Source organism: Pithys albifrons, chromosome 1 (assembly GCF_047495875.1).
Source record: "Pithys albifrons albifrons isolate INPA30051 chromosome 1, PitAlb_v1, whole genome shotgun sequence".
Taxonomy (NCBI): domain Eukaryota; kingdom Metazoa; phylum Chordata; class Aves; order Passeriformes; family Thamnophilidae; genus Pithys; species Pithys albifrons.
This window is the reverse complement of record NC_092458.1, coordinates 105,364,253-105,425,927: the sequence shown is the minus strand read 5'-3', so window position 1 is coordinate 105,425,927 and position 61,675 is coordinate 105,364,253. Positions and strand designations below refer to the sequence as shown.

The window sequence follows — 61,675 nt, the reverse complement described above, 5'->3', positions numbered from 1 at the left end:
CTATGATCTAGAAAAGCATTAATTATGTTAATTGATGGACAGATTTAGAGGTAAGTGTGATGCATTTAAAGTCTGCATTTAGAGTTATGATTAACATCATTAATGTCTATTCTCTCTGGTTCCTTAAGAGCTTTCTGTGCCTTAAGAATGGTTTCACCAGTCATTAGGAACAGCCCTGGGGTTATGGCAATAGCACTCTGGCTGATTTGTTTGTGACAGCCTGGTGCTGTAGCAGAAAGTTAAGGGGTTTTACTGCCGTTGCAGCAGGAGTTCAAGAGCATGAGTTCAACCTTGTCGGCTTTAACACACATTCCAAACTACCACTGGGTGGCTGCTGGGGAGAGACCAACCGAAGTAAGTTGGGTTGGTTGCTACAGTGTGCTGGCTGATGTTAAACACAAGTTCAGAGACAAATGTGATTCCAGTTTTCTGAGTTAAGAAAAAAGATTTGAGAATTTAATGCTACTAATACTAAAAGTGCAATTATTTGTTGATGTACTTTTGGAAGAATCTTAAAGTTGTTGTTAGGCTATGTTTTTACTTCCTCTTCAAAGAAGCCTTCTTCTGTATTTCATGTTAAGTATTGTTACTTCTACTTAAAATATTCTGTAGTTTGTCCAATCAGTCAGAACTTCTTTTTTCAATCCCCTACTTCAATTTCCTTTGTAGTGAGAAAATACTTTGATCCTGCATGATCAGAAAGACTAGAATTGTGTTTCTCCTGACATGAGTATTGCTCAACTCAGATGAGGGCAAGAGAGACCTCTTTTTTGGGAAAAATTGTGATAAAAAGAACTTAGTTATTTTTATGATATTTATTCTATTTAACTTATGGATTAACTATTTCTTTGCATTTCAAGTGTCCGAAGGACATGTTAGGATGTAGCAATTGATATTATGATTAGTGCAGAAGAAGTGATTTCCATACAGCAATTAGGATAATGCAAATTCCTTCAGATGTGTTTCTTACAGCATGAAAGACCGTCCTCTTCCAACAGTCCTGGCTCTCTGGGGAGGTCCCAGAAGATTGGAAGTTGGCGAATGTCACCCTAATTCACAAAAAGGGCTGCAAGGCTGACTATGGCAACTTCAGGCCTGTCAGCCTGACTTCGGTACCTGGCAGGGTTATAGAGCAGATCATCCTGAGTGCAATCACACAGCATCTTCAGGATGGACAAGGGATTAGACCCAGCCAGCACAGGTTTAGGAGGGGCAGGTCCTGTCTGACCAACCTGATCTCTTTTCACAATCAGGTGACCCACCTGGTGGATGAGGGGAAGGCTGTGGATGTGGTCTATCTGGACTTCAGCAAGGCCTTTGACACTGTCTCCCATAATATACTCCTGGAAAAGCTGGTAGCCCATGGCTTGGACAAGTGTACCCTCTCCTGGATTAGGAGCTGGCTGGAGGGTTGGGCCCAGAGAGTGCTGGTGAATGGAGCTGCATCCAGCTAGCGGCCGGTCACTTGTGTTCCCCGGGGGTCAGTGTTGGGTCCAGTCCTGTTTAACATCTTTATTGATGATTTAGATGAGGGGATTGAGTCCATCATCAGCAAATTTGCTGATGACACCAAGTTGGGAGGGAGTGTTGACCTGCTGGAAGGCAGGAGGGCTCTGCAGAGGGATCTGAATAGACTTGAGAGATGGGCTGATTCCAATGGGATGAAGTTCAACAAGGCCAAGTGCCGGGTCCTGTACTTTGGCCACAACAACCCCCTGCAGCGCTACAGGCTGGGCAGAGAGTGGCTGGAGAGCAGCCAGGCAGAAAGGGACCTTGGGGTACTAATTGACAGGAAGCTCAACATGAGCCAACAGTGTGCCCAGGTGGCCAAGAAGGCCAATGGGATCCTGTCCTGTATCAAAAATAGCATGACCAGCAGGACCAGGGAAGTGATCCTTCCCCTGTACTCTGCATTGGTGAGGCCACACCTTGAGTACTGTGTTCAGTTCCGGGCCCCTCAGTTCAGGAAAGATATTGAGGTGCTGGAGCGGGTCAAGAGAAGAGCTACAAGGCTGGTGAAGGGACTGGAACATAAAGTCCTCTGAGGGAGCTGGGGTTGTTTAGCCTGGAGAAGAGGAGGCTCAAGAGGTGACCTCATCACTGTCTATAACTACGTGAAGGGAAGTTATAGCCAGGTGGGGGTTGGTCTCTTCTCCCAGGCACTCAGCAATAGTATAAGGGGGCATGGGCTTAAGCTCTGCCAGGGGAAATTTAAGTTGGACATCAGAAAAAAAATTCTTTCCAGAGAGAGTAATTATGCATTGGAATGGCCTGCCTGGAGAGGTGGTGGATTCCCCATCCCTGGAGGTTTTTAAACTGAGATTGGCTGTGGCACTGAGTGCCACGATCTGGTAAATGGACTGGAGTTGGACCAAGGATTGGACTTGATGATCTTGGAGGTCTTTTCCAACCCAACTGATTCTCTGATTCTATGAAAGTAATTTCTGGGCAATCAGCATGGACCACCTAAACTCTGTATAAAGGCAGAAGAGAAACTGGCATGTAGTGCATTTATTATAGTGTACTCAGATTTTATATATCAATGAGAAATATTTTTTATCAGAACAAAATATTTCCATACCTTATCACCAGATCTATCTTTGGGTGAAAGCATCTTGGAACTGTGGCTCAGTTGAAGATAATCCATGCTGCCCAAGTGTTTTAACTGACTGGTTTCTCAACAGGCAGCTGAAGCCATGGGTGCTGACCAAGGGCTACAATGTGACTGACTAAGGTTATGTTAGTCTTACAGAGACAGAAATTAGTTGAAATAGTTGCTGTTTTTTTAAAAAAAATATAATAATTTATATTACATCTGTGTTTCTATGACAGAATTTATAGTAAGAAATTTTAGTCTGATGGGCTTGTTTATTAATGTATACCTCAAAATACATCTATGCTTTGCATTTTGCGAAGCAAAAAAATTACACGCAAAAGTATATTACTGTATTTCTAGGAAATACATTTTTCTAGTGACTGGATCTGGTTTGAGCTGGCTTTTGTATTTTGTTAACGGATTGAAACAAAATCTACAGTAGTTGTAAATAATGCAGAAATCATGTCACATTTTAATTAAGTATTTTTATGTAATTGCTTCATCCAAGTCAACTTATACTGACACCAGAATGCACTTTATTTTCAGTGACTGTTTTGAAGTGAAGGAGAGTAACAGGAAAAGTGGCTCACTATGAAAGATAGAATTTGCAACTTTAACCTTTTAATGTTAAAAACTGTGTTGTTTTATATAAGAGAATGTGTCTAAAACACCTTTATACCTTCTCTTTGGCTTATTTACATTTCCGTGTCTTCCTTGGGGCCACAAATGTCTTGATAAAACTACATATTTTGATCTGGACATAGTTCTCTAATGCTTATGAAGACCTGAAAGCAGTTTGGGACTTGATGCTTTTCATCAGTTACCACCAACTTGTGTCTGCAAATGAGCCTTGTATTTTGAGCACTTCATATCTGCATTTAGCACTATAAGCACCAAATCCATGAGCTTCTTACACAAAACATACATATATATGTAGATACACATACACAGTAAATGAGAATGCTATTTTTTCTTTGGGTACTGTGGATTTAAAATTGCATTAAATTCCTACACTAGACTGAAAACAGAAACAAAGAGGTGGATCATATTACACTAAGAAACCATAGAATTTAATGCATTTCAATGAATAGGTAATTATATTTTTAATAGAAACCTATTTATAAAAGAGTCCAAGAAAATACCCCCCCCCCCCTCTTTTTTTGGTCTTGATATTCTTTCCTCTTTAGAATGGTGTAATGGGATCCCCCGATAGTTTTTATACCAAACATAAAATCTGTATTAAGTCACCAGTACAGAAAAAGCATACAATATAGGAACTCTGTTACTTTTTATTCACCACGAACAGCTGGTACTCATTGTTGTGAGATGGTTTTTCAAAAGCATAACTCTTTATGAGAGGAAGTTGTAATATTGTGAGTCTGCTTGGGTGTGCACAACCACATATCTATAATTGCTTGAATAATTGCCAAAGCACTTGCCTAGAAAGAAAACTAAAAAGCTATATTCAATCTTTATTTAACTCTGTTAATTCCAAACAAATTACACAAGAGAGAACTTTTGGCTTACATTCAGTTTATTCATTAGAAAGCAGCATAATAGATCATCAGCCTTTATGCACAATCCATAAATCTCATTCCAGCTTTTTGTAATAGACAAGGCAGAGGAACTCCCATGAGCCCAGTTGAAACAGAGAACTACACCTTCCATTCTGTATGCAGACTGATCACTGAGAAGAGTTGACTATGTATTAAAATGAAATAAAATAAAACCAGTATAAAAACAGGTAGGGTCGTCCCCCCCCCCCCCCCCCCCCCGATTTTTCTGGAAAGCATTTGCAGTCTGCTAACTCTTCATTGTTTACTGCCCATGCTTTGTAAAGCCCTCCACTGAGTTTAATGCACTAGTGTTCAAAGAAACTGTTTCCCCACTGTCTCATATTAAAAAAAAATTAAAATGATGAAACTATTTTTAACAAAACCACAACATCTATTTATAATTATAAAATTATAATAATAATGATAATAATTATAATTTTATAATTATAAGTTAAGTTTATTGTCAAGTTAATAGATTATATTTTTGATCCAGTCCACAAACATGGTGACTCGAACATACACTCCTGGTCGTTTGGGAAGTGCACACTTGTAGCCAAACGATGTTACACCAACCAAAAACCACTTGTCCCCATCTTCAAATGTCAAAGGGCCACCTGAATCTCCCTGCAATAAGAAATTCAAAAGTCAAAAGTGAACTGTTCAACTCTGGAGCAGAGCCTACTTATGATGTTTTGTTCATTTTGGTGTTTAAATCATAGATGCTGTGTCCCTGTATGACTTGGGCACCAAGAAGTGAAATCAGTATGAATATTTCCATGTGAAAAAAAATCCTTGAAATGATCCATTTCTGTTTTTTCTTCCTTTTTTAAGTGATGTGATCTTCAACTCTTACCAGTCTTTAATACAGGATTGAGTTTCAAGTTATTTTCTTTTTGTATAGTACATTTATGTTCAGCCTCTCATCTTTCACAAAGTCTGGGGAAATGTGAAGGATTTTGTTTTGTTGAATTTATTTGTCCAAAGTGCAGTTCTATTTTTAGTCACTCCATAATTTCTTCAGTTTCAAATTTACAGAAAAACATGTCAAGATTGCCAAAAGAGATGTCCTTTTCTCACACCTCAATAGTATGGCAGATGTAACATTGTAGTATAGACCAAATAAATTCATGCCACAGCCTGAATAGGGGATGAGTCAGACATGAGTGTCCTCTCTTAATGAGGAAAAAAAAAGACTGTTTTTCATTGTCCATCGAGTTAGTTGAACCAGAATTAATTGTGTCTTCTCATGGCTCCATGAATAGATCTTTACTGAAGAGTTCTGCAAGGACTTGGCCATTAAAATACTTCTGCCCATAACTTTAGGGCATCCCGGAATGTTCAAAGGCTGTGACAGCAGCCTAAAGGAGCAAGTGCTCACAGGACTCACTTGTTCATCTTTCCTCATGGCTGAATGGTCAAGATCATGACACTGGTCACTTGTACTCTGTATCAGCCTGTGGTGCTGCACTGAGTTTTTTTTTTTTTCTTTTTTTTTTTTTTTGAGTATGAGGTTCAGAAAGCAAAATGGAAAGAGGAAAGCATTCAAGCATTGCACTTGCACACACTCCTCCTTCTGGACTAAACCAGCCAAATTTACTGCACCTGGTGAAGGCTTAGATGGGGACAGCAAGGCAAGAACAATTTTATGAGTAAGCTCCTCATCGGGCTTGAGGAGAACCATCAAGTCTCCATGCCATAGACTCCATATTGCTGAAAGAAAGATTATGTGACAGCCATTTCTTCTGACTATATCCTCAAAGAGAAGCAGTGTGTTATAAGCCAAGATAAAATCAATAAAAAGGTAGAACCCCCAAGAAGCAACGTATGAGATCAATGCAGAAAAGCAGCCTCTCTGAAATGTGGCATCCACTGACAAAAGGTCTACAGATTCTGGAGAAACATCACATTGTTTTCCTTCTTTCCCTTCATGAAACATTTCTGAGACTGTCTGGCTTTTATGTCTCTGTTCTCTGCTTTTCCCTAAGCATGTCCCTCACTCTCATTCATAGAATTACTCAGTAGTAATTTTTCAAAGCTTAGTGCAGAAAATTTCTTGTCCCCTTGGTTGTTTATGCCAAAATGACTCAAAAAAGATTTTTATTTATGAAGTATTAAATGGGAAAAATACTGTGAGTAGAAATTACATTTGCGGACAGTGATTGTCTTGGTTTTATTAACTGGAGGATCAGGGAGCATTTTATTTTGTAACTAGATGTATATGCTAGGAGTGGAAGTGAATTGCTTGTATTTACCTGACAGGAATCTATTCCTCCCATGTCATATCCTGCACAGATCATGTTCTCAGTAATACTGTATTCTGGCATCTGTTGTTGGCATTTCTCATTTGAAATGAGAGGGACCTCTGCTTCTTGCAATATATTCGAAGTGGGACCTGATGAAAATACAAATTATGTTTACCTGCAGTAATAAATATATGCATCCTGCTCCGTACACTTATGGCTATTTTCTTTTTTCCAGCATTCTGGGCATACTCCCGAGCAGCAGAAATCCATTCTTCACTGCTATACTATTCAGGCTTATGTCCCTGTAACCCAGTCACTGATTAAATGGTGCTTGTTAACTGAATCTTGTCTTTCATTTGTGTAATGGGACTGAATTTGATTACAATTAAATCAAGGTTATTAAAATCAATGACTATGAACTCACTGTGGGGAGATATAAGGGATAACTAAAGGCTTGAGAACTTGGATTTCCAGTGTTCCTCACTATTCCTTGTACAACTTTGACTATTTCAAGTTTTTATAAAAGATTTATTTTACTAATTCCTAGACAAAATTTTAAATGCAATTTTATTGTGGAATGTAGAAGGCAATGCAGTCAAGCAACTGTAGAAGTGAAATGGCATGTTTACTATTTCACAGAGACTCCAAATCTGGAGCATTTTGACATACAAACAGAACATACATTTCACACTGCAGTCAGTTTGCTTGACTTCTGGGGAAAATAATTTTCACATTGTCAGAAAGATTAATCTTCCCCCTCCCCCACACAATATCTGGAAACAAGATGTACATATTTCATGTTGAGAAAATTGTCATCACAACTTCTAAGAGGATGTAATAAGGTTAGTTCATAATTTAATGGTCTTTGATATGTATGTTTTTTTCTAATAAATCACTCTGTCACTTTGCTTTAGAGAAGGAATGGTGGAGTGGGATAGTTCTCAAATTTTCTTATGGAGGAATATCTCTCTAAACTATTAGACTTTAGGAACTCCTGCAGAATCAGGAACAAACTTTCCCTCACAGCTGCATTCTTGTCATAATTTTCCAAGCAGATGACCCACCTTCATTCCCAATGTCACCCCAGCCAGCAATGGAGCAGTTAATTTCTGGTAAAAACTGTTGATTTTTTTCTGGTAAGCAGATAGGTTTTATGTAATCTGTGAATGAGAAACAAACAATTTCAACCTCTTTCCTGTATTCAGGTCATTATGAAGTCATGTAGGAATATGTGCATTAATTGAAACCCACTTTTTGGGCAAGATATCCAAGGACTACTGGGCTGACTGACAGATGATTAGGTTGTAAAAAATGTACAGCCACACCACCCCGCTCATGCTTCACACAGTTTTGCATAACAATCTCTTTTATGGGAAAATAACAATTTACCTGTATATTGCACTTTGTGTTGTAGGTGCATTAGAGCAATATCACTATCTTTTGTTTCCTTCATGTAATGAGGATTCATAATTATTCGATCGATGTTTTGAACTACTGTTGAAGGCTCAGTCAGATCTGATTGAGCATAGAGGCCAAGGACTGCTTGCCATCGAGATGGTTTTAATTGCCTCCTAGAAGTTGCAAGGAGTAATCAAAATTATGAATGATTAAGGAAAATTTTGAAATATATGTGTTAGATAAAACACTGATCTGTAACCTCATGATAATTCATAGTATTTGCACATTTTGACAAAATAAATAGATGTGCTTACAATTTCATGATAGTAATAGTAACTTGAACATCCATGCTGCAGATATATGTTGTTGACTTTTTTTGTGGTGGGCTTATAATGCATTACTTATAATTAATTAATCAGACAGTGGTGCAGAGGAGGAAAATACATTAACTAAATTACTATGGCTTCTTAAACACTATGAAGAATACTGCTGACTGCCCACCAAGCAATTAATATTGGTCCCAGTTAGAAAATTGCAATGGAATAGCTAAAGAATAATAGCCCTAGGATGTCATTGGAAATGCTGCAGGTCACAGATTCAGAAAATTGGTCTCTTAATTTTTTAATCTAAATAAAAAAATACTAAAACAAAATAATTATCTGCATTTTTTTCCTGAGCTACGCATGCTGGTTTGAGGCAGTTTTTGTTGGAGAACTCAATTATTTGCTATTTTCTAAACAACCAGTTTATACTTTCAAAAATATATTTTCAGCCTGATTGTTGTAATGAATTGGTTCCTGCTGATCTTTTGCTTTGGCATCAAGGGTTTATTTTGTTCTCAGCTAGGAGTGTTTAAGTTAATTGTTCAGAATTAAGGTGTGAAACAGCAAGCTTCAATTTAGGAAAATTCTAGAAAAGTCAAGATGCTAAATTTAAGTGAAAATAGAAAGGTGAGTCAAGTGAAAAGGAAGTATTAAGGCAGTTGTGGGTTTATTGTATGGAAACTAAGAGGTCTTGGTCTTTCTCGTTTCAGTGTCTTTGTGTGGAATGTAGCTCCTTCCATGCAATGAGGCAGCATTACTATTTTGGCACAATCTCCACTGCTTTACTATTTAACTCTTTATAATGACAGCTCTACTGTAATTTTCAATACTAATCCTTCTTTTTTTTTTTTCATTCCAGTTCCTAAGTGTCTTCTGTACAACTTGTTTTTATTATAGATGTTAGGAACGTAAACCCTAGAAAATATTTAAATATGCATCACTTATTTGAATGGTACAAATACCACCGTCTAGAGGATATCCAATATTGCCTTATCAATGCACATAAATCAAGATTCATTCCAGTGATGCACAATAAATTTTGATCAATCTATGATAATATACAGTAGGAACAGGCAACACGGAGTTTACCTTTATGGGGTATGATGTCATCCTTTATACCACTGGCAGGGATTCAACTAGTGTATAGAGGCCCTCATTAATTACAGATTAAGTACTAATGCTCAGTATTGATACCATATATTTAAAGTGCAATTCTTTGTTCTTCAGAAAATGCTGCTTAGTATCCATGATTCTCTGCATTAAAGTAAGGACTGAGGGTTTACTAAAAAGTAAAGGTGCTTTTAGCTGAGCACAAAAGTGATTCAAAAGACAGTAATTAAACAGGGAGGTAGTTGTTAATTTTTATATCAGTGTCACAATTTATTCATAATCTGATACCTCCTCAGTGAACTTGCACATAAAACAAGTGTTCCACTATCTGTAAAATAAAAAAGTGGAGCATGGATGTCATACGACCATGCCAGCTAGTTGGAAAGATGGTCTGGACTCAGTGGAGAGAAAGAGGCACTTCTGAATTTATTTGAAATTTTTTTCTTTTTCTAAAGTAAATTTTCTAATTTATTCTAAAGTAGACATCTGGAAACCCTCTGAAAAGTGCTACTTCCCAGAGATGTCAGTAGGATCCTTTGAAAATGTGGTTTGCTCTCTACAGGACTGATCAGTCTCTCAGGTCATACTTCAACCCAGGTTTAGTGGTGACTACCCAGCATTTGGATAGTTGATTTTGGGGGTGCGTGTCAGTGTGTTACTTCTGAGTGCAATGAACTTTACCCGTATACACAATGTGCTGCTGTCACCAGCCACTCGTCACTGACAAGGGAAGCTCCACAAACAGGCAGTAAATTAAAATGGAGTGAAACTATCCAAGGCCAAGCCTCTCTTCTGGCATCACTTCCACCTACAATCTTTGCTGTGTTGTTCTGAGTTACGGGGTGTTTTCCACAAGCTAAAATAAAGAAGGGGATATAGTTCATTTTATTAGACTAGTCAATATTCTTAGAAAAAATAGTCTTTGTAGAACCTGAACTGCTATTAAAAAATACTGTGGAAAAAAGTTGAGTGTTTTATAGCTGAAATCAAGATGCAACTTTATAACTTGGATTGAGATATGTTTTTTCCTCACACCTTCTGGATTTTTTTATATATGTTTTTGGTATAGATCCATCTCTAGCGTATGCTTAACACTGAAACCAAGTGAAGACTGTAAATTTTCCTGTGTTTATATCATTATTATAGCATTTATAGTCCCATCCCTAATCTTTCCATTCAAGATATAAACATTAGGTTTTATAGTCTGAACAATTTGATTTTTCTGTGAAATATTTCTGGAGTCTGTGTACTTACGTTGAATGTTACATTGCAGATGAATCACCAGATTGTTCAAACAGTGTTCTCTAGAAGGAAAGTGCAATAAATCACATGTACCTGCACACAAGATAATTCTAAATGACTGCCAGATGTATATACACACACATATATAAAAATATATAATCATATATATATGTACATTAGTTTATCCGTATCCAACTGTTAAATAAAATAGTTTATCCTACATGATTATTTTTGAATTGCAAATACACAACATTATGCAATATATAAGATTAAATTTACATATTCCCCTCCAATAAACACTTAATTGGTTTATGTTACAGAAATAAATGTAGACTTCTTTGTGTTTTAGGGTGATAAGTAATCTGTCTGTGACAGACTCCCAGTAAAATTGTAACTGCCTATGGTATTTTCTATCTTTTGAGATGATTTCAATAACTTACCACTAGAGATCAGTGTGACCAAAGAATTTAAAAGGACAGTTTGATACCACTGTATCATTTTACTAAGATAATAATGCACTATAAAATACATAGCTGCATATACGAGGTTAGAAATTATTTAGCAGAGCTATAAAGCCAGAGTCTGAAGAGGACAAAACCACAGATCAAAGCTACTCAGGCATTTCTGATACCGAGAGGTTTTAAGTTCATAGCTTGTAATGAATCTGAAACACTTGGGAGTGTGTGTGTTACCAATTTAGGTCTGATACACAGGAATACATCAGAGAGAAAAACAAACAAATGGTTTGTTTACCGTGTGCATTTCCACATCATTTTTAAATAAGAAAAGGGAAGGATACTTTGAACATGATACAGTATGATGGATCCCTCACCATGTTTACCCTAAAATCTGATATCTTTTGTGGGGGAAATAGAGCCTGATGTGATCCAGCGTTTTCCCAGTGGCATAGTGGTACAAGAAGGAAAGTGGGAACTGTAACCAACCAGCACCAACTCAGTTAAAAGGTCACCACAGAGGGGTAAGAACAAGATATCCTTCCAGTCCTGAATAGTCTCCCATCGCCATATTTTAAAGCTGTAATTTAAAAAGTGGAAAGCAAATTCTGCAATTTGTATTCAAATCTGTGTTGACTCCATAGAGGTGTCCCTTTCTAGCAAGACAAACATCAAGGAGGACAACCAGAAATGTATAAATCCACAGGAAATCAGTACCATCTTCTGCATAATCATAGCAACTGGGTACTCTTGACCAAGCTCCCTCCACAGACTTTAAAATAGTGCTCAGTGGTGCTGACTGCATGTTAGCTCCTTTATCTATATGATCCTATGCTTGCCTATAGGTAGATGCATAAACTAGCCAAACTAATGCTCAGGATGTCAGATTTGTCCCTGCAATTTTACATTAAAGCAGGGTACCAAGGGTCTGTGTCCCATCACCAGTTTCTTCTGGTTTCTTTAGTAGAAGTTACTTCATGTGCCTCTGATTTTTATTCCTGAAACTGCCTCCCAGTAGGAAAAGCCCTTCCTTGCCTGCTTTTCAGCCCACCGCTCCTCATCTGCCTCTTGGTCAGTATAGCAGGGGCCAAAAGGCAGTAGAGGCACTGGATGTGCTGAATACTTAGCCTGTGTGCCTCTTTGTGTGTCAGCTATGAAACAGCTTGTCAGGCAAAAATCTGGAGTAGTTAGGATATCTGTGAGTATGATCATCACTTAGAACCGGCAAAACCAATTATCTCTGTGGAATCTGTTCACAAGGCAGAATTCTGTGCTGTTTCAAAGCTATCGTGCCAAAAATCATTACCTAAGGGCATCAGAGAACACTTTTGCTGTCTCTGTCACTGCAGCTTTCAAGTCCTATTATATGTGCCCTCCTTTGTTTCAATAGTGGATGCACATGAATAAAGACCAAAGGCAATGTGAGAAATACATTTTATAACTAGATTACTAATTAATGAATTTGGTTGTTTTAATTATCAAATCTGTATGATCTTTCTATCATTCATTACATGCACAAAAGTAGTGTGTGAGTCTGTAATTATGTCATCATCTAAAATGATTTGTATCAGCTGTTCATATGAAAAATGGTAGAAGATACCTATTTCTGTACAGAAATAAATGAATTTATTCAATATCCTCCTGAATTAATCACTTTTTAGTGTTTAATAAATATTAAGAGAAGAAATCTTTGAATCATTCCTGCTCTTCAATATATCTTGTGGCGATTCTTGTTTAGACATCCATTCAAGAAAAAAAGAAAAATAGCTTGTGGTGATATTCCATTACTTTAAGATACTTTCACCATCAGTGAGAATAATAAATAAATACTTGGGACTAACAGAGTATAATTAGAACATAAAATATATCTTTTAACTTTTTTTCCCCCTGTAGATAAAATAAAGCATAGAAAAATAAGAATTCTCTCCTTCTTTATTACTATGTGGTATGCTTATAAAGGAAAACTTAAAGAATGTAGACTATTGCTGTCCTCAACATGGTTTCAGCATTTTAGCAGTTAGACAGTAATTTTCTGCCTCAATGCATTTGGTAAGATTCCAGAAAAAAACCCCATGTATAATAAGACCTCTTACAAGCAGAAAGACAGTAATTGAAGTTATTCTATATTTTTTAAAATTGATGATGGCAAGTCTTTCTCTGTGGGAGGTGTATTGTAAATCCCAGAATTCCATGAGAATACACTCCTGTGCTAATACAACATTTTCATTTAATCTGCAAGAAGATACCAATTTGTAGAACCCTTCAGAACCATTTTAGCTGTTATTTGGGCTGACAAAGATTAGAATAGAATCAAATGTATTTAGAGGATCATCTCATCTAATAATTCACTTCTAAATGTGGAGACAAATCCAGAAGTAATTTTTGAGTGGAGAATTTTGTCTAATTACAAATACCTGTCTGTGGATTGTTTACCTTAGCAATTCACACTGAGTCCAAAGTCAGTATCAATAAAGTCAACAGATTATAGAGTGTGACTCATCCTATTTCAAGAGATACCTTGACAGTATTTCCACAGTAAATGGATAAGACTTCACTTAAGATTTTATTGAATATTAGCTAAGAATGTAGCAAGCATCTCTTTCCTTTTTAACTTACAATAGACAGACAAGAATAGAAGCTGAAGACTTGCCCAATGTTATACACAATTCATCCACAGACAGATAATAAAACCTAGATATGTTTATAGCCCAGACCTTATACAGAATCATGTTACCTCTCAGATGAATTTGAGCTAGAAATTATTGTATCAATGATCACCACTATACTTTTAATTTACCATTTGCATGAGGAAGAAACCTCACTCTACTCACCTTTTTGTAAATATTAGGCTGTGGTTTGCCCCTTTGGTAATGTTGACAAATGGGCCATCTCCATTGAATAAAACAGTTGATGATGTATTTGCATCCCTGGAAGGAAAAGATGTGTATATTTTTAGATATTTACCCTGTTCCACCAGTGAAGTGTTATTTGGGAAATGATTATGATGGTGGAATAAATGGCATTTCCCCCCTCCCCCCCTGAACTAATGACTATCTAGCAGGAGATTTTTGAGGCTTGAACCTCATATGGATTAAAATGTGACTCACTTCTTCCAGTCTCACATTTCAAGATTTCTAATGCTAAAACAATATTGAGATAGAAATTAATTATTTTACCAGCACTAAATATCAATTTTTGCTTTTCTGTGCTACAATGCAGGGTTTACAATACCATTTCTTAAATATATAGAGCTAAACTTAGTATGCAAAACAGAGCAGTAATAGCTGGACCTTGGAGTATCACAGTCTTGCTTTTTTGGGTGGCGTAATGATGCGGTACTGTCTAGAAAAGAAATGAAATTTTATATTGTGAAGAATTTAATAGAGTAAATACTACTTTCCTTAAAAGTTAAGTTTCACCTCATATATCTGTTGAAATCAAAATAACTGTACGGTAAGTCAAGGGTGTTGCTTTTGCTGTTGAACAGGATAGCTCCTCTGAAGTGGGATATATTCATAGAATTTGAATCGTTTGGGTTGGAGGGGACCTTTAAAGGTCATCTGACCAGTTTAAAAGTTATCAATTAGTCTGTTCTTCAGGTGACATTGTTTTGTAGCAATGGCTTTTTGAACACTAAGAATTCTGTGTACTATTGGTGAGATAAATTGTTTTGATGTTTCTAAACTGTATCCAGATTTACTTTATAGCCCATTCTGCATCATATACGTGGTCATACTGCATATTACCAGCTTGGAACATATACCCATTTGCTTTCCCTTGAGGAAATATGCAAAAAAAAAAAAAAAAGAAAAAAAAAGATATCAGTGGCTAGACTACATAATTTTTGGGGCAATGACAGGCTAGTCTTATGTCTCATCTGATCCTCTAGCCATACATATCTGAGGAGCAAGAGGAGAATGGCTTATGCAGGTGTAGTACACGAGGAGCAAAGTGTGTATGAAAGAAGTACCATCTCTCCTCTTCAAGTGCTGGGAAGTATGAAGTCTAGAATCTGCCTGCAGATCAGCTGTGTATGGAGACTAAGATAAGGTATAGGAGAAGGGAAGTGTTCAAGAGCCCTACTGTGCCACTAGGAGAGCTGTGACCCACCTGCTGCAAAAGTCTCTACTGCCGCATTTCTCAGCATGGAAGTGACAATGTCCACTTAACTCTTTCTCTCTCTCTCTCTCTAAATATATGAAGAGTGTCTGTACCCTCCAGACCAGGGTACAGAATTTTCCCAGTGTAAACACTAGTACACTAATATGAACTCCAGAGATTGCCCCAGAACACTGATTTGACCTTTTAGACAGTCTGGGAGAGTAGTAAAGTACCAACCCAGGAAGGCCTAAAAGAAGGTTTGTTCACATGTGAATTCATGTGAAAAGCTTCTATTTTCTAATTGCTTGCATGCGTATGATATTTAGTATGAAAATTAAAAGGCAGTTTTGAAATAACACTTGGATATTTTTCAAGTCCTCCTATGTCTGTGATTGCTACAATTAATTTATCAAAAGGGCATCTGAAGGCATTTTTATTTGGTCAGAGATCAAATTAATGAATTGCAGGCTTAGAATTTAATTTGATTATTACTTGGATGAGTGACATTCCCTAAAAACTTCAGCACTGCACAAAAGCTAGTTATTGTTCAGTGCATAGTGGTGAAGTTTCATGCAATGTAAGTAGGGCCAGAGTTTTACCATAGATTAAAAAATGCAACACCACTGCATTCAACCCTCCCCACCTTTCCCCTGAAAATTATTCTGAACAGTGACTGAAGCCAAATCTGTTTTTCATCCTCACTCCCTACTCTAAATATGCCTCAAGAGAAATGCAGTTTTTTCTTCCCAACAGCTCAGATCTAATGATAAGTATGAAATGTATTTGGAGCCCAATAGCAGAATATCTTGAATTTACTGGAAATGAACACCAGTAGGATAAAAGAGCAGCCAGGGCTGCTGTTTGCTCCAGATTTACTCTTGAGCCATTCTTATAAAAGTGGTGACACAAGTGATGACATAAAGTGATAAAAAACTAATGCCTTCACATCACTCTCCTAATGTTCTGCAATATGTCTCCTCATGCCCAATGTGCCATATTCAGTCACCAATCCTGTAGGGAATGCCATGAAAACAGAGTTTACGACACTTACAAATATGCTGGCACACCAAGAACCTTCACTTGACAGAGAAAGATATATTCGTAATTTTTTTTGGATAGTAAAGACAGTAAAATGAGGGGGAAGATGCCAATATACATTCAACAAATCTGCTAACAAATGACAGTGAATATTTCTCACTCACCCTAACCCCAACAGCTGGCAAACACTGTCTGAAATCTCTTCATTCCAATCATCTGCACATGCCAGGTGCCACGTCTTCCCAATCCTGGCCTCTAACAGCCCTTCGGTGATTAGAGAACCATTAAGTAATCTCACTGTAGAAAAGGATGGACAGAAGCATTTTAGATAGGTGGTAAACCATGTTCTTCCCCACCCCAAGCAGACAGAAATGTAATATAAGCAGATTTATTACACAAAAAAAGTTAAAATGCATTACAGGAGCAATAAACCCAGCATCTCCAGGATGTTGTGTTCCCACAGGAAGGAAATGTTATTGTTATCTCCATCTATATTTCTGCCACAGGACAGTTTCAGGCCCTGTATTTTGCAAATGTCTTAGAAATAGACAATAAAGAGTACATTTTCCATCAGCTCTAACTTGTTTTTTTCTTAATCACCATTATAAAATTTTCAGATATTGTGTGAATACATGATGCTCAGTAACACTGATTTTAAATAAGGTTAAAATAAGAGTTGACAGAAAAAAATGGACTTCCTAGTTCAATTGCTATGAGTTTTCACTATTTCCATTTTACTTCACTGATTTAGTTAAAACATACACAAATAATAAAAGCTCACTGAAAGCCAGTCTTTCTATCAAAATTTTTCCCAAAACAAAATATTCAGAACAAAAGATTTTGGTGAAAAATCTCAGACTATGAGCATAGTGCCAAGGCAGTTGGTCCATAAGGCAAACAAAATCTCAAGTATGTATACATAATACTGATAAAAATAAAATTTTTAATGTGTAATAGTAAAGGAAATATATTATTAGGAGGTCAACTAAATCTCATATATGCCTTAGGAGCTACAGCTGCATTTCAGGCAGATGGAAATTATTACCATCATGAAGTTGGGAAAAACATGCAATGCATTGAAATTTACTGGTAACCAAAATTAAAAAAAAAAAAAAATCTTAGTTGTCCAGGAAACCTTTTGCCACTCAAATTCTTTCTCAAAGAGTACCCAATCTAGTAAATTAAAAAATAAATTTTTAGGAATGCCTCTTTGACACACAAAGTACATGAATGAAAGAAGTGATTTGCAATTATTAATTAATGGTTGATCTCAGTGATGAGAAATTTCTGAGCAGTCTGAAAAATTTCATCATTGTATATACTGCAATATTTCTCCAGATTACATTTGACACCTGTCTTCTGCTTGAACTATAATTTCTTTTCTTTTCTCCTCATCAGATCTGTGTCCTTCTCCCAATACATTGCTGGTAAGGAATAAGAGAATAATTGAGCATTCAACAGCTGATTAATTCAAATACCATATATTTTAGCATTCTGCCTTTTCTTTGCAGTCCCTGGGAAGTTTCAGAAGTTGGATATTTGAAAAGACAGTTTGTCTACTTCAAATTGCCATTTCTGATAATAAATTGAAATTGGTTTCAGGAAAATGAGCAAGGCTTTTGGACACTGAAAAGACTCAATGTAAGGACTTCTAATTGAATTTTCATTTTGTTTTAAGATGTAGATTGATTCAGCCAAAGTTTGGATTAAATGGGTTTTTGGAAACAATTCTCCCAGTCTTTTCATGTGAGCTAATTTGTTATGAAGTAATAGACATTTGGTGACAAAATAAATCTTTTGGAAAATGTACATCATGTTACTGTAAATGACAGTTACCTTGTTCAAATCTTTTTTAGCAGTGACTGGAAAAAAAAAGAAGTTCTCTTTGTCTAAGAAGAAACTGAAGTGATTTTATTCCATACAATTTAAAACAAGAATGTTGGTAACAAATAGGTAAGAGCACTAATGCGAAGGGTCAATCTGTGCCTTCAGACATCTATCTATCTATCTATCTATCTATCTATCTATCTATCTATCTATCTATCTATCTATCTATCTATCTATCTATCTATCATCTAGTCTGTCTGTCTGTCTCTCTGTCATCACACATGTAAAAGACATTGAAATCAATTAAGACTGCCAGGACATATCCAAGGATGTATCTGACCCCTGGTAGATCTCTTTAAAACAAAGGAAGATGGTACTGCTTTAAGTTTAAAGATGACTTTTAATACTTCCATTAGTGCTCCACAGTAGGTTATCAGAACAGCACTATCAGAAACAGCAGTTTAGCTTATGTGCTAGGCCCAGCATGATTTTAAAGTTAGTTTTACATCTGAGTTATTGTTTAGAGAATGTTATTTCTCTGTTTGGTGAAATGAATTCATACAGCAATGCCTCCAAGGTAGAGTTCATGGAGGGTGCCATGTGTTATGGTTTGGTTTCAAAACCACAAAACTGTTTGGGAATTTCCATCAAGAAGACTGTTACTCTCCACTCTGCACTACAGAATTTATATAGCTGCAAAATTTAAATTAATTACAACCAAAACTGGTAGAATTTGGAAATATCAAATGGATACAGAAGAAATGCACATGTTGAATTCTCTTTTAATTTTGAGGCCATTGTAAGCAGCTATAGTTTTCAGCACAGAGGAACTTCCTACCTTCTCAAGATCTTCACCAGATTATGTACACTATCTCAGAAAAGTGACTTTGATTTTCTTGTCCTGATAAACTCCTTGAGATACTCCTGTGCAAATTGGCATGGCCTGCATGCATCTACAGTATTCTACATTTGCTGACCTTTGATGTCTGTTTTCCTAGGCAATTCCTGCCAAATCTGCATGGCTTACACTGGATACTGGGAAAAATTTCTTCACCAAAAGGGGTGTCAAGCATTGGAACAGGCTGCCCAGGGAAGTGGTGGAGTCACCATCCCTGGAGGTATTTTAAAAAATGTGCAGATGTGGCACTGAGGGACATGGATTTGTGGTGGAATTTGCAGTGTTGGATTAATGGCTGGACTTGATCTTGAGTCTTTTCCAAACTAAATGATTCTATGATTCTTTGTATGAAGGAAACCTTACTGCACTTTGCTTCATCAGAGCCATCTTCACAATCGCGTTTGTTGTCACAAAGGTTATTCAATGGTATACATTTCCCATTACCACACTGATGCTCCTCAACTGTGCAAGCTCCTAAAGGAAAACAAGAGAGGAAAATGAATCCCTAATTATGAGGAAGGTTGATGTTCACTGGAGATCTTAACAGTCCACCTGAAAGAAAAATTGAGTGCACAGTACGCAAAACCTCTGATTTCCTTTTCTTTCCATTTCCATTCACCTCTCTTTCAAAATGAAGACAATTTTTCAGATAACTAGAAGCTAGTTATAAACTAGAATAAAATCTATACCATTACACTTTGGAGTTTCTGCTAGAGTTATCATTGCTCAGTTACTAGTGTTCTTCTATCGCGTGTAATAAACCTTGAATGGAAAAGTCAAATTCTGTCAAAAGTAACTAATCATGTAAAGTTTGAAAATGTAGACACTTTAAATTATGTCAAGCCAATCATACAAGCAAAGAGGCACTGAAAGCCAAGAGTCTCTATCTGAAACCTGTTTGTGAGGCAATGGAAGAGACAAAAGTAAAAGAAATGAATGAGGAAAGCAGTCACAAAAATAGGATTAAGCTATACAATAAAAACAGATGAGGCAGAGAGTAAATATAAAGCTATACTCGTTTCTATAGACAAAATGTATTCTTAATTTTTCCATTCAATATATTTACAGGAAATATGGAGTCATAAACTTGAAAAAAAATGTTTATTTTCTTTATTTTACCTTCCCAAACATAATGAAATATTTAATTATCTAATATATATTTATTAATCTATTATTATATATTTAATTATTTAAGGCAAGATAATTGTCTTGCTTCTGATTTTTTAATAGAAAATGGTTCATTCATCAGTCAGCATGGCTGTACCAAATGGACATAAAATAATATGTTTTATAAAAGCCCTGAGCCAGATTTTCACACGTTCAATGTCCATAACTAATGACAAATGTTCCATAGAACTTAGGTAGCGCTTATACAGGTTTTTTATTAAATTGCCAAAAGTATTTCTGTTCAAATTATGCTTCCTTTTCAAACCCTCAATACCTCATGGAAAAAAAAATACAAAGAAAACTCTTCTAAAATGAATTTATTTGCTGACTATCCTTTTATCCTTTGCATGCTAACGATATTAGTCTCCATCCTTTGGCTGTGAAGATCATGAATAAGCATAATTCTTTTCCAAATGGAACCTTTTTAATATATTTAACAATAACTGGCAATGGCCACTCTGAGAACTCTGCCTTGCTAAGCTCAGTCTTTATTTTACAACAAAAAATGGGCAAAGGTGGCTCAGCAAAAATGCTGAACCAGCAAAAAGAAATAGCAGAGTGGTGTTGGACTGCACAAAGGTGATGGAGAAGGCAGAACAAGAAGCAGCAAAATGGTCATAAGTACTTGTAAACCAACCTCTCATTCTCACACAGTGGGATGAAACTGACTTAATTTTACAAATGTAAATCAATGTTGATATTTTTATTAAAATATTAAGAAAATTATATTTTATTAATATATAAAAAAATCTTCAACTATTTAAACATGCTGGGAGACATTTGCCTTTTCTGAAAGTTAAAGACTGTAAATTTTCCTGTTTGTGTAAATGAAAAGTACTTCACAAATCCCTCAATATCTCCTGCTTTTTACTTATCTGTTTTTCTGCTATCGTACTTCCACAGAAGTAATACAAAGCCTCTAATTAATTCTGTCAAGATTTGGCCTAGGGTTGGTGTAATTATTAATCCTGGTAAACACATTGCTGTTCCGTGTAATTTGCATTTGGCTCCATTTTGTGTATTTTTTGAGAGCTGATTGCTGAATTATGAGTGACAAGTCTAATTCCAGTGGCCAGTGAAATCAAGGGGCTTTTAGAAGACTGGCTGAGACCAGAAATGCTGCTGGGCAAATATTTCATAGACTAGCTCTTTTCAGATTATTCACATGCTAGGGACCAAATTTTTAAATATGCGAGAGGGACCATATTGCAAATATTGATCAGAGTTACCATATAAAATTTTCTAGTGGATATGATCAATAATAAATATTTTACAAATGAATTCAAATGCACATTAATGACAGCCTCAAATGAGTCACAAAGTGTTCTTTTCTGGAGTTTGTATAGGGAATAGTTAGTATTTGCCCTTAATATTTGAATAGATTCTGGTCAAAATACTAGCTCAATTTTTCATATAACACCAAAGAGTTGTAGATGATACAAACTATTACTCTAATGAAAGAAAACTACCACTTTTCATGTTACAAAACATAAAGTATAAATGAGTACTAGGCTTTTTCTCTTTAACTTTTGCATATTTCTATTGAGTGAGGGCTGACAGTCACCTTCCATTCTCCACTTTTTCTCAAACATATATGACCAGTGGTATAACCTCTTAAATACAAAGGTTCACCTGCTTACTTAGATTGTAGCCGGTAGTAAAGTTTGCAAGAAATCCCTTCCTTGTTCCAGACTTGTCCGTACGGAGGATTACTGTCATCTGGTTTCTTGTAGAGAAGACATCTGGCAATGGGCCATGTTCTGTGTAGACAGCTGTTCACCAGGAGAACATGGACACATTTGAGCTGTTTTGTTCACATGTTTTGGGTTCAAAAGCAAACACTGCCACTGCAGTAATGCAGTTTCTTCCCCAAACCTATTTGCAATCAGACTGCTGTGTTCAAAGCCCAGCCCCTATCTTATCAGTATAGAAAATTAAGGCTCAACTAAGATATTAAGCTTCTGCTTGTCCACATATAAACAGTCTGATTTATTGAGGAGTGAGTTTCATACAGATTGCATGGGAAGGTATGTGTGAAAATGTTTTGGAAATGTGATGTCACATACAATAAGCTTTCTCAAATTTTCCTCCTAATTTCTGAAACTCAAAAAACGTGAATAAATGTAGAATGAAATAAGAAAGATTTCATTTCCTTTATATTATATCCATCAGTTTGCTCCAGCTGTCTGATTAAATTAATTTTTCTACCCAGTACTGCTACTTGCCCAAAAGTAAGGAATCTGGTCCTCTGCCATCTCTGATTTCAACCACATCATCAACACTGTCCAGATCAAAAACCTGAAAATGTAGTTGAATGTTTTTTCCATTTTCAGCATTTAAGTACCACACACCTAGAAAGAGTAACACAAACACACAAATCACCTTTTCAGTAGTTACAATTGCTGTGTGACTGGGGGGGAACTCTCTGCTAAACTATTAAGAATCACTTAAGAGACTTAGAAGTCTAAATCATATTTTTAAAAGCAACTTATGTTGTCAGGATCCAAAATTTAACAGACTCTCATTTTCAAAACAATTTTGAGAACTAATTTTAGGTTCCTGCAACAGACATACATGTATTTTTAATCATTCATGTCAACTGTGAGTTTCCCCAAAGTAGTAAAACTCACTCTTTTCTGACTGTAACAATGTCACAATTAGTTTTGTCACTTTTGTCTTATTTGATAGTAAGATAATTTTATGATCAGTCACAGAAGCCTGTCTTTCAAGCTTTTTGCTTCTGTTTATCTTATACTTGCTTCTGTTTACCTTATATTTTCTTGTATTTAATCTAAGGGTAAATACTACGGAAATCTTGTAAAAAAGTAGAAAGAATAAAAGCAACCATTTAAAAAATATTTTCATAGGATGAAAAGTATTTTCTTGATAGTAGGAATCTCATTTGGGAACTTGTAAAATTAATACTGGAAAGGCAAGCCATTTCTCAGCAAACAGAAACACAAAATGACAACTCGTATGATTACCATCCCAACACAAGTCCCCTGTTAAAAGTGAAGTAATAAATAATTAAAATTTCATTAAGAAGCAACAACAAAACTCTCTCCCTCACTTTATCCACCAACAGCACATAGTGGACCCCCTTGAAGCATTCATTTCTGCCAGCTGTAGCTTAATCTAAACCAAGTACCATCAGTAGAATAACGTCTTCTAACTAGTATGTTAAGAAATATTCAGTAAAGAGGAGCTTCCTTTCAAAATGCATGGATACATTCTTTGTCATGAAAAGACTTTGGCTGTTGAACAGAACTGATATTAACCTGGCAAATACATAGAGCTGTAATGGTAAAATGGGGACTTTCTGCAACTATTGTGTTGTTGAACTGACAGAAATACATTTAAGATAATAGGCATGATGGGACTGACCTGTCTGTACCCATGCCATGGGCTTATGCCCATCCTCATCACTTTTTAATCAACTGACACATTTCCTTAGCTTCTGCTAATTGTCATATAGAATTTAGTTAAAATATCCCACTCATATAGCTTAGATCTTGTTTGTTTGTTTGTTTGTTTGTTTGACAGCATCTGATTTGGAAAAGTAGATTTTGTATCTGTTTTCATAAGGTTAAATTTATCCTTAAGATTTGGAAAAGAATGACTTACAAGAAGCTCGATTAGGGTAATTGTTTGGAAAGTTTTCAGAGCTGAATGTACTGTTTGGCTCCCAGAGTTCCACCGGCCCTCCACAGTCAGCTGAAAAAGGAAACATTTGTCTTACTTTTTCAGTCAATAACAGTAATTTGCACAAGTAACGTTATGCAGAGGGTATTCAAGCCGACTTCATTGCTTTAAGGGTTGTTATGGTATAAAACTTGAACAATGAGTTGTGAGAAGGTAACACCCTGGTAAGGACACAGAGCACTGAAGAAACATGGTGGGTAAGAATTCCCTGTCCTTGTTAGTTACAGTGTCTGGTAGAGCTGCTGACACATAAAATTGATGCTATAGTGTTATCTATTGCTATAGTTCATATATTGCAGTTTGTGAAGTTCTGGTGCCCTGGTGCACAACAGCATTGATCTCTGATGGTGCCGTGAGAAGTCACAGGAAGGACTCAGTCTGTCTTTCATTTCATGATTATTTTTATGGAACATTACTGCATGTGCAAACTGACACAGATTGTTAAGCTGCATAAAGAATATATGATTCTTAGCTAATATCACCTGATATGAGCAGAGCAAAAATAACTTTCTTAGCAGCAAAACAGGGGCAACTTATGATGCAATTTGATCTGGTGTTGACTACACGTAAGGCACATTATTAATGATCTTTCTCTTGTATGGAAAAATGAGAGAAGAAATTGAATTTACTCATGTCTGGGAAAAATGTCTTAAAAATTTCCAGTGATCTTTAAAAAGGAAGTTCATGTGGAGTTATTCATGCAGCTGTTGCTCATTAGAGAACCAAAAAGTAATCAGTACCAACAATCTTGGTTCTTTGATTGAGCATAACAGATGATTTTCTCAACATTTAAAAAAAATTATATATGACCTATTCATAAATACCTCTATGCTTTGGCCAAACTTCAATTTATATTGACATACACATCTTAAGTGTGGAATCTACACTGTAATTTCCACACTGTTGGTGTTAAAAGGCAGGTTATAAATGAACATGAAGATGAAAGCAATCTTTGTTTTAGATAAAAGTGTAAGCTGGCAGTCTTGTGCAAAAGACAAAAGGAAATCCAGCTTCCCTGTGCCACCACCAAAACTATTTTTTTTATGTTTCAATGAGCTTTTGTGGCACTGTCAATGATGCCAGTGCCTCTTATTAAAGCTCTAATTCTAGTAAAAGAAATTCACTCAGCTCAAATTCTTTTATCTCTTGTTTATAGACATGACATTTGTAGTGAAACCTTTAGTGTTAGTAAGCTTGCACCACATCTATCAAAGTAATTTCATAATTCTTTGAAGATGATTGATAACATTCACTTTTTTCATCAGAGTTAGCATGTCCATGGCATGTCTTAACAAAGTTATGAGAATAAGATAGTTTTTCCCCAGCAACAGCTTAGACTTTGTATCATATTGAAGGATAGTTTGGATCCTCTCTAATCTCTTTCACAAGGAGATATGTGCCTTATGACAGCATCCTTTTTTGAATATTAATATTTTATCACCGTATTTTGGATAAAGAGCTATAGTTTGAACAACATTTCTTTGGTGTTTTGACAGCAGCACTCAGCTCTCTTTTACCACAGAATCGTTCTCCTACTAATCGTTAGATTGATGCTAACTTGTGAAGTGTGTTTACTCACAGCACCTGAAAGATGGCTGGAGGTGGCAGACATCAGCATCTCTCCACAGAATTACTTTAATGAAAACTGCAATTAAAATTCCCAAACTCATTTTGGTAAATTATGACTGATATTACTACTACTATAAAAGTTTAATTTTGCTGACAGAGACATCTTGTTGAACTCTACCTCCCTATGTCTTATGATGGAGGTCTAAAACTGCATTTTGCTCTTATATTTAGAAGGTTTGTTTTCTTACAGGTCCTGATGCAGTAGATTTGGAGGTGACAAATTTGATAGAATGGCAATGTTTCAACATGCATACAATGCAAACAATTTTTTTCTAGTCTTTTTATTTTAGACCATTCTTATTTACTATATCCTGTCAAGAGAACAATTAGCTGTGCTTCGTAAGTGACAGTAAATATAATAAGGGAAAGTCCTGGAACATTCTCACTGTTTGTTTTAATGATTTGCAGCCACCTGAGAACAGGCCTTTTGTAGAAATCTTTTCTCCCTTCTTCCCGCCCCCACATTTCCATTTCCTTTCACAATAAATTATAAAGTTGTATCAGATAGTTTAATGATTTTTTTCAACAAAGTCTGTTTATATTTGTATTACTATTTACTTTGATGTGCTTGGACTTGGTTAGCATCATAGACTATCTTTCTTCATTGTTTTATATACATTTTCCATTTATTCTTTTCAGAGCAAATATTGCCTTTCCCCTTTTTAATGTAACCAGCTATAGCAGGACTAACATTACAACTAAATGAATATTGGAAATAACAAATTAATTGTGCGCCTTGTTTCAGGTAATACCTCCATTTTGGGTATCAGACACTCACATAGTTTGTGCTCCATTCTTAAACCAATCTCGCACTATCATAAATTCTTTTCCTTAAATATGGGAGTTTTCAGTGTGCACATGCTCTCAGAGCTTGGTGACATTTCACCATTGAGACCTCTAGTGATACTACTTACGTGACTTTGCTCGTTCTCTTATTCCCCTGCTACCTTACCTATAATTTCAAATATAGAGGTTATGATCTTCCTTCTCTTTCTTCTTCCTTCACTTTCAGTCATGTCCTGGAAGCTTTACTAATTAAACCTTTTTGAGACAAATTCTGAATTTTTTAATTATCCTCCACTTTTCAAGTTTTGGAAGATACTGTAATGACAGCTTAAACTGTGATTCCCACCAGTTCTTTTGCTGTCAATGAAGTCACAGGCAGGGAACTTAATCTATAGTATGTTATCCTGAATAGATATTTGTGATGATTAAGAGAGGTTTTTATAAAACTGAAGGCTGAAAATTCTGAATCACTCATACAAAAATACAGTAATAGGAAATTAACTGCAATTTAGTGTTTACTTACTAGGAACTGAAGCAGTAGTAGGAACAGTTGGCACTGCAGTTGGCTCGATATAATTGCTTTCATTGCACTTTCCCTTTGTCAGGCCAATGTCATCCACAGCAATATCACTGGGACTACGCCTTTTAAAGGCATCTAAAATAACCTGAAATTCAGGGGAAAAAATTAGAACTTTAAAATTTAATAAGCCTTTTTTTGAGCCTCTTATGCTGAACTGTTCTGTCTTCTTGAAGGCTCTTATTTCCACTGTAATCTACACTGGTGATGTAGTCAGGGAAGGACATCAAGGATAAGACACAGTTCCTGGCAAAATAAAATAGCACTATGCAAACTCAGAGAATCATTCTAAGGAATGCAGCAACCTCTCCATACAAATGATGAACATGATTTAAAAATATTCAACACCTTTGCTTTTTATATATAAATCCATGTAATTTTTTAAACAAAATTCTGCATTGCTCATCTACCCAAAACTTCTTCTGAAATAATGGCATATCTCCAAGAAAAACGGAAATTCACCTAATTTCTTCATTATTGCGCTTTAATATCCACATATTTAAAGTAATCCTGCAACCAAGGAACTCCTGCTGGTGAAACACAGTTAGGTTTAGCAATCTTCCTGAGATCACAGACCACACATTTGCTGGAAATCTGATGCAACCAGGTCATAGATGCATTTACTTCCTTAGACATTAAATGTATCTTTCTGGCAGTGTTTTTGCATCAATCAAAACTACTTCAGAAGGGCAAACCACCCCAAATACCTATAATAAAAAATTGTTTTCAAAAGAGAGGTGCTGAAGGAATTGTCTAGATTAAATCTCCTCCATATGTTTACAGATATGTTAGGTCAGTTGTTAACCATGTGATGCCAAAAACCACTTCCATCTGCAACACACTTTCAGTGAATTACTCTGTAGGTAATTAGTGAAAATACTGATTTGGAATCTGAAGTTATTTAATTTACATCTCTTCATGGCTAAGGGGCTCTAAGTCTAGTGGAAGGTGTCCCAGCCCAAGGAGGAAGGTTGAAATGAGATGATCTTTAAAGTCCCTTCCAACTCATTCTGTGATTCTATGATTCTTCTGGATGCTAACATTTTTTTGATGACATGCATTAGTAAATAATACTAGGCAGTATCTTTGGAGCTGTAGGTCATTGGGCTCATTTCACAGGGAACTGTGATATCAGTTTAGCTAAAATAAATTTTTAAAAGAATAGCAGTTAAACAAACCTTAAAATCAGATGTTTCATTTAAAGTTACTTGTCCATAATTCCATTGGTTTCCATAGTTTCCTTCTTTCTTGAAAATTACCTTTTCCAAACCATACTCATTTTTTATGCTGACTCTTAAAAGGTAAACATTAGCACCGTACATGAAATACCTAGAGGGAGGAAAGCAATTCTGTTATTATTGGAAAAAAGTGAAATTGCATGAAAAAATGTCTCTCTTTATTTTATAACCAGTTTTAAGAAATTAGGACTAATTTACAGTGAGCAGGAAATTAAAATAAATAATACTTTTAGATTGCACCAGGAATTTCTTTGGTGCTTCGCTATATTTTCTGCAGAGGCCTAGTTAAGCTTCATGACAAATAAATGTTTCAGGGATTCTTCATGTCACTTTTGTATAGAGATAAATACTGGATGCAGCGTGAAAAGGAAAATCCATTAAAACTTACTGCAAGAATCAAAGTTACAAAGGAGTTAGAGTTTCAGGCCTGGAGTTGAGGCTGATTGCGGAAAACCAAACAGAAGCAGGTTTGCATTGCTGACACACCAACTTGGATTAACATTCTATATGAAAGCAAGCTCCTTGGTTATATTCTTAAACAAAGTATAGGTTTAGGAATTACATAACAATACCAAAAGCTTAGGCAATATGTATCTGAAGAGACCAAAGGCAAACTCAGAATCCGGACTCGGTCTTCTGCGAATCCCATTCCAATGGGTGTTGAAATATAAAATCCTGCAAGAGAATGATCACATTTTAGCCAGAACAGAATTACTTTATTATTATTATTATTAAATTGGAGTTTTTACATTTAAAGCACAGATAGTGTTGCATGATTTGGAAGATTCCAGAAACAGTAGATATGAATGATTCTCCCAAGATATATTCATCAGTCATTGACATATCAAAGTAAGCTTTTAAGCTTGTTGGATATTCCCCAGAACCAGATTAGAAATGAGAAACTAGTCCTTTTCAAGTCAGTGGAAGCTCTACCTTATATTTAATGAAGGTGGCAATTCTACTTCACTTTCTGTCTTTCTGTTTGATATTTCTTCTGATTTTGCAGAATAATTTCCTAAAATTTTCATACTTTTTATCGACATAAAAATGAGAAACATGGATTGCATTCTGAGAGGGTGAGAGAATGACTACATGAATATTTTATAGAAAGGAGAAGCATTATAAAGGACCAAACAAGCAAATGTTATTTGTGAAATTGAGCTTGTAGCTTTTTCTGAGTTAATTCATTGTAGCTGGGAATTTGGACTTATTACTGCCATATGAGGCCAGTCCACAGAAGCATTGTCATTCATCACAAGAAAAGCAAACTTAGGAAGTTCTAAAATAAAATTCTTGCTTTATTTATCTATTCTAAATCATACATATATGCACAAATTTTTTATTCATAGAATCTAAAAAGAAATGTAATTACAATTATGTAATGTAAATTATATATACTGTATTCTGCTATTTATAATTCTAAATTAGCTGGGTTTTTTCAAGTGGGAGGTTAAAATAACTGAAAATTAGTCTGAAAGCTGAACCAGGCATTTAATTCCCTGTATTAACTTACAAAACAAGCATTAAAACACACATGGTGTCTAGCTTTATGGAAAAGGTCTTCACATGTTCAAAGTGACAGTTCTCTGTCTTTGTTTCTTCAATTCTCTGAGTGTGCAGAATCAATTTCTGAGTGTGTATTAAGTCCTTTGCTTTGCAAGAGCAGAAAACCAAAAATAGAGTTTCTCTCAATGTGTGGAATAGCTAGATATTAATGATGAAACTCACCTTTTTACTCCAAATACAAGTCATAGAAAACTATATATACAATATAATAGGAACATTTCATATGGAAACATCACATATGTCAGCTTAGATTTAGCACAGGAAAACAGAGAGCACCTAAAATAAATTATAATTCGAGAGAGAGTTAGAAATTATTGCCAAGGATTTCATTAACCAAGTTTTATGTTCTTTCATCTCATTTTTACTCTAGGAGCCAAGTGGGAAGATAAAAAAGTGTTCTGAAGATTGTTTAGAATATGTGCATTTGCTCAGAGAGAGGTGAATAATTTCTATCTGATAAAGTGGAGAATACTATTTTTCTCTCCCCAGATTATGTTAGTTTTAGATGAATTGACAAATCAGCTGAGAAAGTGATTGTTTAGTTTTACTAGTGAAGCAGAAAATAAAATTTTTGGAGTCTAATTCTGGGATAAGGATTCATGATAGACATTCAAAATCTGATTACTATTAGCATTATCTCCTCAATTAAGCTCCACTTTTGATATGATTGCTCTTTTAATTAAATTATTTAACTGTAACACTTCCTAGAGTATTTGTGTGTTTGGCACAAGTACTGGCAATTACTGTGTTTAGTGTGATATAACTGGGGATACAGGTAGCCCTTGTACACTGGAGGTTAACTTTATGTTAAATGAAAACAATTCTGCGACAACCATGAGGATATCAGTAGTACATAGGAATGAAATCGATTTCCCTGAAATGTAATTTTACCTTTTTTTGACTCAAGGTAACATGAGCAGTTTTTACCTATAACGCAGTTGCATAATAGAAATTCCTTTTTTAGATAAGGCTGCATTGAAACCTTTCAGTACCTCACACTTTATCCAGTTTGCATATTCCTTTATTTCTTCCTGTATTTCCATAAGGTCCAATCAGTTTATACCCAGCAGTCCTGACTGATTTTTATGGCAGAATAAAATGACATCCTAGTCACACCGCAGTGAAGAATCCATTGTACAGTGATATAACATAAGCTAAATCGAGGTTTTCCTTTAATCTGCAAGAAATTTTTTTTTGATCTTACCTGAAAAGTTGCCAAATGTATGATCAAACTCAGGACCACTCATTGGGGGAAAGGTAGGACCCTGAACTCTGTCCCAGTCTGAATCATCATCTAAATCTTGTATCCAGTAACAAAAGCCATCTTCAAAAGTGCAATTGACTTTCTCGTAATCTGTGAATAAGAACCTCTAGTAAATAAAAATTACAGAGACATTGAGTATTTTCTCAGAATTACATAAGAAAGAGAGATGAAAAATGTAAATTTTTAAGTATAATTGTGAACTGAAGCCCACGGTGACTTAATTCTCTCTTCTATGCAACACAACATAATTACTCAGCTAAATGTATCATTTGTACATGTAAACAAAATGTTATCACTGAAGGGTGGTCCAAAATACTCTTGGACTCTATTCACTAACCTTCATTTCTGACCCTTCACCAGTAATGTGATGGGTCAATGAGGAAAAGACCCTGGCAAAGGTAACATTAAGGGCTAACCCTGCTCTTTTCCTCTTTTTCTTGCCAGGGCCTGGATGGCTCCAGCTGAAAGGCCTCACCACCAGAGCTGAATGCTGTGCTCCATGAACCTGGGATGACCCTTTCCTTCTCCTCATTTGCTCCTTCGCTCCTTCTTTGCTCGCATGGGTTTGCTGCAGCATCTTCATCACTTTTCTTCTCATGATATTTCCATGTCTTTCTATAGTGCCTTTAAATAAAGGCCACAACGGCTTCCACATGACAAGAGCTTGCTGGCACTCCAGGTGCTTCCTGCAGTATATCCCTTCCTGGTCATATTCCCTATTCACATCCTACTCAAAATTTAGCAGCTGAAGAAGCCTCCATTTGTTCAATTGCCCAGGAATACCAATGCATGAGCCATATTGCTGCATTTTGTTGTCACTGTAGATTTATTGTATCTGGATTTTCCCCAATGCCTTTTTAGTGAAGCAGGTGTATTCCTAAATGTTAGTTTTACCATTTGGGACTGCTAGTTGTGGCAGTGTATTAAGACATCAGAAAATCTGGAGAGGAGGTAATGTCAGGTGATCACAGAATAAAGATTGCTGTGATTCCACAGTGTTCATTAGTGAACAAATTGCCTGAGAGGACTCTGATGGACTCTTTTTTTCATTCTTATTTAAACAGATGAGATTTTTAAGACAACACCCTACTGCTAGACACAGGTAAACTAGTGGATGCTCTTACTGAAATCAATTATTTGATCTTTAGAGCAGTATGAAATTTTCCAATCATGATCTAGTTAGTGGACTGAGGCCAGAAAACACCACTTCCCTTGTACATTTTGTCAGATTGAAAATAGAGATACTCCAGACTTCTGGGATAACAAACACACACATACCCAGAGAACACTTACTGTTTAGTTCACTTGTATTAAATGTAGAGTATGTTGCATTAAAGCCACTGTAATTTTCAGCATAATCAGATGTAAACTGTGCTGTAGCCTCATGAGAAAAAATGTAAATTGTTTCAGTATTTGTCCCTGACAGAGAAGCTGAAAACAAATAAAGAATAATATAGTTAGAGAGAAAATGATCTCGAGCACATTAAAATCTCCAGTGCTATCACAAAAACATAGGGGATTAGTTTCTTGAGTCTTAAAGAATTCTTTCCCCATTGTATTGTGATCCTGCTGCAACAGCTTCAAAACCCTGGACAATTTAGCTCTTTGACTGTTCTATGGATATTCTGCATATCCTATCTCTGATATTCACCAATATGGACATCAGCTAGTCTTATACTGTTTCCCCTTCCTGTTCTCTACCTGCTTCCAAAAATAAAGATAAGTAATAATATATCTTTCTGACTTAGCTCTATATATTTATCTTCAATATATGTTTTCTGCCTCTGATGGAATTCAGCTGTATAGACTGAGTCATGTGGAAAACAGGTTTTCCAGAGTAGAATTTAGAGACAGAGAAAATGTCTCATCAGTATTTCAAGGTCTGATGAAAACAATGCCATGTTGTAATGATTTTCTGAGAGTATCATAGGACTTCTCCCAACAGTCCAGTTTAGATACTTTCATTTTTGGTTATTGCATGAGATGTTACAGGATCTTCTGAAAATGTATTTCCAGTGAAACATGGACCCCACAAGACCATGACTCTGGTCAAGTTATCAAGATTGTTCAAACAAGAGCTTAGAAAACAAGTAGAGGTTTCTTACCATATAAGGGAAGCAATTTTGAAGAGCTGATGTGTAGTCTAACAGGGTGAATTTACACAGGTCCAGTCTTCCTCTTAAACACATGCATGCAACTTTTTCACTTCAAAATGTTTATTTTGCTACTTAGATTTTATAAATGGAAAAGTAATAGCTGAAAAATAAACTTACCTCTTAAAATTTTGTTCTGTCCTATACCTTCAAAAATACTCAGTATGTCTGCATATCGTTGTGTTTCAAAGGAAGTGAAGTTCAGTTTAATGGACAACCCTCGAGGCACTCTAAGGTAACAAGATAAAAATAAACCTCAAAACTGAAAATCTTTTTTTGACAGTAGTAAATTAATCAAGGGCTTGAATGATGTTAAGTTCAGAAGAAATGTGATATTATATTAATCAAGATCTATTTGTCAAACTGCCTTGTAAAATTACCAGAAGATTAGGGCATAAACCTTTTGTAACAGTACAAGTACTCCTTTACTTGCTGGAGTTAAATGTATTCAAGAAACTGAATGTTCTGAATTCTAGAACGTAATAATCAGTTCTGCAGGGTTTTTTTGTTGTTTCTGTTTGTCCTCTGCATCTTATTGAATTACAATTACCTTTTCATACATATTGCTACTAGATATCACCTCACTTCTCAGGTATACTTTCTCAGGCCAGAAGAATAGCAAGATATTAAAATCTCTCTCCTGAAAGTCCAAAACAATGTTTCTTATGACAAAAACAAGATTTGCATGAAGAGTTGATCATCTCAAACCCACTGCATGGGAACTTATACACCCTAACCATCACACAGTAAGTTTAATAACAAAAGTCACTTAAACTAAAGTGTAAAAATGCTTGATTTTGCTGCACTTATGTTCTTTCAGTAGTTCTCCCATTTCCTTTCTGGAAAACATATATGGTAGTACAAATTCTAAAGCACTACTATCACTGTCAGTTTAGAGTCTTATACCACTATTTGTTGTTTTCTGGAATTGAGAGACCCAAAGAAAATAGCTTTTCAACAGCCATCTGTTGATGTTTATCAGTAATGATTAGTAGAGAAGAATGAAGTACATATCAGATCATTGCCTTTTCTTTTTTTTAAATTATTATTGTGTATTTCTCCAGAGGAAAAAAAAATCCTCAGTCTGAAAAGAATAAAACATGTAGCTGAAAGGTAGTCTTTCAGGAAGCTAAGGTTCCAGGGATATATTGAGTATACTGCTCTTTTAAAAGGAGAGGAAATTTCATCTTCATTTGGAGTTAAATGGGGTGAAAATGTAAAAGCTTTTCCTATAAGTAATGGGGAAATCCTTCTAGGTAAAGACAGGCAAAAGAAAAATCTAATCTTGGATGTATTATAGTATGACTTTTAACACATTTTTGTAGAGATAATAAAAGCAATTGGATGAAATGTCTCCCATTGTTTACTAGAAAACCCAAAAGGTTCCCTCATAGAAAAAATTCTCTTCAAAAGGAAGGCAAAATTTGAGTGCCACACTAAATTTCTCAGGCTTTTCCTGTCAGTGTTGCCAGATTTTTTAAAGCAGATAAGTGGAAGAGAAATCCAGTTACTTGCTTTTGCCATTGATCAATCTGTAATTACACAGATCTGCAGAATCTCTATTATATGATTGGTAATTCCTCATGATTCCTTCCAAAATGAAGCTTTTATTAGCTACATATGTGGTTTAGATATCTACCTAATACAATGCTATAGCAGCACTTGAACCAAAATGAACAGCCTAGAAGGAAGTCATGTACTTGAGTCATGTTTATTTAACCACACTGAAATTATTGGTGAATAGTACTGCTGAAGATGAGAAGGAACAAATGTCCTGAACAAAATCAAAGCCTAGGACTTTCAAAGGAGCCTTTGGAATTATAAGTCCAAAACTTTTCCAATTTAAAGTCTATTCCTTAGTCTTTTTTGAAACTCTTGTACCAAATTAAAACTTCTCAAAGAGCAGCCATTATTACAAAGCCACAATAAGAATTATTGCCTTTCAGGTTTTTTCTCCTTGGCCTATGAAGTGGATCTAGAGAGTCAAAGTCAAATAGATCTATCCCTGTAGGTATTTATCTTTGATAAAAAATTCCACTTCTTGTACCTAGGGCTTAAAAGGCATTTGGTGCTATTATATCAAATGATACTCATACAATTTTAAAACATATTCCTCAATTACTTAGGAGCACAGGTACTCTTGACTCCCAGGAGAAATCTGTACCCCTAAATGACAAGGGAATTCTTGAAAATTCCATCTGTTTGTAACAGTTGTATCATATAAACCCATTACCTGAAGACTAGTATTTAACGTAATACTTTGAAAAAAACCCCACTTTCTTGCAATTATTTTGAATTCTGTGATTTATTTTGAGCTTACATTTATGTCCCTGGGTTTGTATATAACACACAAGATTTTTCAAAATTGTATCTAGGAATTTTTGTAAGTGGAAAAAATATTGATATGGGATTTAGGCATGCAAGCTTTTAAAGAAAAGTAATGTAAATACAAAAACAAAAATGATATGACATATTTTCCACGCTGGAGTATTTGGACATACAAATAAGGCTGTTGTGCAGGACCCAATAATAAAAAAAGTTAGACATAAGATTTTTGGAAAATGACTTACAGTATTATCCATTGGCAAATGATGTTTGCATTATATGGCTTTGGATAATTCATAGAGTGAAAAAACCCAGAGGAATCAGTCAACATGAATTTTCCATCACAAACTGCAGCTGTAAAGATATAATGAAGAACATTTGTCAAAATGCCATTTGAAAAACAGAATCAGAGCCAAAATGAAGGCGACCTTGGGTATTGGTTTACATAGATTAACTTGGAAATGCTTTGTAAGCAACAATGGGAAGACAACGTAAAACACACAGTTAACTTACTCTTATTTCTAATTCCTATGACTATTTAATCTCAAAATACTGTATGAGAAGAAAAGCAGTACAGAAAATTCACTTTTAAGTTAGAGACAACTTAGCTAATCCAAACTAGTCTAAACCAATCCAAATAATTCAAATCCAACAACTGGATTTAACTAATGCAATATATTGTTTTTCATTGTATTTGTAAGGAGACAGGATCTTGCCTTAACAGTTCTTATCTACAGCTATTTTAAATCAGAAGACTGTGTTTGTACTACTAGAAACAATATGACATCGTGAATAAAAGCAAGAAGGAATATGGTTGACTATTGTTATCTCTACTTTTATGAGTGTAGTAGTTTTGGCTTTAGTCAGCATAGGTCCCCATGTAGGCCTCAGTTTTTAGCAGGCCTCAAAGGTTGTGACACAGATTAGAGGGGACAGGTATCATCTGACTTAAGCAGCCATAGAGGTATTTCATATCATCTGACATGATCAGGAAGTGTCGGGGAGTATAACAAGCAAGGTGGGAGGAGTCTCTGCTCTCTTTTTGGTCCATGCTTCTGACCAGGACGGTTCCCGCTCCCTGACTGCTGATATCAGGCCCTGCTGCCAGTCGGCATGTCTGTTTAGCCGGGGATGTGAGCACATTCCTGTTAATTCCTCTTTCCCTCTTGCTGGGAGGTTTCCTTTGGGGAGGGGGTTTGGTTGGTTTGGAGTTTCACCTGTTAGCTGGGGCGACCTCAGTGAGCCTGTTGTTGTTTCCTGTCACTATGTGCTATTTCATATTCTGTGTTAAGCTCTCCTCTTCTTTGTATAAATATAAAAACCTCACCGTGTTTAAAGCCTTGTTTCTGCTGTTTTCCCTCACTCTCCTGCTCTGGGAGTGGACTTTTTGACTGGGTACCAGGCAGTTGGCATTTTGCCAGCTCAAACTATAACAATGAGCTTCCTGATTCCTTTCCTTATATATTACTGAGTACTCCAAGAGATAAGTGGATCTCCCAAGTTTCCTGCCAGCTATCGAATTCATTCATCTGAGGTAAATGTCATCCATCATCATCTATTTTTTTCAAAAACCTTTTATTAGTTTTGTTTCCTTGATGCTGCTATTTCATTCTGTGAAAATTCTTGAGTTTAAAAACACAGTAACTAAAAAAAAAAAAAAAGTCTTTTTAAGCCTCAGCAAGAAATGGCAATTCATGCAGAGTTATTTTATTTCAGCAAACACTGAAGAACTGTTGAAGATTTTTTTGTATCTCTTGAATATTATGTTAGGAACCTGTCTAATGATACTTTTTCTTAAGTTGTTCAGAAAACATTATCGAGCTTTCAAATAAGAATAAAATCAGTACCACACATGATTATCTGAAGATGTAAGGACGAGTTCATCAGTTTGAGGCAGATGATCAGAAATTAGATAGAGCTTTTCATTAAGTTCTCAAATGAAATGATACCTATTATGACTGCCCAAATTTTGAATAGTCAATCATATTCAAAATTAAATGGAAATTTTATTGAGCAGTCTTCCTCCAGGAAATTATATATAAAATAATAAATCAGGGCTCCTTGTCATTTTATTTTAGAAGTGTAAAATTTTTTTCTGACTACCACTGTAGCAAACACAACATAAAAATTAAGCTTTGTTTCAGTCAGGCTCAGGCACTCACTGTTAATAAAGACTGTGTGGAATGAACTTCATAAACATATCTAATAAATGAACTGGAATAGAAGCTTATTCCCTTTTGAAATCTTTGAGAGGAAAACAGAGCACATAATATTTCAAATACATAGAGAAAAAAGGTATATGAATGAGGATTACTATATAACCTTTTTATCATAATAGGCCACAGCATCAGAGTTGGGAATTGGTATGCAAGTACTTTTTCTTTCCACTTTAATTCATGTCTTGCCTGCCCTTACCAATGAGAAGAATAAAATCAGTGTGAGAAGAAGGAAAGTGCTCAGCTAGTTATTAATGAAGAGAACAAAAATTGGTACTAACAAGTAAGAAATATCCTGATATAAAAGATGTTTTATAGCACTAGCAGTAGTAAAAAGAGATATAGACGCTGTTCTAATAAAATCAGTGACAAATATTTCCTTATTCATTTTCGTTGGAATCACAGAAGGAGGCAGGTTGGAAGGGACCACAGTGGGTCATCTGGTCCAACCTCCCTGCTCACGCAGGGCCGTCCTACAACACATGGCACAGGGCTGTGCCTGGATAGTTCTGGAATATCTGCAGTGAGGGAGACTCCACACCCTCTCTGGGCAACCTGTTCAAGTGCTTGGTCACACTCACAGTGATGAAGTTCTTCCTCATGTTCAGGTGTAACTTCCTGTGCATCAGTTTCTGCCTCTTGTCTTATTGCTGGACACCATCGAGCAAAGCCTGGTCCATCCTCTAATACTTCCCTGTAGGCACTGATAGACATTGATGAGGTCCCCTCTCTGTTGCCTCTTCTTGAGGACGAACAGCCCCAGCTCCCTCAGCCTTTCCTCATAAGAAACATGCTCAAGTTCCCTATTATTCTTATTGTTATTGTCTTCTATTTTTCTTATTATTTCCTTTTATTTGTTTCTTCTTATCTCTTAAGAGACAAGTGAGAATATTGAAACAGGACAGAACAATTCAGGAAAAGGTCCTTAGGCTGTCCATCCACAGCATAGCAAAAGTTAGTGCTGAATGAGCCCAAAGAGAACAGTGACTGGTCCTGTTTCTCTGAACCACCCCTCCAGTGCTTCCTCCTTCCTCCTGTGGTCAAAGGTGGGCAGGGGCACAGTCATTACATTTCTGCCTCCTCCTGGAGTCCTCAGAAAAGCCTCAGTTGTTTCCCTAATGAGACATATTTTGTAGGAACCACTTCCATTGCTTCCCCAGCATCCATCTTGCTGTCCATTTCTATTTGCTTGTGTTCCATACAGGTCACATTAAGAGGGCTTTGATGTCTCAGGGGTTTTTTATTTTTTTTATTTTTTCATTTTTATAGATTTTAGTAGTACTTGTAACTGTAGTAAAAGGCAAATTTAGTGTGCTAATATTTCTAGAAGCTTAAATTCAATGTTTATCTATTGTAACCCCCACCACATATCAATAGCTCAAATTCTTTTAGCTATTTAAACCTCTTTTCAAGGTAGAAAGCTGAAGAATATCAGAAGGCCTGCAAAGCTAAACATAAACGTAAGCCAACAACCTTGGCTCTAAAGAAGACTGGAAAAGCTTCAACAGCCCTACGTGGGTTGAGGAAGACAAAAATTATGAAGGAGAGGGTCCCACTGTTCCCCCAAACTCAAATCCTGAGGAGGTGTGATCAGGAGCAGGACAGGGCTAGACCAAGAGATGGGTGAACTGGGGATTGGGTGGACAATATTATGAAAACCATAGAAATCAGTGTTTGAGGAACCATGTCATCTTCTATTCCTGAAAGCCCTTACCCTAGACATTAAAGAATCTACTTTTTTATCTTATCCCACACTAACTTGGCTCGGAGTCCAGTTCTGGGGGTCTCTCAAGGCATCAGCTTAATCCTATTAGAATTTCAGGGAGAAGCTCCCCAAACTGGTCAGATCAAGCTCACATATTCCACTTGACAGGACCTTTCTCTGACAAGGGCAGTTCATTACTTTCTGTCTTACATATGATTAATCTCTCAGTGCTGTAGTGATGCTGTGAGTTGGTAATCACAAAATGTTAGCCCAGACATGTAATAACTGAAAAGAGAGGCTGCAGAAACACGTCATGGGATGAACCTCCCGTCTCCCTTTCCTTACACCTACATACTACACTGCTGCTTTACAGCAGTGCCACTCATTATTAGTAGATGCTGTTCAGACTTCACGTTTCTCTAGAGACCCTTTCACTGAAATTGCTAGCTGCACTTTTGTGATTCCTTTTGTTACTGCACTGCATTGCAGAGCCAGAAAGAAACCTTTCAAGATAATTTTAATCAAGAAAACAAACAAAACAATGGTGTTCAGCTGTCTGAATCTCTGCTGAGATTTTACTGAATTCTGTCTAATGTAGAAAGAGACTACTAAAATTCACTTTTTATCCTATATTTTTGAATGATTACTATATTCTAAAATCAGAAATACTAGGGGGAATAACAATCGAGATGAAAAAGCAAACGAAGTTGTTTAAAAGGCAGCAACTCTTCTGTGTGCAAGAGCACTCGTAGAATGAATTATGAATGGGCTGTAAATCTCATTGTGAAACCCTGAGGCACTTCTGAAAATCTAGAAAATTTTAGCTTTTATATACGGCCATATTCAGTTTCTCTAGAGGTAGGACAAAACTGAAAAATCAAAGAGGTGGAAGAATTTGCAGGTACCCCAAACATGCATTCAGCTTCTTGACACTTATTCCATTGTTTTTGCAGTGTCTGCTAAGAAACCAAAATATATGAATTTAGAAAAAGTCTGAGGTTTTAGATGGAAAAGACTGAAAATGTAACATAAGAGACAGGGAGCAGTAATTTGTCCTCCAGCCAGAATTGCATTTCTTTGAGGTTATGACCTGAAACTGTTACAATAATGTTAAGTGAAAGAATTTCTTGGAAACACCAGGCATCAGTGAAGGTGGACAGGGGAAAATCATCCAGCTGCCTGAAGTGGACTATAACTGTAGCTAATTTCCTTACACCATTCTGTCTATTTTTACTTGTATGCAGATTGCTAAAATTTTCAGCTTAGTTGTGTATATTCTTTAGTGATTCTTAGCATGCTGATTAAAGAACAATTTCGTCAGTTACAAAGGAGCAGGAAATTTGCAACTTATATTTGGTAGAGATTAAGGGAGATATGCAGCCCAGATACAAAAGCCACGTGCATTAAGAGTCTATGCCTCAGCTGCAAAACTCTGCTCAAGCACAATTCGTAACTTAAACCACTGTTTTGCCTGCAGAGCACAGCTGAGTCATGACTACACAGCTTTGATTGCAAGTATTTGAGCTTATTTTTGTCTGTATCTATCAATATATGAATATCAATTAAATGCTGTTCTATATAACAGGTCTGACTGTAATATCTTTAATAAAATGTGAAAGAATCATGTAAACTCAGACCTAATCAGAACATTGACCTCTTGGAGTGAGTTCAGAGAAGGCCACCAAGTTGATTAGAGGAATGGAGCACCCCTGCTGTGAGGAAAGCCTGAGGGAACTGGGATTGTTCAACCCTGAGAAGAAAAGCCTTCAGAGTGATCTAATTGTGTCCCTTCCCTGAAGGAAGCATACAAGAGAGCTGGAGAGGGACTTTTTACAAGAGCCTGTAGAGATAGGGCAAGAGGGAATGAATGGCTTCAAACTGACAGAGAGTAGGTTTAAATTTGATATTAGAAGAAATTCTTCCCCATGAGGGTGGTGAGGCCCTGGACCAGGCTGCCCACAGAAGCTTTGGCTGTCCTATCCCTGGAAGTGTTTAAGGCCAGGCTGGATGGTGCTCTGAGCAACCTGGTCTAGTGGGGAGTGTCCCTGCCCATGACAGGTTGGTTGAAACTAGAGGACCTTTAAGGTTCCTCTCAACCCAGGCCACTCTATAAGTCTATGATATTAAGTGAAAAGTATTTTATGAGATGTCTAATACTATTTTATAAGGATCTGCACTATTTTAATTTAAATATACCTGACAAAAAGGAAATAATAAAATAAAACAAGATAAACATATACCCCAAACAAAATCCATGTCTCAAAATCAAAGTACGGTAGTAGAAATCTATGACTAAATCTTTGGGGTTGTGCTACCTTAAAACTTATAGTGGAACAATAGTCTATTTGAGGCTCCCTTAGGACCTTTTGATTTCCTCAGCTCAAGCTTGCAGATTTTTTTTTTATTTGTCTTTTACTTGCTTGGAGCTTTTTGTTTGGTTGGTTTCTTTTGTTTGTTTGGGTTTTTTTGTTTGTTTGTTTTTTTGTTTGTTTTTTGAGCCCAGCATTCTACAAGTTCCTAAAAGTTCAGAGCAGACTAGCCTTATTGTTTTTCTCAGGAAAGCTCATAGGGCTCCTTTCAGAGTAGAAAGGAAAGAATCTTTCCAGATTTCCAAAAACCAAAATCTAAATTAAAAACAAACAAACAAACAAAAACCAAAAACCCAAACCAAAACAAAAAAACAACAAGGAAACAAAACCCTCAAGGAGTTAATTGGTCCAACCTCTCCTGAAACATTTGCAACATTCTCTCTGCAAGAAAAATTAACAGATTTTTAACTGAGAGCTGAGTCTGTGAAGAGCAATGCAGACAGCACTAACACATGCCTTCCCACCAAAATGCTGCTCAGTTCTTTGGTAAACAGCATCTAGTCAGACTCCTTGGTACAACCTCACAGCATTCATTGCTATGCACAGCAGTGCCTGCTCTGCACCAGAAGGTACTCAGGGAAAGTAAGCAGTAACACAGAACTGCAGAATAGAATCACAGAATCATTTAGGTTAGAAAAGACCTCCACGATGGACTTCAACCTTTGACTGATCGCCACCATGTCAACTAGACCTGAGACTGAGTACCGTGTCCAGTTGTTTCTTAAACACCTCCAGGGATGGTAAGTCTATCCCCTCCCTGGGAAGCCCTTTTCAATGTTTAACAACTGTTTTTATGAAGAAATTCCTCCTGTTGTCCAACTTAAACCTTTCCTGGTGTGACTTGAGGCCATTTCCTCTTGTCCTGTTACTGGTTGCCTGGGAGAACAGACTGACCCCTGCCTGGATACAACCTGGTGTCAGGCAGCTACAGGGAGTTCCCCCCTGAGGCTCCTTTTCTCCAGGATCAACACCCCCAGCTCTGCAGCCTTTCTGCATAGGACTTGTGGACCAGGCCCTTCCTCAACTCCATTGCCCTTCTCTGGACACACTCCAGCACTTCAAAGTCTTTCTTGTAGTGAGGAGCCCAGAATGGACACAGCACTCAAAGACAAGATAAAGACAAACTAATTGATGGTGAAGGATATAAACTTTTTACATTAAAAACATGAGGTTTGTAAGAGTTTCATATGGTCACAGAAGACTGGAGGTTTAATGGCATCTCTGGAGGTCACCTGGTCCAACCCCTTGCTTAAGCAAGGACACCTAGGACCAGTTGCCCAGATTTTCACATCTCTCACTGGGGTGCCAGCAACTCAAATATTTGCATCAGTCATACAGACATGCATACATACTTGCCACTCCCTAGCACTCAGGGTAGTGAGGTGGCCAACACAGCTCAAGCTCCTGCCAGGGCTCCATTCACACTCACCTGGCCTGGCTGCAAAACGCTGCCACTGCCCACCTCATATCCCCTGCCCCTCTGGTGTCTGGATGTACAGTACTAATTTATCTGAGGGGACAAAATAATCTGGGAAAAAGCTATTTATAATGTTTTCTATGATGAGGCTTTTAATTCTGGAATCAAAGGAGAAACTTTTCTTCTGACTCCAAGATGTGATCTGGTGGTTTCTGAAACACTGTAATGTGAATTTACATCTGTACGGGGTCATAGCTTTAATTTATTTGGAAAGATCATTATTTGATATTACTGTATACAACATATAAAATTTATATATTATTTTATAATTTACATGTTATTTATTTATGCTGTTAATATTTATCTAGTAAACAGCAAATCCCATAATTTTATATTTATATTACCAGATTGTAATATTTAATTATTTATTTATTGCACATATTCTTTATTAATAAGAATTTTATACAAAATTTTCTCCATTTACAAGCTATAATAATCACTCTTGTTACTGTTTTTAGTAGAAATTATTTCAACTTTCCTGTGCAGTTTATTGTCAATAAACTATTTACAAACTACTGACAGTTTTAAGTATGTTTAAAGAAACTGATTTACAGGGGTTTACACTCTTACCACATCTTTTTTCAGATTCATCTGAACCATCCGGGCAGTTCAAGACTCCATCACAAAACAAGTCTTGGTTAATGCAGGTTACAGCATCATCACAGAGTTCAGCAGGTGGCAAACACTCAGCTGGAATAATAAAGATGAGAGCAATAACAGCACAGCAGTAATGCAGTTTCACTACAAAGGAAAATTGACTTACCCAAGGTTGCTTTACCACAAATCTAATCAACCACTCTATTATGTTTTACAAAACTGCATTTTTAGAAACCTGGAATAAAACATCACATACTAAAAAGATAATTTTGGCACAGAATGGAGGAAGTTCTCAGAAGTGAAATATTTTTTGAAAATAAACTCGAAGTAGGGCTGGAAGAAAATTTCCATGAATTCCCATCTCCTTTCTCTAGACAAATAAACTACCTTACACAATATAATAAATTACATTTTCTTATTTCTTATGATTGAATAACATAAGAAAACTGTGCATTGGTGTAAATAACACTGAAAAATCTCTGGGCTTGGTTAAATACAATTTAATTTCTTTAACTTCACATCACAATGCAGCACTTTATCATCCTACAGAATGTAATTTTTTAACCATCACATCTTAAAAATAAGACCCTTTAAGATCAGATTTTGAAATTACCAGAAACTCTATTGTTTTCAGATTTGCAAATTGAATTATTAATTTAAGATCAAATTTCTCGGGAGGAGGAGGGGGGCAGGGGAAGGAAAGGGGGGAGTAAACAAACATGGGCAGATCCTTTAAATTGTGGATTTCACTAACAGTGTTTTCATAGAACACAACTGTTCATCTGCTTCAAACATGCTCTTTCAGTCTTTAGATAGTTTTAGTCTTAGGCATCTATAGAATTCAAGTAGGTCTTAAAGTGAACAATAAGAAAAAATACCTTTGGGTAACTAATAATTTTAGAATTTTTTAAATTGCATTAAATTCCATGTAAACTATTTATCTAGAACTACTTACACTCTTTCTTTACTTCAGTAAATGCTTACAAAAAAAAGTCAAAACTTCTTATGAAGAAGGAAAAATAATAATTTGTAAAAAACATTATTACTGCTTTTTTTCCCTCTTTTTCTTTTTTTTTTTTTGTAAAACTGTTAGTTCTGTGATCAGAACTGTTAGTTCTGGAATCAGATTAAGTAAATGCCTGTATGATATTGCCTTCTGTATCAGTGCAAGTGGCAAAGAATGAAATTAGTTTGGATGTATTATAGAACTTCAAAACATTGAGTGTTTTGCAAAAGCACTCTTCAGTGTTATCAGTGCAAATCTCATAAAGCTGAAAAAGTTGCCATTTTGCTTCCAGTTGATAATTGCAATGAACCAAACAAGCTCTAGCCAGGTGTTGGAGGTGATACAGTGCCAACAAATGAATTTCCACAGATAAGCAGAGACAAAACGGTGCATTCTAGACCCAGAACAAAAAAAAAATCCAACCATAGCATAGGAAAATGTTTTGCACAAGTTGAACATGCAAGAAAACATTGTTTACATACATCATGATCAATTCAGGGTTTATTCAACTCAGAAAACTAAACAACACTGCCACCTCCTGGATTGAAAGAAATCAGCGTTTCCTACTAAACCACTTTGACTTCTTTCTTATACGGAAATTTACCCTAAATTGCAATGTAATTGCTATACCCAAGTAATAAGAGCAGTAAACAGGTAAGACTAAATACATTAGAATGCTGATAGATGTCATGTATATGTCACCATGTTATAAAGCTAGAGGACATTTTCAAAAATTCAAGCGTTGGCTTTCCGTCCATTGAAAGTCATGTGAAAGTTTGCTAACAGGTTTTGTTGTTGTTTTTTTTTTCTTCAAAAAGGTCAATAAATAATAGAAAAAAAAGAGCATTCGGTATGAATGTTACTATATACATTAACATACACAACCCATATAGCATTTTTTTGTAGAATACACATTCTTTGAATTCCCTTCTTTTTGAAGAGACCTCCTTGATCAAAGGTAAACCTGCATATCCTGCATTTGGGGGAATGGAATGAAAGGATTGAATAGTGTGAGAAGAGTCTGTTCACAAGCAGTGTAATTCTACAATCCCAGACTGTTCCACGTAACCTCCCTTCTCCCCACACAGTTACTTACCAAGAGTGGTTGAGGACTCGCTTGTGGTGAGTTTTCCTGCACCTGGACAAAGACAGGGATTAGAACTCCTTGTTCTCTGGGAGCATCCCTGCAGTTTCTTGAGCAGAATTAAGTGGCAGTTCATCTGCTTTTATGCCTGCATTATCTTCTGTATCCCCAGACCCCAGTGGATATAATGATAAGGTAATGCCAGCTTGAGTGACTTGGTCCTGAAGGTCAAGCCACAATAAACATAAGAAAAAATTATGTGGAACCCAACTGTATTTTAAATTTCAATCTTTTATCTCTAGTCACATACTTTTCAACAATTTCAACTTCAGAAAACTCTCCCCCCTCCCCAATTAAAATAAGAGCAATGTTTTCTTGTCTTTCCTTGGTATGTAAAAGTTCTGACCTGAAGTTGATGCCAGGGAACTTGTAATTGGACTCGTGGGATCTACTGAAACAAGACATGTTATGACAACTTTAACATTAGTTAAAATGTATATGTACATTTTCTTACAAATAGCATTGCTCAACAAATCAATTGGGAGCCTCAAACCTCTCTCTACTTACACACAGGCATACACACATACCTGTGTGGCACATACTTACACATGAACAAATGCCTTGGTGCTAAGTAGATATGTATTAGCGATAGTAAACTGCAAAATAGTCTGGAAGAATCGAATGCATATTTGTGATTGCTCCAAAAGAACTTCCACTTAGTGGTGCTGTAAATAACTATCACTGGGGACGCACCTGGTGTCTCCACTTCCCAAATAGTTTCACTTTCTTTTCCTCTTTGAATTTGCATTAGTAACCCTGTTTACTACTTTTACTTTCTAAATTAAAGCTCAAATATGTGAGTAGGATGATAATGTCTTCAGATAAAAACAAATCCCCATGTCAGTACAGTTAATGGATCCTGTACCTCAGTTTATGAGATGAAGGGCCAGAGGGAATAAAGTGAGATGCAGTAAGGCCTTCTCTACCGTTCATCATCTATCAGTTTTGTGGGGCGAAGTTGCCAATTGTTGGCCATCCCAGATTTACTTTTGTTACATGTTCCTGCTCATCCAAACCTACTAGTGCACAAACTTGCATGAGGATTCTCTATCAATTTGCTATCAAAACATACTTACCCAACAAACACTGTTAAGTACAGCTGGGCCATTCTGTATTAAGTGGACTATGGAGCATTCTGTGTCAGCTAATTTGAGGACAGAGTTCCTCTGGAAGAGGGAGAGGAGAGCAGGAGGGATGCAGCTGGATGGACTGTTCTCATACAGCTACATTCACAATAGAAAGTTTAATTCATATCTTCACAGCAGTGAAGGTGTTATATCTATCTACCTATGTATCTGTCTATACATTTACTACAGGATATTGTTTTGGAAGAAATTAAACATTCAAAGACTTAAAATATGGATGGATGCATGCATGAGCAAGAAATTCTAATAAAACAATTATCAGGAAGCTATGTCTTGAAGAAAAAAAAATGGTGTTGTTATAGACATTCCCTAAAATGCATTCACAAGTTGACAGCAAAAGCCATAAAGGAAAACACAGGACTATGACAGAGGCTTCAGTGGTATAAACACAAATCACAAATGATCTGTTTGTACGCAATGCTGCTAAAGTAGCATGTGAGATGGATAAGTGTGGCCTTAGGGACAACAGAAATATAATTCAAGGATCCAGCATATGATCATATCACATATGATAAAACCTGGGTATATTATGGCATTTCGACCAAAACAGAAAGAACAAGGAAGCAGACAACATTAAGAAATACACAAAAATGTGCTCAAGCAGACACCAGGACAAGAGGGAAGAAATCCATAGCAGGACTATTACTGACATTCCAGCCTGGGGTGCTGACAACTCCCTAGTCCCTTCCTCTGGCACCTCCCCCTACCTCCCAATTTCTTCTTGAGGGTGATTAGCAGCACTGAACTTCAGACTGAGGGGAGCATTGAGATAGCATACCAGAGGAAGGTATAGATAGAAGAAAGGTTGTACATTAGAAGCTGTTTAAACTGTATCTTTGGGAATAAACTAGTAATTGTACACTTTGGACTGTACATGATAGTAGGCCTTTAATTAGACTAACAATATCTTTTTCAGTACTCTGGCTGTAATTTGGCTATCAATAACTACTTGTCTCCTATATTCATAGGTACATTTCTTTAGCTCATGTAAACTGCACAAAGCTCCTGGTCTGGTATCCTGCCTGGGAGAATTTCTATGTGATAATTTGTACGCAGTTTGTATGTGACACTTCTACCTGGCCCAGTGCTACAAAGCACTTTCTGTATTATTCAGGTGTCTGGCTGACTTTTGTCAGGTTTGTGCTCAGTGAATTCATGAGACCAGGGAGTTTTGTCTGCTTCATACCTTATCATCACAGGACTTCCAGTGATAGTGTAAGGAAAGTCTGTCAATCAACATTGCTCACTAAGTCAGCAACCACAGCATGAGAGTAGGACTCCCCAGCCTTATCTACCTGCCTGTATCAGAGAAAACTTCAGCTTGTGACTCAGCTGGTTGATGGAGACTCAGCTTTTGATTTGATCCCCTAATTAAGCTCCTGGAGATTTTCTACACTCTTCAGACACTCACTGTTTTCCCAAATTGTCAGAAACAGCAAAGGCAGCAAATTATCACTGAAAGGACCCTGGCAGTCAAGCCCCAACTATATCCAAGGCAGATTTACTAAATTATACTAGCTGAACAGCAAGTCTTATATTCCTTCATGCCGTATTGGCAATGAAAAGTACTTCCTGCTTTATTAAAGATACTGACCTGATGAAGTTAAAGGCGCCGTTGTGGTAAGATTTTCATCAGCTACTGGAAGAAAGAAAGTTCATTACAAAGTCTTATAGCACAGTATCTACTGTGATATGACAGAAATAAAAGTTAGACGAAAAAAATCATCTGTGACTATTTCTCATTGAATCACTAGCAGTGTCCTCTATCATTTCTTTTGCTTATCTCACCCTGTTCACAGTCTTGTTTCAAACTCTATGATTCTCCTAAGAAGGAATGTCCTGAAAGTGAGTTGAGGTTACGAGTTTTCGTAACCACTGCAATTCCTTTGAATCCCCAATCCCTATTCATTGTATTGCATATAAAATATCTTCATCTGGGAAATCTTTGTCTTGAGAATTTTTATTTTATAGAGAATTTCACAGCACCTGTGTCTTATAGAACAATATTTAGAATAGATAAATGAGGTAAAATTAACCTGAGATAGTTTAAAGAAGTTGCTTTCAATCACTGTGAAAACCAATTTCAGGAGTCACACCTGTGTTATAGTTCTCTCCCTCCAAAATAGGAAAAGATTTATCTTGCAGAACATATTGAGATACATGATGCAAAAGTGACACATATGATTATGATTGTTAATTAGTTACAATTATTTTATTGAAGCATTCCTGATGGAATGGACAGGTGATATGTGAAAACAGTCATCTTAATGAACCACACCAGTAAACGTTTGACTACTTCATAGTTCATCAATGGATATAGAATCTTTTAAAAAGCTCTTTATTATTTTCTTTGGCGGAATTTTTGAAGTATAATGAGCAATCACTTTCCACAGTGCTGTGCAGTTATTTAGGATAACTTCTTATATGTGATGCAATAGTAAAGAGAGTTAAAGACTGAATTTAGCCTTTTAATAGCTGAAGTACTTAACAAAAAATGCACCTCTTAGAATAGAGTAAGAGACACACCAGGTTCAAACTCTTCTTAAAGCACTCAGTTGCTACTTAATAGTAAATCCAGCAGGTCTTCCTTCAAATGTCAGCTAATCAACTTGCACTTCAAAGGATTTGAATTGTTTTTTATCCTCATCCTCAGTGGTCTGTTTCAAAACTTTATTGAGGTAAAAATAAGATAAGATTCCCAATGATCTTAATGGGCTTCCACTTAGACTTTGATAATTTTTCTAGTCCTTACATAAAGCAACTATATTTGTATATTTACAGAATTTAAACTACCTAGTCTTTAAAGCCCTATTACTTTTATTTTTTCCACCTACAGTTTACCTAAGTTTTACAGAAACATGAAGCCAGTTCCCTGGATGCACTTCTCCAGAAGCCATGTTCAGTATTTTGTTTCTTATTCTTACTGACACCTTTTCAATAAATGAATCTTCAGTCTCTCTGAGTCCTTCGCTCATTCATTAGTAAAACAAAACTATAACTACATTGCATTTACTTATGAAACAACATAGTTGGGCCTTAACTGCTTTAATTTCAGGGCTAACAAAATTATAAGTATTATACTGCATAAAAGAGAAGAAATTGAGTGGTTTTCATCAGGAAATCACTGCTTTGTCCTTTATTCCCTCCTTAATGAATGTACACGATGCTGGCTAGTAATTTCTAGTAGAAAAAGTTATAAATGTTTCTTTTAGCTGCTACTGCAACTTCTGTAACAGGAAATGAGGACACCCAAGAGCAAAAGTAACAGTCCCTTTGCTGTCTGGAAGCAAAAGTATTCATTCATATTCCTTTTTGTTCTCAAGGATTTATCGAGTAAAAAAAACCAAAAACTTACTAGCATTACCTGTGACTTGAATGCTGTTAACATCAATTTTCAAAGTCTGGGTAGGATTAGGGTTACTTGCGTTGACACCCAAAACCAGCTCATTTTTTACTTTCTCAACTGTTACCATCTGGGTAAAATAAAGTGTGAAGATCACAACAACACTAGCAATACAAAACAGAGAGGCTCATTAGTTATTCTAGCTCACGAAATAAATCTGCTATATGACTTCTCATCTAGAAAATATTTCATTCTAACACTGATTTCACTTGTAAAGTCAGATTGTCTTTAAGTACTGACTGGCAAAGATGACACATAAAGAAACAGCTCAATTATCAGGTAGGTTGGAACCTCCGAGAAACTTTGTTCTTTTATCTACACTTATTTTCACTGTGGGGTAAAACAAAACAAAACAAAACAACATTTATATCAATTGCTGCAACTGAGCTGAATTTGAAGAAAAATAAAGAAGTAGGTTTATTGTCATGCAAAGGGGTCTCCTAGTTTAGCCCTAAAATATTGATGGTGAACCTGAAGTATTAGGAAAATTGTATAATATGTTCATGTCACAAAAGCGATCACTTCTATAAAGCAAAGACCATTTGTGGATTCTGCATTTGTGAGGATCTGCTGTGTGATTTCCTGGATTCTCACAAGGAAACAGTAATGGCTGAGAACAGATATTTTCAAATTGTAGTTAAACTGTATTTGACTTCTATGGGCCCTGAATTTTATCCAGTGTTTTCTGTTTCCCTGTCATCCCTTCTAGACACTATAATGAAGTTTTACATTTGTAGCTAGAGTAAAGTAATGTTGAAGTATGATACTTGCCAAAGATAAACTTTTCCTCCTTTTACTTAAATTTAGGTGCAAACATTTTTATTGTCAAGCACTTACACTACTCATTTGCAACTGGCTCAGGAGTGCTCCTTGTAAGGAGTGATTAATCTGCCATTTTGCTGAGCATAGTTTGTAGTTTGCAATATGTGGAAAAACTTCCCTTCTTGCATATTTCTGATAACCTCTAGGCCATGCTGAGCAAACAAAAGCTTTTATGGCTATGCTTGTGACTCAGTGGAGTTTCAAGGGTGAAATAACAAGCAGATTGACTAAGGGGGTAAACACTTCTTAAATGAAAAGAAAATAATTTCTGAGACAAAGTATTACTCAAAGCAGAAATGAAGGCAGATCCTTACTGATTGTCTTGAAAGCCATATCTAACTTTCACTAACATCAAATTTTCTGTGATTCTGTGATTCTTGTGTCAAGATACAGGAGTGGAATTGGTTTTGTCAAACACAGATATTTACAGTACAGATATCTAGATTTCCATTTTAGTTGATGGAAAAAATAAGCTGCTCTTCAGCATAACTAGTCTTCTACTAAAAAAGGCATCCAAATTGACTAAATGAGAAAACTGAAAACCCATCACTACCAAAGACAACTTTGAGCAACCAGCTCAGAGATGTATTCATTTTTTATGCCCAATTTTTATTCCCTTTCTATGTGCAGAAAACAAATTGTGCTGACTGGATCTACCTTCACAAGAACAAAACCCTGGAAGTGGCCTACTCCTACTTCTGTGTAGTCCAAACCCTTAATGCTATAAAATCCTTCATGAAGTGATTATACTCCACCTTTCTAGCTAAAGAGGATTATATCCTCACTATTCCAATCACAAGATTGCTCTAATGCAAATCTGCTTCACATTACTTACAGGTATTCACCATTGGTTAATATACTACTTTTTTTTCCAAACATGGTCATTCAAAGAAATTATCTCCTCTATATATTTATCAACTTTATCTATTTACAGAAAACACTGATATCACTTATAAACACTTATATCAGTAATTTCTCAAGATCTTTCAGTTCTGCTAGAACATTAATCTTTTGTCCTCTGTTTTGTTCTTCCTATGACAGTGTGTCATCAGACCTTTATCTAAAACTTGAGTTTCTAGTAATAGCATGAGTTCTGTTCCCCAGTTAAAGAAGCATTCCTCGTGCAAGCTCAGCACAAACTGATATCCTTTCCCTTCCAGGTAGTTTCTTAACTACTTCACTGTCACTTTTCCATTTCTGTTTAGAAATCGACAGTCTCTGGAACTATTACTTTTTTTTTTTTTCTATTCGTAAAAAGGACGTTTTTGAAGGAAATATATGAAGCTTCATTCTCTTTAAAGAGCCTTATGCAATCTCTAACATTTGGTGTTTTGTTTTTTTTTGGTTGGTTGGTTTTTTGCGTCTACTCAATCTCCACAGGACTGTCTAAATCAATAGCGTCATTGTCTCTTGCCCATATTTTAAGTAAATTTTGTCATATGCAATTACCCAGTCTCTGACTTCTGGAATCTTTCCAGGGCATCTTCCCATTTTCTGCAGAAAAAAAATGCAAAACAATGAAAATCCCAAAATACAAAATCATGTTTCCCCTTGTTTTTATAATTTGGATAGGATAAAAGAATGTTCTGAAACTGTTTAATAATGGGAGACAGTATTACATGTGTTTTGCTGAACCAGGACCTTATTAAGAATAGTGCAGATAGAAATAACACTTCAGACCTCAGTGCATATATGGGACCATTTTTTCTGTTTGCCTTCAGTAGGACAACCAACATAACAGGATATTGAAAATGAGATCAAACAAGCTTTACTAAATGATGCAGGTCTTACAGTACATATTTTATGGAATATTTAGGATGCTCAGGGTGTAGCTTTGCCTGGTGTCAAGTGACAGCCTCACTTGCTAACAGCCTCAGGAACGAGTTATGTGCATCCATGGACATATTAGTGTATTTCCATACATCTCAGCTTATGCCAGCAGATCTCTACCCTGAAATTCCTTCTAAATGACAAGGAAAAGCAACCCTGCAAACACAGCACCTTGTGAAAAAAATAATTTAGTGGGGTTTAAAAATAGAGAATTTTTGTGAGTGGGTCTTAGGGCTCAGCCTTACTGGTTTGGTCAAGGCATGGACATATACCAGACTGAGAAGGAAGTTTGCCCAAAGAAACATATTGCTGTCAAACTTTGCAGAGTAGTGCTTGGAAGATGTAAGATGTGGAAGGAATAATATAGAATGTTTCCAAGGATCTCTTGAAAAGCAAGGTATTGGTAAGTGCTCCTGAGAGAAACAGCTAAGCACGGACTTTTGATGTATTTTCAAAGATTAATTAAGCTGTACCTACTTGAACTGGGAAATTTCACATCTCTCAAATTTGTTCTTCAGATCACTTTCTTGAAAGACCATTTGTATCTATATGAAAGAGAGAAATCTTGAATCAATACAGTAATTAAAAATACACTCAATACTAAATCATTTTTTCTAGGCCATAGAAATGAAGTTTTACTTTGATGATTCACTGATTTTCAGAGATAAGGAATATACAGAGTTCTGACCAGGCTTGGAACCTGAAATAACTTTGGAGAGAGAAAAAAAGTTATCAACAGCAGGTCATGTTAGGCTATTAATGCACCTACAGATACTTGAATTAACCAGAGACTAATAGGTTCTTACCAATTGTTCAACATCAAAGGCGAGGACTTTGAAATCAGTTGATGAACTGTTCTGCAAAGCAGGAATGAATGATGTTCCAGAGATTATTTTAAATACTCCCGTGTAGATATGAGTATTCATATCTGCTTCAGCTAGATAATTAAAAATAAAATTCAGTGTTTTGAATGATATGGAAATAAATGACAAAAAGTTCCTTTAGATTTTATTCCACACAGATCATCAATACAATAACTTCTAGATTTTTGTTTTGCTTTGCAATCAGATATGTTTTGCCTAGTGTTGTTTTCAAAAAAGTAATAGACATTATTCAGTGTTTAAAATAGTTTCAACTGTAAACCTCTTGTTTTTGCAAGTTGTTTGTCCTTGGTTCTCATTACCATTAATGCTGTTTTCCAGCAACACTCTGAATGGATAAAGGGGATAATAGTATGTCCAGTTATGTCTAACAAAAAGACCAAAAATACATGGGAGGATAACAGGGAATTATGAGGATTTTATGTGTGCTGTCCTAAAAAATATTGTAAATTATGTCCTAGTTCAGCAAGTGGGACCAGTTTATCACTGTATGGGTGTGACCAAGGCTATGTATTCTACATCCTCTACTCATTTCTCATGAACTCTTAACAATGGACCATTTGCAGCAGCTGCCCGGGGCACACCTGACCCCTCAGGCTACAACCTGGGTGTTATAGAAGCCTGTGAGACAGGAGCTGTGATAATGCCCCTCCGGGGAGTCATTGACACCTTCACACCCAGCCTGAGGGGGTGTGTCTGCTAATGGGCCATCAACAATTCCAAAACACCCCATGACCCACAGAGTCAGATCACCCACTGTGGAACTCCCCGCCCTGGGGGAGGTACTGGATGTTCACTCCTGGACATGAGCGTATATAATCTTGGGATTTGAAGACCTCTGGGACTACTCGTTGGATCCAAAGGAGGACCAGAACCTTGACAGGACTAGAACACCACTCTTGACCAGACTGTGACCATCATCTGAACCAACAGGGTGTTTTTGTTTTTTCTTTCCTTCCTTTTTACTTTGGACTTGGGGGAATCATGTGAGGCTCAGCACAGGGGCTAAAGAACACCATTCTGTTTGTGCCCTGGGTTATACTTCTGGGTTGTGTGGGTTAAAACCAATTTCTCTTTGTATCATTGCATTTATTATAATATTTTTATTAAATTGTATCTCTGATTTATAATCTCTTTTGTGTCGTGTTCATTTGTACTGACAGCTTACCTTTAAACCAGTACAATTCCTATTTCACACTTTCAGTATTAGCACTGTGCACTTGTTATATGTGTATGCTGGTTTTGGTGACAGCACTGGAAACACCCATGTCAGACAAGATGAAACATTTTTGACCCAAACTTTCTTACCAGAACATACCTGAAATTCTGTGAGGATTTATAAGGAAACTAGATCATTGGTCCTTACTGCAAAGTTAATCTAGTTTTTAATATATTACAGCATATGATGTATATATAAAGCAATTGATTACACAATAAAAAGATTTCCTCCCTATGTAACATACTAGAAATTTTCAGAAATGACCTGTATTAATGTGGCTGACTGACAGGAAATGCCTTTTGCTTACCAGTTATAGTTCCAGTGGTATTTTTAGGTTGTTTTAAGGCATTAACACCCTAAAAAAGTTTCAGACAAAAGCACATAAGTAATAAATACTGCAATGAAGTGCTTTTGGTGGAAGGCACAGCATAGTGACACCAATTTAATATCAACTAGTAACAGCAGACTGCTGTGAGCTTCTTTGAAGGCCTTTTATCCTTACAACAGTTGAAGATCTGTTTAAACAAATGTTTCTAAATAGTCAAATATTTTTTAAAATGTCTTATTATTTATATGTGAATACATTTTTGCCTATTCAGCTAAACCCAAAATCATTAATTTAAAGCCTGGCTCTAGATACACTGTCTTATTTTACTGGAGTGGGACAGCATTTTGGAAAGAGGGTAAGAGAGTCATTATGGGGAACAAATTTTAAAATCTGGAAAGAGCAACAATAGCAACTAGAGGAATGAACATGATATTCTTGCAAAACAGTTTTTGGTGTTTTTTAATACATACAGAAACTTTAGTCCTCATGAGCTTCAGTATGAAATACAATGAACTTTCGGTTAAGGAAAGCAACAAAAACTTCAAGGTAGCAGATTTTTTTTCGAGTATTGAGATCATTATGATAGTCTCTCCAGCAGCTCCCGATCTCTCCTGGGCTATGGAGCCCTGAACTGGACACAGTACTGCAGGTGTGGCCTTACTGGGACACACTTAATGTATATACACAAGATCTGTTACGCAAAACTTTAGTCCCATTTGAAAAACATCATACATCGAGATTTCAATTTAGTTTACTCTGAGTATCAGTAACTTTATTCTATCACACTCTGAGCATTGGCTAAAGAATGACTGTATGATATTTATGCATAATGCTGGTAGCTGACCGTCTATGCAGAATCTCTCTCAAACTAAGAAATTATTTTACAATATATTTATTTTTAATAAAATTGAAAAGATTCCAAAAGATGGGCATTCAAAATATCTTTTAAAATAGAATTGAACATATTCCAAGAGTTAGGGAACACCTAAGGACTTCAAAAGGTTATCAATGTCTTCTCATTCAAACCTTATACATGGAGAACAAAAGGAAAAATTCATGAGTTTCCCTATTAACTTCTCTAGTTGATGAATATGCCTGAATGACCAAAGCTTTACAGTTTGTATTGCATTTCAGGGACCTCTCCCAAAGCCTAAACCATGAAAATTATTTTCTATGGCTTCAGAATAAGATGCAAGTCCCTGGGGTTTTTTAACCCCACTAATTTGTTCACATCAATTTTCAGGGGAGGAGAGGAGGAAAACACATATAACAAATCCTAAAAATCCACTTCTCCCTTGCCAGCATTAAAAGCATGGCATGAAATAAGAAATGCAATTACAATGGAGGCACCACTGGCTTCCAAGTCTGAATGTCTACAGAAGAACTCCTGAAGGTAATAGCTAAAGGTTGGGTACTTACCCCGTTCCAGCTCCTGGATTGACAACCAAGAAAGTACAAGCAGTCCAACACAAACACACACAAAAACTGCAAGCAGAGAAGCAAACAAAACCTCATAGCTACTAAGAGGAACATATTTATTATCAGATGATTTTTTCAGCTTCATTTCTGTCTCGAAATCTTGTATGATAGTGACTGACAGAAGACACAGCCTGAAAAGCAGGGTAATAATCCACATGAAGAGATATTTATAGGACATGTTCATAAACAGATTACACCATAAAACTTCATTTACATAGGTTTTACAACATTCCCAAAGAGTCATATTCATGCACAAGACAGACAGATAGGAAGAAAAAAAAGTTTTTCCAGAAAGGAAGCACTGAGGATTATGTCTCAGATAAAGAGCAGGCAAAACCACAGAAATGTAAGGTTGGTCACTGGATTTGCATTATTTCTTGTAATTTGATATTTTTAAGTGACAATATAAAATATTACTGTCAGATTTACTGCATATACAGGTGTTTGGGAGTTTTTAGTTGGGTTTTTTGTGGTTTTTTTGTTCTTTTTTAGATTCTTCACAAGTGCAGTTATGAGGGTATCAGTGAAAGCCATCTCTTTCCTTATTCTGGTTAAAAAAATTCTTTAATTTTATTTACATAGGGAATGCTGGAAAATTAGTTGTTTAGTAATGTGCCATAGTTCAGCAAGGCATTCAGCACTGAACAGTAATTCAGCAGCAGAAATTTAATCTGTGTAAGGCATGGTTCTTTAAGCACATAGCTGGAGCGCTAACCAGAGAAGACATTATGAAATGCATGCTTGCTTTGTATTTTCTTGCCAGGCATAAATGTGCCATGGGATGCAAGTCCTCGATAAAGTTAAAGCATTATGGATGGCCAGTACTGCATCTTTAATAAAGCACTATTAAATTAAACAGGTAGTGTAGCAACCAGCCCAAAACACTTGGTTATAAATTTAATCTGTCAAAACTTTTGAGCTCCAGAAAAGTAAGTGATTTTATGTTTTGTGCTCTGTGAACTACTGATTTTTGCTCTGGATCAGAGGTCTTAAGACCAGATTTATGGTAGAAATTTCTTCAGCTCTCCTTTTGGTACTGGAGAATTTGAACAAACCAGCCGTATTCCTGCCTGTCAAAGGAAAGGAAAACTTTTCTGAGTCAATCTTTGGAAGAGAGAAGCGTTACCTATCTGTAAATTGACAGAAATTGAGATAATATAAATTAGAAAGAAATTAGGAAGTCTTAAAATTAGGCTCTTAGATGACATAACAGTTCTCTGTTCAGTCTTTGAGAACTGCATATTTTAAAGGACCTGCAACACAACTGATTGGATTTAAAGCTCTATAAAATACAAACCAGATTTTCACCTGGTAGTAGGATCTTGATTTGGTTTATTATCATAACATAATGAAATAAATATGGTAATATTTCCAATTACTAAAAATAAGAAAATACTTACTTAAACTCAAAAGTTTTTAAAACCAGTTTCAGGGCAGCTGAATCATATTGCCCTTTCAGAGCCAGAGTAAGCTCGGACTATATCCTGCAAATGGATGAGATCATTGCATCATCATGCTAGATAGGGTAAGAATTGCTTTTGTATATATTGAGTATGACACGCACACATAAATATATGAATATAAATATAAGTGTTGATATATGTCTATGCTTATGAGCAGACTAAATTTCTGTGCTGCACATTGCTGAAGTGTGGCTCAGTAGTGTCTCTAACTATTTCTGTTTTTTCAGCAATAACTTTAATAATCTTCATTGCAAACGTTTTAAGTTTCTGTACTTTTGTGAACACTGACTCTATTGCACAAGTTCAGGGTGCCGCTAAATAATTCACTTCACTCAGCTATACATGTTAGTTTATTCCACATCTAGCAGTTATGAAAGTACAGGATTGAAGCTGAGGCAGGGGAAGAGTGCGAAGAGAAGGAAGTGACGCAGAGGACCTGTTATGGACTGACCACAACCCCCAGTCCCCATCCTCCTACAATGCTTGGGGATGGCAACAAATTAAACTACTTTTCCTCAAGCCAAGTGTGTTGTACCTGTGATAGTAATCAGTGAGTGACCTCCCTGTGTTCATCTGGATCCATATTTTCACTCCGCCCTTGCTCTATTGAGGAAGTAGCTGGGTGGGCAGCTGGCAGCCAGCCAAGGTTAACTCACTGCAATTGTCCATGCGGCATGAAACAATACCAGTTTATTCCTTTTTTATCACAGATCTGAGGAGTTTTGTGAGACTTTGGAGTCCTCTGTTATATTTAGCATAATTTAACTGTTTGTATCATTGACATGGTATATCACCAGTGAAATATAAACACTGTTGCCAAAGATGACACTGCATTTTAAATTCTGAATTTATGCTCTAATAGTGAAATGATTAATTGGATTAGCAGTTCTGTGGCCATTTATAGCTCACACACATTGATTACATTCTGGCTGAGGACATAACTTAGCATGAGAAGTCTCAGGTTAAAGTTGTGACTCGTACAAATGAACCTATTTGCTAAACAACTCTAGCTGGCAACAAGGTCATGGTAGCCATAAATAATAAGCAAGCTCTGGACATCAAGCTGATAGTAATTAAAAGTGAGCTTTTTCATTAATTTGTTTTAAATGTGTACAAGTCTGATCTGGTTGTAAAAGAATAACAGAACCCATTATTTCCCATTTTCATTTGTAACCCTTCAAAACTGGGGGGAAGACTTGAACAGAGTGCAAGTCCTTGCTTGCCATTCTTCAGGAGTTACAGAATCAGAGCAATTTATGCAGGAAGGAACCTATGATGATCATCCTGCTCAAGCCAAATTAGATCAGACTGTTCAGGACCTTGTTTCAGGCAAGATCTGAAAACCTCCAGGATAGAAGACCAAACATACACTATGGAAAAACTACTGTGCCAACAATGACTGGTGATTCCTGCCTGCTTACCACACCCAGCATCTAACTGGAATATCAGCTGCTGCAATTTGTGTTCATTGCCTCTCAGGCTTCCACTTTGCCATTCTGAGAAGAGTCCATCTCTGTCTTCTCTGCAGTCATCACTTATGTATCTGAAGGCAGCAATCAAACACTCCCATCAGCATGTCAGCCTCAGCCAGTAAAGGCATATCGGGTTATTCTTCCCAGACTCTGGACTTTGCACTTCTTCAACTCAGTCGAACATTATCTGCCAGGCCTTTTCTGTGACTCTTAATGACAAATACATCCTGTAACTGCAAACGTCCCTCTAGCTATGGACTTCACTTTTTGACTTTTATTCCTCCTTTTATCACTTGTCTTTTTGTTCATTCTTCTTCTGCAGGCTTAGCTGTATACTTTTTTAATCTTTATCATAATCCTAAACTTCATTTTTCACTTTAATTTCCTCTATGAACTGATAGGATCCTTGAAATTTGGACTTGTTTGGCATGCCACATGACTCAACTGATGGAATTACATGATCCATTCAGGAGCAGAGGGACCATTAACCACTGTTACTACCAAATTACTACCATGTACTGCAAGTTGTGAGTACTTACAGGCCATGAACATCCTGTAGTGAAGAAATCAATCACTGTAGGAAATAATGTAAAATGAAAAATAACAAGCCAGATTATTCAGTTCTATTGGCAAACAATTTGCAAATAGGAAACTAATTAAATCAGTTGCATGTTATTTTCTAAACTCAAGTTTTACAGCACCATTTCTGAACTATGTGATAAAACAATATAATGTGACTTTGCAATACTTTAAATTGTACAAAGGCAAATACTCCATTAATGTATTAAAAATGAGAGAAATATAACAATTTATTTAATATTGTTAATTGTTTGGGTTTTTTTTTAAATTATGACTATGGTCATACTAGTGAAGCATCAAGTTAGGTAATTTTTAAAGAAATAGGCCATTGCCATTGTAGAAATCTAACAGATTCACAATTCAGGTAATTTATATTTCATCCACATCTGTGGCTCCAGAGGTTTTATAGCCTTATTGAGCTGTTTTTATTTTCTTGTTCAATCAGTCTCCAGCACAGGGTGAAAAGACTGCTGACACAGAAAGGAGGGAATGTTGTGTTCAGATAATTCCTCTAATACCCAGTCTATCACAAACATACTTTAAGCCTGACATTGTATTAATAGCTAGCTATCTATGGGAAAATGCTTTGGTTACTCCCCCAGACTTGTCCTCCTCTATCAAAATGAAATTAAAATCAGCCTTCTTATGGCAGCTGTTTTCAGATATCTAAGTAGTTTGGCCATTTTGCTTCCAGAGACGGAGGCAGAAAACCAGAGCAAAGGATCTGCAGTGAAAGTGCAGAAACAGACTAAGTTCATTTTTGCTACTACCTCAAGAGGAGAAGTTTAAAAGGGAGATCATACAAAAATGCAACTTCTTAGTAATCAGAGAATCACAGTATCATAGAATGGCCTGGCTAGGAACGGACCTTAAAGACCATCTCGTTTCAAACCCCCATGACACGGGCAGGAATGCCTTTCACTAGACCAGGCTGCTCAGAGCCCCATCCAACCTGGCCTTGAAACACCTCCATGGATGGGGTATCCACAACTTCTCTGGGTAACCTATTACAGTGACTCACCACTCTCACAGGGAAGAATTTCTTCTACTATCTAATTTAAACCTACTCTCTTTCAGTTTGAAGCCAATCCCCCTTGTCCTGTCATTCCATGCCCTTGTAAAAAGTATCTCTCCATCTTTCCTGTCGGCTCCCTTCAGGTACTGGAAGGCCACAGTTAGGTCACCCCAAAGCCTTCTCTTTTTCAGACTGAACAATCTCAATTCTCTCAGCCTTTCCTCATAGTAGAGGTGCCCCATCCCTTTAACCCACTTGGTGGCTTCCTGTAGATTCAGTTCAGCAACAACGTCAACAAAAACTAAAACAAAAGAGAAGAAAATGGAAAAAA

General features: G+C 36.3%; 1 protein-coding gene across 8 annotated transcripts; it reads right to left on the bottom strand.

Moving 5' to 3' along the window:
• Positions 1–4,374: 4,374 nt before the first annotated feature.
• TMPRSS15 (transmembrane serine protease 15) lies at positions 4,375–60,334 on the bottom strand. Of its 8 annotated transcripts, XM_071572819.1 has the most exons (29): positions 60,290–60,334; positions 56,756–56,946; positions 53,715–53,845; positions 53,386–53,453; positions 52,528–52,572; positions 50,218–50,360; positions 48,448–48,492; positions 46,055–46,099; positions 45,661–45,702; positions 43,532–43,651; positions 35,440–35,548; positions 32,990–33,099; positions 32,010–32,147; positions 30,657–30,806; positions 28,459–28,561; positions 27,827–27,977; positions 26,595–26,736; positions 23,579–23,668; positions 22,180–22,305; positions 21,595–21,726; positions 19,151–19,261; positions 16,227–16,359; positions 13,755–13,850; positions 10,481–10,530; positions 9,908–10,082; positions 7,785–7,966; positions 7,460–7,555; positions 6,405–6,544; positions 4,375–4,776 (listed from the first exon to the last, which is right to left on the bottom strand). In XM_071572819.1, exons 2-29 carry the CDS (start codon positions 56,898–56,900, stop codon positions 4,621–4,623), a joined length of 3,174 nt encoding a protein of 1,057 aa, XP_071428920.1. In that variant the 5' UTR covers positions 56,901–56,946; positions 60,290–60,334; the 3' UTR covers positions 4,375–4,620. The 8 variants fall into 8 exon arrangements, with proteins under 8 accessions (XP_071428920.1, XP_071428884.1, XP_071428902.1 ...); XM_071572783.1 differs by lacking the exon at positions 60,290–60,334 and having other exon boundaries at positions 56,756–57,594; XM_071572801.1 differs by lacking the exon at positions 60,290–60,334 and having other exon boundaries at positions 46,055–46,096; positions 56,756–57,594.
• Between the last annotated feature and the right edge of the window lie 1,341 nt (positions 60,335–61,675).

Bases quoted from the DNA above. Each gene is read 5' to 3' on its own strand.
- TMPRSS15 (XM_071572783.1), bottom strand. From the start codon at position 57,065: ATGAATATGACTCTTTGGGAATGTTGTAAAACCTATGTAAATGAAGTT. The intron at 46,100-48,447 runs GTCAGTATCTTT...GTCTTGTTTCAG, and splicing joins GGCGCCTTTAACTTCATCAG to TAGATCCCACGAGTCCAATT. The intron at 10,083-10,480 runs GTAAGTACACAG...TCTTTATTTTAG, and splicing joins TCTGCAATGTAACATTCAAC to CTTGTGGAAAACACCCCGTA.